Source organism: Myodes glareolus, chromosome 22, assembly GCF_982192425.1.
Source record: "Myodes glareolus chromosome 22, mMyoGla1.1, whole genome shotgun sequence".
Classification (NCBI taxonomy): domain Eukaryota; kingdom Metazoa; phylum Chordata; class Mammalia; order Rodentia; family Cricetidae; genus Myodes; species Myodes glareolus.
The window spans coordinates 1,740,117-1,812,205 of NC_142047.1; the positions used below are offsets into that span (position 1 = coordinate 1,740,117).

General features: G+C 38.8%; 1 pseudogene; it reads right to left on the minus strand.

The window, feature by feature from the left end:
- Positions 1-25,302: 25,302 nt before the first annotated feature.
- On the minus strand, positions 25,303-34,542 carry LOC125403060 (phosphoglycerate kinase 1 pseudogene; annotated as a pseudogene).
- Between the last annotated feature and the right edge of the window lie 37,547 nt (positions 34,543-72,089).

The window sequence follows — 72,089 nt, forward strand, 5'->3', positions numbered from 1 at the left end:
TTGAAAATGGCTATATCCCTTTGTGATCCTTGCAGCTCTCTTCTTGGTGATCAGTGTCTCAGCAGGAGGCACAGTTTAGTATTCCCAGCAGACCCTCTTCCTTAGCTCCACCACTGCCTGGAGCCACACAGTACCTTCCTAGGCTCAGATGAAGAACACTCCTTCCCTTAGTTGTCAGCCATACCAGAGGCTCTGTCTCCTGCAGTGACTCATCTTTGTGTTATGCCATTTCTTTTTTTCTTCAGACTAAGCCACTCTTTGTAACTGGGTTCTTACCTTAAATCTTCTCTTTTGAAATGCCTAGTGTATTATCTGTTTTTGTTCTGTTCTGTTGTTTTTCCTCATGGAAACTGACCCTTAAAGGAATTTGCATGTGCTCACTCCATGGGGACATGGTTTACTGCAATCTAGAATCAGATCATTTAGGTTTGCTCAAGACTGCAGAAAAGAAAATGAAACACATGTGTCTCCCACTTCCATAAATTATTTCTGCCTGAATGCTGATCCCCATAGCTGCTGTTCTGTCACCTCATCTTGGAGCTCTAATGAAAAGAGTCATTTTTACCCACCTTGAATTCCTCTCAGTCTTGTATATTTTTCCTTCTCCCTTCTTCCTCTTTTCTATCTCTTTTCTACCTCTTCTGCTGCTATCATTGGCAAAAGCATCCTGAACTAAGGTTTTCAGTAGCCAACAAGCTATCTCCAACAATGGTACTTGAAGAACTAATATTTATTCTTTCCTTATTGTAGTAATAACTAGAAGCTGATATGCAAAAGTATTATCCTCTCTGGTGATTACTGAGGGAGTAAGTGGTGGAATTAGGATTCTAAGCAATTCTGATTCCAAACTAAGACAACAATTTCATCGATCTGTCTGTTCACCTGTCCATCCAGCCACACATTCCTGCTAAGTGAGGTGACAGCCACAGTAATTGGTAATTAGAAATGTTACCTTCTAAAGTTGTAACCTTATAAACGGTGGGCTGTAGAACTAAAGGCAGATTCACAAAGCGTTTTATAGCAAAGCAGGGATTCTTAGTATGCAAAACTAACTCAAAATCACATACATGAAAAATCTATAAGTATTTCTGGCATTGCTGGTGAGTGCTGCATGACAGCTTTTCTGCTGCCTTGGTTTCAAACACAGATCTTACATACTTTACACATTCACTAGGACACCCTAGATGAATGTCAACCAATCAGGGGTCTTGAACCCTAGAAATCCCTCACCCCCACCGTTACTACTATAAAACTCAACTCTAACTAAGCTTGGGGCTCTCCGATATTCCAAAATGTTGGACACACGGAGAGACAAATTTGCAAACTTGTATAAAATAAAGGCTCTTTGCTTTTACATATGGGACTTGGTCTCCTTGTTGGTTTTGGGGGGACTTCGTGGATCTGGGAATAACAGTATACACACTCCTGTCATTCCATATTACATAAACATGTAGAGAATGAAATTTTTTAATCATTAACACTTGCAAAAATCAAAATACTATCAGTACTGAACACCACTGAATATGCTTTGTTGTACAGTATCAAACACCCAGTCAAGATTTAATTATTTATGTAAAGAGAAACAAGCACATACATCTCATTAGTATGCAAATTTACTTTAATTTTAAATGAATTGTAAAATAATATGTGTACTAAAGAATTGTTTTGAAATAAATTCAATTATAATTTTTTTAATCATCCACTGCTTGATTTGTATGCTTATTTTAAATATCTGTATACCTAGGGTTGTGAAAATACTTTGTGAAAACGAGGTCATGGGTAGAAAAAGTTTAAGAAGGCCTTCTCCATAATACTTTGATAAATCTATCCAGAACCCACCCAGGGAGATAGATATAGAATGGTAAGTAGTGTACTGGAATACTTAGAAATAATGGCAGGAAAGACAACCTTAAAGGAAGCTATGACGTGAGAGGAGGTTAGCACAGACTGTAGTGAAGCTGTGGATGGTGCTGCTGGTCTGGTGCTCATCATGGTCAGCAGCCCCCATGGATGTCCTAAGACACTGAAACTGAGGACACCTTCTAGGTAACGTGGGATCAAAGTTTTCCAACCTACTGTGTAGGACCCCGCCTCTTCTGTGGATACCCACACCCGATCCAGGCGCATGCTTTCCCGAACTTGGGCCCACGAGAATGGACGACTGTCTTGAGGGTTTAAACAGACACACACAGAAGAGACCTTGCTCACTTACCAAAGAGTAAATGGCCACTTTATTAAACTCAAGTCGGGTATTTATACCAGTGGGCAAGGGGGATCAAAAGGGCAAGGCCTCCTTCCATCAGGAGCAGGAGAAAGAGATTACAGGCCCCGCACCTCAGGCAGAATCAGTTGGGAGGGGCAGGTGTATGGGGCCCACTGCTAGAACCTTGTTTACAGGTGGAATCACCATAACAAAGAGAGCCAGGTTCTTTGTAAACTATACCCTCAAGTCAGTGCTAGTGCAGAATCTCCAGGGAGCCGGAGGTCACACGGCCCGCCCTGCGAATCACCAAGGAAGAAAAGGGGAAAGACCTTGGTACCTACACTACTAACTCTTTCCCTCTTGTTCTTAAACAACAGTGCCAGGACCAACTTTTTGCATTTATTTAGTTTGTATGTATATGTGTTCATATGTGTATATGTGCCTGTCTTCTGTGTGTATATCTCTGTGGTTACATATGTATCATAGTGTGAATGTGGAGGTCTGAGGACAACTTATGGAAGATGGTTCTCTTTTTCTTCCACAATATGGGTACAAGGGACTAAATTCAGGTCATCAAACTTATTAGCAAATACCTTAACCTACTGAAGCATCTCACCAGTCTGACCACTGGTTATTAATAGAAATAGCAGCAACAATAAACCGAACTAACAAACTCAAAGAATTCTTGTGAGTTCCAGGGAGCCAAATTGAAGGATCCACCTTAAACAGGTAACCCCCCCCCCCCACACTCAGTTCCCTGGTACTAAATTTTTTTTTTCCTTAATTTAATTTTGTCCTCTGTTCTGCCAATACCTTAACCAGGTGTAAGAGATACCAGACATATCCATGCCACAAACACCAGACAGGAGCAAAGAGACCAGCTATGCCAGGATGTGGCCAACACCCAGCCTTCTCAGGTTCTGCCCCCTCTAAAGACGACGCCCACAATTAAGCAGGAAGGGGCCTTTAGAATCCTTTGATTCAATTTCTTTAACCTGTGGTGCTAATCTCCCGCTTTTTATTATAAAAAGGACATGGGAATATAATGTTCTGTCTCTTTAAGAAACAAGCCACACCCACTCCCTTCGTGCTTGCAGCCTCAGCCTCACTAGCTCTCTCTCTCTCTGTGCCTTCTCCCTCCCTCCCTCTCTCTTTCTCTTTCTCTCTTTCTCTCCCCCCACTCCTTCTCCCCCTTTCCTTCCCCTCCATATCACCAAATAAATGTCCAATTCCATTCGGTACGGTGTGCCTATCTCTGTTTCTCCCACCCACCACTTATCCGTTTGTCGCCATCAAGCCAGGAACCAGCCACCTTCCCTGCTGCATGGTCTCTGGCACCACTTGCCTTGCCAGGGACCAGCCAGCTGCCACATGGCTGGAGACCCGTCACCTTCGTTTGGAGACTTGCAGCTTGGTCTCGACCCTGCAAGCTGCCTGGGACTCGCAGCAAATCCATTTCAAATGAGAATTAAGAGAAGCTGAAACGACAGAGTAAGCCCTTCTAACTCCCACAAAGTAACACTGATGCTCCTTCTTATTGTTCACTCATACGTGATATTGCTAAAATGGTCAAATCCTGAGACTAGAAAGATCATGGGCCTAGAAGAAAACCTAACATTACTCTGCTGAAGGAACATAGTATTAAGCTAATGACATTGGTATACCTTTAGATCAGTGTCTCAAACAACCCACATCAGGGATGCTTCTTGTAGAACGTGGGAATTAACACAGAGACCCATAACTGGACAGTGGTTCAGGGAATAAGAGTCTTTGGAGCACCCACTCCCAAACAAGGTGTCATATTCAAACCCCTCCCTTCAAGGCTCAAGGTACAATGTGGAAGAGATGACAGAAAGATCCTAAGATTCAGAGATGATGGATGACTCCAAGAAGACAGTTTCTTCCAGACACAACAGTAATAATGAGCATATAAACTCAAAGACTACAGCAGTCTGCACAAGTTCAGATCAGATAAGAGGAAGCCCCAGCACTGGAAGAGGGAAATGGACACAAGACCCTATCCCTAACCAGGAAGCTATATGTAATTGGTATCCAATGGCATAGAGAAAATTCATTTTCTCCAATGGGTCTCACTGGGTATATCAACCACCCACTAGGAAAGACCCACACTCAGGAGTGGGTGTGGCATTACAAAATGAATATAAAGGTATTTTAGTGAACTCTGTTTTATTTTGCTTTGTTTTGACATCTTTATTCTGTCTTGTTGGATTTTTGCTTGTTTACTTTGATTTTCATTTTTGTGGTTTATTTTGTACTTCTGTTCCTTTGTTTTGTTTTAATTTTATTGTTTTAATGAGAAAGAAAGGGCAAAGAACATAAATTGGATAAATAGGGCAGGGGAATCATATGAGAGTAATTGGGAGAGGGAAAAGATGATCAAAATATATTGTAGGAAAAAAATCTTCAATAAAATATTTGCTGTGTAAAGGAATATGTACACATGAGTACAGTTGCCTGTGGAGGCAGCCAGAAGAGAGCACTGGGTCCCCTGGAGATGGAATTATTGGCAATTGTGAGCTATCTGACATGGCTGCTGAGAACTGAATTCAAATCATCCTCTTATTACATTTTGAGACCTCACCAGTATCAGTGATATTTATTCCATCTTCACTGGTTGGTTTGGTCTTCTTAGTCTTTGAGTGTGAAAGAGTGTTTGGACCATAGCTAATTCCCAGGATGTCTGATTCTCCTTCTCATTCAGCTCTACCTCTTTCTATATTCTCTTTCTTTTTCTCTACAGTTTCTTTGTGTTTCTATCTCTGTCCCTCTTTCTCTTCCTGTAGGTAGGCAGAATGTCTATAGCTCCAAATAATGTACTGACTAAACAGGTGAAATCTACAGAAAGTTTGTCCCAGGAATAGTCAAGTCCAAATGTGCAAAGCTCCCAGGATGATGCAGTCAGTAATTCAGTACATACTCTTCCCTGCTTTCAGCAGTTTGACTTATCTCTGAATTGATACCAATGGCTGCTCAGACAAACACACTCGGGAGGAAAGGTTCAGAACCTATGTTAGTTCCTATCTGTCTCTTTTTCTTCCTTTGAAAGACCCTAAATACTCCCTTTACATCTCATTGTCTAGAATCAAAGCTCAAAACTACCCTTGAATGGATCTTGCTCAGTAGAGGACAGAATAATTAAAATTTGCCTGGACTAAATGTAAAAAGGAATCATTCATCAAGGCTGTAACAAGAAATGAGATTTTTTCTTTACCTCACTGCTCCAAGTTTTCAGATAATGGCAGATGACACCAGTATTTGGAGAAGACACACATGCTGTGATACTCACAGAACAACAGGCAGCATGAGTTTCAGGTATTCATTCATTTCCTTGCCCCTCAAAATCCCCACAAGGCTCAGCATGTGAGACTTACAGTTTAGGATTTCCAGGCTGGGGGAATTAAAATATTTTGTAATAGATTATAAGGGAACATTGGTGCATGTGCTTAATACAAAACAACCTAATCTATATTTGTTTTGACTATCAGAGAGATAAAAAGAACAGGAAGAATATTGAAGAAACACTGGCCCCCAAATCCATGTTTGATGATAGCTATATAGCCACAGAATCATAAAGCTCAATTAATTCTGAGTAAACATGAAGAAACCACTTAAATATCTCACAAAACATGAAAATAGATAAAATTTTCTATATACAAAATGAAATAAATGCCACCATAAGTAGTAAACATTAAAATAAATGTGAATCCCTTTTCCTCATTTATAATCACTTTAAAAGTGATTTAGCTGTTAAAAGCACAGATATCAGTAATGAACTATAAGATTTTATAACATGTGCACAAGAAAGTTATTAGAGAGTAATAACATAGGAGATAAGGAACAAGGGAAAAGACAAACATGCCACCAGACTTTGCCAGCCATTAAGTGCGATAATACTGGTTGAAGGTAGATAGTGATGAGCTAATGCTATTTATTGTAAATTTGAAGGCATACTCAAAACCAACACAAACCTCCAAACGGCAAGTATATTAAATAAGCCAATGCTAGTAATATCATTATATAAATAATGTAACATAAATTATAATTCAGAAATTCAAAGAAAGCTGGGTGTGGTGCTGGGAATGCACAAAGAACAGATGGGATATAAAGAAAGCAAGTGCATAGCACAGGGATGTGAACCAATCACAGTGAGGATTACATTACAGCAAAGCAGAACTAGTCACACTCCAGAGGAGAGCAGATTGGACACTTATATAAGACGGATCATACATTGGTCACAACAAATTATAGACATTTTGACATACACGAATGCCAAGAGAAAAAGGGTAGAAAAATAACAAAGGGTAAGGAGATAATATTGTAGAATAATACATATGTTCGAATCATTTATGCTGTTTTCAGAAAAAAAAAACAGGCTATCATTTTAAAGAAGTGAACATTTCAAAGCCAACTCTTTTTTTTAAATTTACTTATTTATTTATTTATAAAAATTTCCACTTCCTCACCTCCTCCCAATACCCACCCACTTCCCCCACTCCCTTTCTTCCTTCCTCTCCAGTCCTAAGAGCAGTCAGGGTTTCCTGCCCTGTGGGAAGTTCAAGTTCCTCCCCCCTCCCTCCAGGTCTAGGGAAGGTGAGCATCCAAACAGACTAGGATCCCAAAAAGACAGTACATGCAGACGAAACAAGACCCAGTGTCATTATCAATTGCTTCTCAGTCAGCCCCTATGTCAGCCACATTCAGAGAATCCGGTTTGATCACATGCTCGTTCAGTCCCAGTCCAGCTGGCCTTGGTGAGCTCTCATTAGATCAATCCCCTTGTAACAGTGGGTGAACGCACCCCTAGCAGTCCTGACTTCCTTGTTCCTGTTCTCCCTCCTTCTGCTTCTCATTTGGACCTAGGGAGTTAAGTCCAGTGTTCCAATGTGGGTCTCTGTCTCTATCTCCATCCATCGCCAGATGAAGGTTCTATGGTGATATGCAAAATATTCATCAGTATGGTTATGGGCCAAGGCCAGTTCAGGCACCCTCTCCTTGGACCTGGGAACAATCTGGGAATCTCTCCTTGAACCCATGAACCCCTCTAGAATCAAGACTCTTGCAAACCCTAAAACGGCTCCCTAGGTTGAGATATATACTTCCCTGATCCCATATCCATACTTCCTCCCTCGCCCCCATCCCATTCCCCCAAGCTATCCCCAATCCTCCCCTTCTCCGTTCTCTCTAACCATCTCCCCTTACTTCCACTCCTCCCCGCCCCCGTGCACCCAAGGTTGCCTGGCAATCTTGTCTACTTCCAATATCCAGGAGGATAACTATATGATTTTCTTCAGGTTCACCTTATTTAGCTTCTCTAGGATCATGAATTATAGGCTCAAAGACCTTTAATTGTGGCTAGAATCCACTTATGAGTGAGTACATACTAGATTCCTCTTTTTGGGTCTGGGTTACCTCACTCAGTAAAGTGTTTTCTGTTTCCATCTATTTGCATGCAAAATTCAAGATGTTTTTTTTACTGCTGAGTAAAACTCTAATGTGTATATGTTCCACACCTTCTTTAACCATTTTTCTATTGAGGGGCACCTAGGTTGTTTCCAGATTCTGGCTATTGCAAGTAGTGCTGCTATGAACATAGTTGAACAAATGCTTTTGTAGTATGATAGGGCATCTCTTGGGTATATTCCCAAGAGTGGAATTGCTGGGTCCTGAGGGAGGTTGACTCCCAGTTTCCTGAGAAACTGCCACACTGATTTCCAAAGTGGCTGGACAAGTTTGCATTCCCACCAACAATGGATGAGTGTTCTCCTCACTCCGCATCCTCTCCAGCATAGGCTATCACTGGCGTTTTTGAGTTTAGCTATTCTAACAGGTGTAAGATGGTATCTCAAAGTTGTTTTGAATATCATTTCCCTGATTGCTAAGGAGGTTGAGCACGACCTTGAGTGTCTTTTGGCCATTCGAAGTTCATCTGTTGTGAATTCTCTGGTCAGTTCAGTACCCCATTTTTTAATTGGGTTAATTAGAGTTTTAGTGTCTAGTTTCTTGAGTTCTTTGTATATTTTGGAGATCAGACCTTTGTCTGATGAGGGGTTGGTAAAGATCTTCTCCCAGTCAGAAAGTAGTCTTTTTGTCTTAGTGACAGTGTCCTTTGCTTTACAGAAGCTTCTCAGTTTCAGAAGGTCCCATTTATTCATTGATTCTCTTATTGTCTGTGCTACTGGGGTTCTACTTAGGAAGTGGTCTCCTGTGCCTATGTCTTGTAGACTACTTCCCACTTTCTCTTCTATCAGGTTCAAAGTGGTCAGATTAGTGTTGATGTCTTTAATCCATTTGGACTTGAGTTTTGTGCATGGTGATAGATATGGATCTACTTTCATTCTTCTACAGGTTGACATCCAGTTATGCCAGCACCATTTGTTAAAGATGCTTTCCTTCTTCCATTGTTTACCTTTAGCTCCCTTGTCGAAAATCAGGTGTTCATAGGTTTGTGGGTTAATATCCGGGTCTTCTATTCAATTCCATAGGTCAACTTATCTGTTCTTATGCCAATACCAAGCTGTTTTCAATACTATAGCTCTGTAATAGAGTTTGAAGTCAGGGATGGCAATGCCTCCAGAAGTTCCTTTATTGTATAAGATTGTTTTGGCTATCTTGGGTTTTTTGTTTTTCCATATAAAGTTGAGTATTGTTCTCTCAAGATCTGTGAAAATTTTTGTTGGGATTTTATGGGAATTGCATTGAATCTATAAATTTCTTTTGGTAGAATTGCCATTTTTACTATGTTGATCTTCCCAATCCAAGAGCATGGGAGATCTTTCTATTTTCTGGTGTCCTCCCCAATTTCTTTCTTCAAAGACTTAATGTTCTTGTTAAATAGATCTTTCACTTCCTTGATTAGAGTTTCCCCAAGAAATTTTATGCTATTTGTGACTATCGTGAATGGTGATGTTTCTCTGATTTTCTTCTCTGCTTCTTTATCCTTTGTGTATAGGAGGGCAACCGATTTTTTGGAGTTGATCTTGTACCCTGCCACATTACTAAAGATGTTTATCAGCTGTAGGAGTTCTTTGGTAGAGTTTTTGGGGTCGCTTATGTACACTCTCACATTATCTGCAAATAACAAAAGTTTATCTTCATCCTTTCCAATTCGAATCCCCTTGATTCCCTTATGTTGTCTTATTGCTATTGCTAGAACTTCAAGCACTATATTTAAGAGGGATGGAGATAATGGACAGCCTTGTGTTGTTCCTGATTTTAGTGGAATTGTTCAAAGCCAACTCTTAACTGCTCTAGAATTTAAGACTCCTGAAAAACAGAAATTCTATTTTTTAAAAAAAATTTTATATCTATAGTCTCTGTATATCTACAGCATGAAGTTTTATCCATGAATCACTGTTATTATTATGCAAGTGTGTGTGTCTGTTTGTATGTGGTATATATGTGTGTGGCATTTGTGAATGTGTATGTATGGGCTCACATGCACAGAAGCAGTGGGTTAAATTTCACAGAAAAACGTCTTCATTCCCTGTGTACTTTTTCTTAGTTTGAGAACTAAGAAAACACCCCACTTTTCACCATGCTCTGTGGGATACCATGTCTAAAATTATGTGTGGTCTTTAGAACATGGTTTCTCTGAAGACTTCTATGTGTATAAATGCTGTTCACCAAACCTTGCAATTTGCATCCATCTTTCCATCGTTGAGCAGAAGACTGATGGGCCTGCTACAGTTATTACGATGATCAGATTCAAGACCATTCCCCATGCATTCAGTAGGTTGACAATGATACATTATCATTGTGTCTTATATTTGCTTAGAAGTCTCATTTTTTATGACTCACTAAAGAGAAGGTATAGATGTCTAGTAGAGAACTTAAAGCAAAAATGTAAAATAGACAGATATTAGAATATATCACTGCAAAAATAGACACATGTCTTATGTTGGCAATTCAAGGCAAAGAAAACAGCTAGGCCCTAAGAAAGAATTGGAATCAGGATCTGGAAAGACATTTGCACAACCTCACTAGCCCATGTATTTCTTCGTTTTTAAATAATTGCTTAATATTCCATTGAAGGCTGTCTTTCCTTGGTCCTCATTGCACAATTTAGGCCCTCGATGTTCAGCCAAGAGAATCTTGTTTTAATATCAGCTGCACTTGTTAGTCTTAACTAGGCTGTCTTCAACCACATTTTCAATCTTTTTTAGAAACATTTAAAGGAATCATCTGACTTCAGCATGAAGCCACTTGGCAGAATGATGAGCATCACTCTATTGTGTTAGAAAAGCAATCAAGATGCCTCTTCCGTTTTGATTTTTGAATTTTATTATTATTGCATGTATGGATGCATGTGTCTGTGTGAGTGTATGATGTGGGTAGCACAGATGTCATAGTGTTTTGGTAGAAGTCAAAGATTACAACTTGTAGAGTGATTTCTCTCCTTCCATGTCTCCATCTATTTTGGGGATTGACTCCAAGCTCTTAGGCTTGTTTTACTTATTGAACTTGAACCATCTTGTTACCTTGAATTACACTTTTTTTGATGTATATGCATTACTTGGTCATCTCCCTCTGAGACAGGCAATGCTGGATAATGTAGGTAAAAATGACAGCCAATTTCTCTTGATCTCAAGCCCTCGGAGTATTTTTGATGTTTATCAAAGTTTGAGAAATTCTTGTTTACTGAGTGTGGTGGAGTGCATGTATAATCTCAGTTGGTTGGAGGCTGAAACAAGGGCATCAAGCCCAAGGCTTGTAGAACCTGGGATACATAGCAAATATCCGAGCAGCCAAAGCCAAGTAGCAAAAACAAGAAAGAGAGAAAAAGAAAACACAAGACTGAGGTTAGTGGGGTTGTCATTCATCTTACAAGGGTACTAAGCAGCATTCTATTCCTCCTTGTCTTTTTTTGCCAGTTTCTCCTGAGACCAAAAATAAAGCCCTGGCATTGCAAGGGTTAGATCTACAGATTAATGAACAAATAATAATGTAATGCAATAATCCCATCTGTAGATTCATGACTGACAGTATGAGCAGTGTTTTGAAAACCATGTTTAAAGGACATAGTACAGATATCACTCCTACTATTGTTAATATTGCTTTAGGGCAGGAGAGTTGGATAGATGGTTAAGACCATTTTTTTATTTCTGTAGAGGAACCAAGTTTGATTCTCATCATATACACGGCAGCTCACAATTGTCCTTAACTCTGGTCCCAGGGGATCTACTCCTCTTCTTTGACCTCTCCAGGCACTGGGCATCTACATAATGCACATGCATACATGCATACATAATACTCAAACATATAGAATAATAAAACAAATAAAAGTTTTTAAAAAGACTGCTTTATTCAGCTTATGTGGGCAATTTGGTAGTCCTCATAACTATGTACTGTGAAACTGTCTGCTATACGAAGGAATAGTAAAAATTCTACCCCTTATATTTCCCCATTTCTGCTCACTTTAGAAAGGTTCCAAAATGACCTTATTTAACTTAACCGATCTCTGTACTGTCACATTATCACCTTACTCCATTTAATTTTCTTCATCGCACATATGAATAAATTATTCCTTTAATTGTTCTAAAAAGTTATCACTACATATGTTTCACAAAACAGGACTTTGTGCTGGTTCTGTCCACAGAACTCTGAGCAATGATTCACACAAAAGATTTTCATTAACATTTTAGAAAAAGAATTTGTTTATACCTCATGAGACAGACTTGCTAAACTTTAGCTGCTGTTTAAAATGGAGTTGAAGCCTGTGCTGACTGTGTGCCAGGATCTGGGGAAAGCAGATAAAGAATCGTCCAAATTGATGCCCACACACAAGGCCAGATATGGGTTTATTTATGCTGGGTGAGGAATTCAGCTAATTTAGAGAAACTGCAAGTTTTTGGTTCCTGATTCCCCCTTGGTGTCTAGCTTCTGCCTTTCCAATTTGGAATGGACCCAGCATCCCTAAGGAGGCTTCTACTTTTAATGAGTTGAATTGAATTTCCCAAAACGATGCATATTCTCATCTGTAGAAAGAATAACATTTGGTTAAATTTGGCTTCTTGTGGCAGGAAATATAACATGGCAGTGTTTAAGGGAAATAGAATTTAACCAGCCCTTTCTCCCCTTCAATGAGCTATAATATAGTAGGACTGTATGATAATTAGAGATTAATAGCTTTGTTATGGTAATTTTTATGTGTTTGAAAATATATGTATATATTTTTAATCTTCTTTAATAATCTTAATTACTTCATAATATGGGTGTAAATATGATCATTTCTTATATAAATCACCCAAGTGATTTACCAAAAACACATTTTTGCTAGGGTTTGGAGTCTAACTGACATTTTTATCCTCAAAATCGTTTTCTTTCATATTTTGATATAGGTCATATATTTTAAAGAAAGGTAAGTGGCTCAGATAAAGAAGCAGTCTCTCCACCAAAAGAATCAGAAAGCTCTGCCCTGTAGAATTCCATAAAACAAATCATGTTCAATAAAATACAATCATGAAACTGCCTGAAGATTCACTGATTGTATCTTGATGCCATGTACTTTCTGCCATGAAGTACTTATAATCTTGCATCATTTAAAAAATGTCCCTTACAGGTTGAGGAAACAAATTCATAGGTACAAAGTGATTGAAATCTAAAGCTGAGAACCAGAAAATTTGAATTTAATTTACAGATTTACCACTATATATTTGTGTGACTTTGGTCTTCTTACCTTCCTCTCCTTTAAAGTTTTATACTCCTGAAAGTAGCAGTCTTGGGTCTCACTGCTGAGTAAGTCTGACAATTAAATTCTTATGACAAGTCTTGCTCATTACCTATCAATAACACTCATCACCTTGCATCTGTAATTCTTCATTAACAGAACACACATTGTGAATGCACTAGGTGGGAATGTTCCTCCACTTTCCCTTTGAATGAATTATGATTTATGTGTGACTGATATGGTTCTGGAGACCGTCTGAAGTGTTCTTGCTAAATAATGGTATGGAAGAGGAAGCCTGCTGGAAATTTCTCTGATGTGATGGTCAGTGTATACCTTTGCCTTTCTGCTTGGGAGTGTGTAACTTATTCACTTGACAAATATATTAAGATCCCACTTTGTACCAGATGCTAAGCTGGGATTTATAGAAACCATAGTTAATAAAATGTCTAGACAAAGGCAAATAATAAACCAAATTCAAAAACAAACTCTGACATATTAGCCGGAGGGAAGCAAGTGAAAAAACATTCAACTAGGTTAGTAGAGGGCAATGCCAAGGTTCTTGATAGTTTGGAGCAAAACAGAGACACATTAGAAAAAGTAGCAAGTGGCGTGATGATAGATTTATTTTGAAAATACATATGGGAGGATTTCCATACGGTCTGGATGTACAGAGGAAAGGAAGGGTAGACAAGAAGGATGGTTGAACCTGAGAGTTTGGAGGAAGAAAACTATAATCTACAGAGAAAATTGGACTGAGAACAAATTCAGTTCGAGGGGGAAGTAAGAACAAATATTCAGGATGGAATGTGTATGTGTCATGGGCCTCTAAACACAAATGCCCTTTAAAAGAACAGTTGTCCATTGAACTCTATAGATGTACATTTGGTGCTAGAGATAGAAACATTTGTGACATAGGTTTGCAACTGGTATCATGATACCAATCAAATAATATTACTTAAAGCATGTAGTAAGAAGAGAAAAAAGGAGGCTTAATTCAAAACTTCTAGGGCACACAAAATATTGATACTGAAATGGAGAGAACAGAATATGGATAACGGACCAAGAACAAGTACAATCATTGGAGAGAAACCAGAAAGGGTTTCTCTAACGAGGGCCTTAAACTATAACCAGTGTTGTTACTGAGCCAAGCATAGATCAAGCTAAGAATTAGTGAGGGTTTAGACAATATGAACATCACTGGTGACCTTAAAAGGACCAGGCACTGTGGTAGTAGAGAAAATAGTCCAAAGGCCTGAAATTCTGGAGGGAGAGTTAGAGATGAAAGACAGAGGATATAGAAAAGTATTCTGAAAGTTTGAACTTCAAGAAAAGAGCAATGGAATGGTAGTTGTTAGGTGAGACTGCAATTTGTACAGCTGTGGCAATATCTTTCAACGATAAAGGAAATAGTAAAAAAAAAAATCATAGACTTTGGCCACAGGCCTTATTGTCAGACGGTGATTTAACTATTCTTAAAGCTTTAAACTACTATAAGCCACATAATCTCTTGCTTGTAGTCAAATGACTCCAACTAAATATTTGTTTCCAACGTGTATTTTCCTGGCTGTAGGTTGGTGTAGAATGAAGTAAGTTTCTGATAGCCTAATCTTGACCGCTTGGTGTCCTTGGGCAAGTTATTTGAGATTTTAGAGCCTCTGTTTGTTTGTTCCTTGTTCCTTCCTTCCTTTTTCCCTCCCTCCCTCCCTCCCTCCCTCCTTCCCTCCCTCCCTCCCTCCCTCCCTCCCTCCCTCCCTCCCTCCCTCCCTTACTTCTTTTTCCTTTTTGAGACAAGGATGCTCTGTGCAGCCCAGGCTGTACTGGAGCTAAGACAACTTGAGTTTAGAACTCAGAGAACTTCCTGTCTCTGTCTCCCCAGTGCTGGGACTAAAGGCCTGTATCGTCACTGTTCAGCATGCACCAGCACTATCTGGCATGTACCAACCACAGCCCAGTGAACCTCCATCTCTTAGTACAAATAATCAATGTTATAATTGTTCTGAATTTACAGATACTATGTTCTAAATGTGTTCCCGTAAGTTTATGCATAGAAACTCAATTCCAAATACAGCAGTATTTAGAAGTGGGGTTTTCCAACAGCTCCATACTCATTAATAGTTTAATAGCATTTTAAAATCAATTAATTAATTAATATAGAAATAGATTCCTTGTTCATACAGTACATCTAAAACACAGTTCCCCCCCCCATCTGTCTTCTCTGCTCACCTGCACCTCCCTTCTTCCCAGATACACTCTGTTTTTGTTTCCTCTTCAGAAAAGAGCAAGACTACAAGAGACAATGGCTAATCAAAAAAAAAAAAAGATTCAATAAGATAAGGCAAAAGCCCTCATATAGTGGCTGAACAAGGCATCCTAATAGGAGGAAAGGAGTCCCAAAAGCTGGCAAAAGAATCAGACAAACACCCACTCTCACTGTTAGGAGTCCCACAAAAACAGCAAGCTAACAGCCATAACATACACAAAGAACCTGGTGTGACCCATCAAGGCCCTGTGCTTGCCAATTCAGTTCCTTTGAGCCCATGGGAGCCCATCTTAGTTGATTCAATGGACATCTTCTCCTGGTGTCTTTCAGCCCCTCTGACTCCTTCAATCTTTCCTCCTACTCATCTGCAGCGTTCCCCAATCTCCAAAGAGAGGAATCCAATAGAGAATTCCAATTTTTACTCTCTCTATATGTAATGTCTGGTTATAAGTCTCTGTATTTGCTCCAATCTACTGTAGGAGAAAACCTCTCTGATGATGATTGAAAATGCATTGATCTATGAATATATCATAACATCATTGGGAATAATTTCATTATTTTTTTCCAGTCGAGTTTGGTTCTACCCTAGACCATCAAATCCCTGGTTCCTGGCCATCCAGGCAATGTATGGTATGGTCTCCTTCTCTTAGTGTGGGCCTCAAGTTAAATCAATATTAATTGGGAACTCCTACAAGTTCTGCACCAACGTTACCTACCCCAGCTTATCCTACAGGCAGAACAGATTGTAGGTGGAGGTTTTGTGGCTGGGTTGGGTGTCCAGGCTTCTTTATGTAGCCTGAAGAGTATCTTCACATGTCATGGACACTTGCAGGCACTAGGTTGATCTGTCTATATTCAATGAGCTCTGTGGATGTTGTCTTCAGCGATGGGGCCCTGCTGTCAGTTTTTAGGGAGCAACCCTCTTTTCCTGGATTGTTTGGGAATCTCCTTGTGACCCTCTGGGCCAACAGATCAACCGAATGAAACCCAGTCTAACTATTGGAAGTCATGTCTGGCTACAAAATATGGCCAGTTCAGACTTGATATCCTCCATAACTGGGAATCCTCCCTAGGGTTACCCTCATAGATTCTAGGAAGTTTCCATTATGCTAGGTTTCTACACTACTCCCCATAATGCTCCCCAATTCCAGCTGTCTCTTTCCAAATTCTTTCCCTCCATTTGCCCTCAATCTCAACCAGATTTTACCCACTCTCATTCTCACCCACCCCAAGTCCACCCACAAAATCTATTCTATTTCCCTTTCCCAAGGAGGTCCATGCATTTCCCCCACCTCCCTAGAGTTTTTCTATTTACCTAAACTTTCTGGGTTTGTGAATTATGATTGGGATTTGTAGTAGGGAGATCACTTGTTTGTTTCCAGGCTGCCCAGACTCCCAAAATAGCCACACAGAAACTGTACTAATTAAATCATTGTTTGGTACATTAGCTCTGGCTTCTTATTGGCTAACTCTTACATATTAATTTAACTCATCTCCATTAATCTGTGTATCACCACAGGGCAGTGGCTTACAAGCAAAATTTTGACATGTCTGTCTCTGGTAGCAGCTCCATGGCTTCTTTCTGACTCTACCTCCTTTCTCTCAGCATTCAGTTTAGTTTTCCCCACCTAAGTTCTACCTTGCTATAGGCCACGTCAGTTTTCTTATTCATTAACCAATAAAAGCAACACATAGACAGAAGGACTTCCCACATCAGGGATTGATAGCATTTGTAATTGACCTTGCAAGTGTGGGTTTATTGCCTCATTCCTTTCTGTTTCTCACCATGTCAGGACATAGTAAGAAGACCAAAACAGAATGTTAGCCCCTTGATCAGGACATACAGTCTTAAAACTTAAATGTATATTTTCTATAAAGCACCCAGTCTCAGATATTATATTACAGATGAACAAAATATAGAAGAGGGCTATTAAAAAACCAAATGAAACCATCAAGAGAAGACATGACACAGATCTTTAAGCAATGTGGATGTTTAATAAATACAAATACTTAATCTTGCTTTCCTCACTCTGTCTTTGTGACTTTGATTATTCAAGCTACATCTTTTGGTTAAAGAAATCTTTCATTCCTACAAAATCTAGATATCTTTTTTTCCCAATAGGGCAGAGGCCTCTGAACAAAAATGACCTGGAATAAGCTTCCACACTGGGGGCAAGAACCCTGAGTTCACACTGCTGATCAGTGTCCTGTGGGAAAAATGAGGCCATATACTTTTCCTCATAGCTGTAGGAGAAGGCCGTTTGTTTGTTCTGCTGCCCAGTTCCCAGCTACCCTGCTAGCTTAGCCTCAAAATAACCACACAGAAACTGTATTAATTAAAACACTGTTTGGCCCACTAGCTCTAGCTTATTATCGTCTAATTCTTATATTGATTTAATCCATTTCTATTAATCTGTATATTGCCACGTGGCAGCGGTTTATCAGTTAAAATTCCCAGCATCTGTCTCTGGCAGCTCAATGGAGTCTTCTGATTCTGCCTTTCTTCCTACCAGTATTCAGTCCAGTCCTCTCTGACTACCTAAGTTCTGCCCTATCAGGTCAAGGCAGTTTCTTTATTCATTAACCAATACAAGCAACACATAGACAGAAGGACCTTCCACACCACACAGCTGTTTCCCTCCCTCCCCTGATCAAAGATCTTATTGTGTCTTCCAGCTCTAAAGGGGTCTAGATTCTTGGGCCTTTTCTAGTTCTTGTTCTGCTTTATAATTGCCTTTTCATTCTATGCTCACATCTCTTGAATCATCAACCACCTTTCTGCAGCTGAGGCCATCTGACTACCAACTTCAGAATCAGGCTTCCTATATTTTGACCTGATCTGGGAAAAACACCTTACCATTCAGTTTTAGCCTTTTCTTTAGGAGCATAACAAACTTTAGCTCTATGACAGTTGTAAAAAGAAGGTCAAGACTGATAGGGCAATGATTTTCTGAAGAGTATACAGGTGGTTAGAAGGAATGCTGCATTGTTGAGATAAAACATTTTTTAGCCTATATGATGCATCCAAATGATTGCACCTCTTCTGTTTTTCTTCTCCCCATCCTCCTCCCCCTCAAGAATATCTTTTCTGAGAGGTAAATTCAGAAAATCTGACTTTATCGAAAAGTATGTGACTTGATGTACCAGTGGGCACACGACATACAAGGGCTGCCCTGGGAGGGTGATACTTCTCCTTCTTTTTCTTCTGTTATGTTATTTCCTGTCACTCTGTTTTTTTTTTTTTGTATTGGAATATGGTCTGCACTTTAGTTTTGAATAATTTTCTGATTTTTGTCTGTAGGACTGGGGTAGGTGCCTCCCTCTCAGGCTTCAAATTAACAGCAACTTTCTTCTCCAGCTAAATTGACAAGAGAGTACTGCAAGTAATTGGAAACAGATCAAATAAGTAATTTATTGTACTGAATTTTCCCATTTGTCATTGTTTCGTGCCAGTGCTCTATCTTTGGGAAAAAAACCAGCAATGACTGGATCTGAGTACTCCTTGACTTCCAAAGACCAATGTTTTTGATGAATTCCTGCTATTGCATCTATTATATTTCAAACTCAGTGTTCCAACTGTTCAAAACTAAGCCAAACATGAGAAATGCAGCCATAAAAATCTTACCTACCATCTTACAATGCCCTGACTCTGACAGGATGCATGAATAATGAAATGCTAAGCATTTGCTCAAACATGCCTTTAATCTCAGACAAAATTTCCATCTAACTTCCTCTGGCTATTATTTAATGGCTTCAAATTTATTATATTCACCTGAATGAAAGACCATCACTTCAATAATGGGAAACATAAAAGCCTTTCAAAAGAAGGCACTATACAAGAATCATATTTTTTATTTATTTTAACTTCAACAGTTGACTTTAATATCTGATGTTTGGATCTGTAGGTGGGTATTTCTTCAGGATTCATCATGAAGATTCCCTTAGAGGCTCAGAGGCCCTATTGGCTCCTTGCTTATGCCATCAAGTCTGTGGTAACTGGTTAACAGAGCCCCAGAAAACTTCTTCAAGCCTTTCATACAGCAAATGGAAAAATCTGTCTTCTCAATCAAAGGAAGGTTGGCAACAGAGATTCTCCAGAGGATGAGGCCTTGGCCTTAAACAAAGAACTGCATCCATGTTTGAGCTGTGATCTCTTGTCTATCTCAGTGAGACTCAGAAGGACAAATTTGTTTTTGGAGGTACCATGGATTTGGGACCCACTTACTTCTTTAGTCCTAGGTCCAGCGTGCGCACATGTCATAGCTTTTTAAACTGATGAATAAACCCATCACTGGGTCTAAAATCCCAGTTAATCATTAACTCTTCATGTGACCTTGGGCTCATCAGTTAATCTTTTACAAAGGGACACAATATCTCCTCCATATCTTGCAGATTTAAATGATACCATGCATGTAGTATGTAATGCTTTATAGTATTAGCACATAGTAGGCATCAAGATTAATGAGAGTGACTGGCTTCTTTCCTATCTTCTAATCTGGGCTCTTGAGTTTAACTCACATTTTCCGTTCTCTTTCTCTTTCTCTTTCTCTCTCTCTCTCTCTCTCTCTCTCTCTCTCTCTCTCTCTCTCTCTCTTGCGAGTGTGTATGCCTGCATACATGGAAGATAGAAAGCAACATCATATGTCATTCTGAGTTACTCTCTACCATATTTTTTAAGTAAAGTCTCACTAACTTGGAAACTAAACCTGGATCCTATAGAAAAGCCACAAGAGCTGTTAATCATTGAATCATCTTTTTTGTCCTGAAACAATATTTTTAACTTCAAGAATAATTAGGAAAGAGCAAAGTAAAGATTTTATACAAATGCCACAAAATGAAAGCTAAGAAATAAGGAAGGAGAGTGGATGGAAGGGGGAGTTGAAAGGAGTAGTGTGATCAGAATGTATTGTATAATAGAAAAATCTATTTTCAATTAAAAAAATGGGAATTTTCATTAAACTTACCACTTTAATACACTATCTGACAAATACACAGCCCCCCGTCTAGCATGTTATAGCTAAGTGCATAAGTTACTGAAATACGTATTTAATTTCCAATAGGCAAGTCATTAATTTGCAAGTTCTCTCTCTGCCGTTTGATTAGTTTGGATAGGGGTTTGTCAATCTTGTTAATTTTCTCCAAGAACCAGCTTTTTGATTCATTGATTCTTTGAATTGTTTTCTGTGTTTCTATTTTGTTGATTTCAGCCCTCAGTTTGATTATTTCCAGTCTTCTACTCCTCCTGGGTAAATCAGCTTCTTTTTTTCCTAGAGCTTTCAAGTGTGTTGTTAAGTCTCCAATGTGTGCTTTCTCTGTTTTCTTTAGGTGGGCACTTAGTGCTATGAACTTTCCTCTTAGCACTGCTTTCATTGTGTCCCATAGGTTTGAATACGTTGTGTCTTTGTTTTCATTATATTCAAGGAAGACTTTAATTTCTTTCTTTATTTCTTCCTTGACCCAGGGGTGATTTAGTAGTTGACTGTTCAACTTCCATGAGTTTGTTGGCTTCCTGGGGGTACCATTGTTGTTGAATTCTAATTTTAATCCATGGTGATCTGACAAGACACAGGTGGTCACTAATATTTTTTTGTATCTGTGGAAGTTTGCTTTGTTACCAAGTATGTGGTCAATTTTCGAGAAGGTTCCATGGGCTGCAGAGAAGAAGGTATACTCTTTCCTATTTGGGTGGAGTGTTCTATAGATGTCTGTTAAGTCCATTTGATTCAGTACCTCCAGTAAATCTCTTATTTCTCTGTTAGGTTTCTGTGTGATTGACCTGTCCATTGGTGAGAGAGGAGTGTTGAAGTCTCCTACTATTAGTGTGTGTGGTTTGATGACTGCCTTGAGTTCTAGAAGAGTTTCTTTTACATATGTGGGTGCCTTTATATTAGGGGCATAGATATTCAAGATTGAGACTTCTTCCTGATGAATTGTTCCTGTTATGAGTATGAAATGTCCATCTCCATCTCTTCTGATTGATTTTAGTTTGAAGTCGATTTTGTTAGATATTAGAATGGCCACACCCGCTTGTTTCTTAGGTCCATTTGCTTGGAAAACCTTTTCCCAACCCTTTACTCTGAGTAGGTGTCTGTCTTTGTGGTTGAGGTGTGTTTCTTGTAGACAGCAGAATGTTGGATCCTGTTTTCGTATCCAATCTCTAAGTCTGTGCCTCTTTATAGGTGAGTTGAGACCATTGATATTAAGTGATATTAATGACCAGTGATCGATGACTCCGGTCATTTTTTTGGGTAGTAGCGTGTATGTGTTTTCCTTCTTTGAGTTGTGCTTGTGGAGGGTCGCTAAATGTCTGAGTTAATGTAGGCAGTGTTGGGAATGTTGGATTCCTTGGGTTGTGATTTTCCTTCTAGTATTCTCTGTAAGGCTGGATTAGTAGCTACGTATTGTTTAAATTTGTTTTTATCCTGGAATATTTTGTTTTCTCCGTTGATAGTGAACAATAGCTTGGCTGGGTAAAGTAGTCTGGGTTTGCATCCATTGTCTCTTAGTTTCTGCAGTACCTCTATCCAGGACCTTCTGGCTTTCATGGTTTCCATCGAGAAGTCTGGTGTAAGTCTGATAGGTTTACCTTTATAAGTTACTTGACCTTTTTCCTTTGCAGCTTTCAATATCCTTTCTTTAGTCTGAATGCTTTGTGTTTTGATTACTATATGACGAGGGGATGTTTTTTTCTGATCCAGTCTATTCGGTGTTCTGTATGCTTCTTGAACCTTCATAGGAATATCGTTCTTTAGGATGGGAAAGTTTTCTTCTATAATTTTGTTGAGTATATTTTCTGGACCTTTGAAATGCAATTCTTCTCCTTCTTCTACTCCTTTTATTCTTAGATTTGGTTTTTTTATTGTGTCCCACAGTTCCTGAATGTTTTGTGATGAGAATTTGTTGGATTTGCTGTTTTCTTTGGACAGAGTGTTTAATTTCTCTATGGTGTCCTCAGAGTCTGAGATTCTTTCTTCTATCTCTTGTATTGTGTTGGTTATGCTTGTTTCTGAAGTCTCTGTTCGTTTACTTAGATTTTCCATAGCCAGTCAGCCCTCGGTTTGTGATTTCTTCATTGACTCCATTTCAGTTTTCAAATCTTGAACTGTTTCTATTACCTGTTTGATTGTTTTTTCTTGGTTTCCCAGAATTTCATTTACGGATTTACTCATTTCTTCAAACTTTTTGGTATATTTCTCTTCCATTTCTTTACTCATTTCCTCAATTTTTTTGTTATACTTATCTTCCATTTCTTTACGGCAGATTTTCACCTCCTGTTTAAGTTCCTCTATTATTTTCTTAAAGAAGCCCTTAGAGTCGATTTCTTCTATTTCTTCTGGCGTAGGGTGTTCAATTCTTCTAGTTTTGAGCTCCCTGGATTCTGGCGATGTCATGTTGCCTTTCAGGTTGTTGGAGGAATTCTTGCATTGGCGCCTGCCCATCTCCCCCACTCTGGATGAAACTCCTCAGCACTTTCTGCATAGAACTCCTCAGCACTCTCTGGGTAGGTCTTCACAGCACTCTCTGGATAGAGCTCCTCCGCCCTCTCTGGGAAGAACTGCTCAGCAGGGCAACAGGGCTAGCTGGTCTTCCCAGGACTCAGGAGACAAAGGGCCCGCAGCAGTGGGGGGAGGGGAGGGGTCCCTTGGAACAGCAAAGACCCTGCTGCAGAAGCTGAGGGGGGAAGGGCTGTGCTCCCTTCCAGGACAGGCAGGCAGGCTGCCCAGGGTAGCACCCACTCACCTCTCTGGGAAGAACTGCTCAGCAGGGCAACAGGGCTAGCTGGTCTTCCCAGGACTCAGGAGACAAAGGGCCCGCAGCAGTGGGGGGAGGGGAGGGGTCCCTTGGAACACCAAAGACCCTGCTGCAGAAGCTGGGGGGGGGCTGTGCTCTCTTCCTGGGCAGGCAGGCTGCCCCGGTGAGCACCCACTCACCGCTCTGGGAAGAACTTCTAAGTAGTTTTTTTACCACACACACTATTTTTTTAATTTTTCAGATAATATTATAATATATAAAAATTCTAAGAACTATTTTACTGACTTTGTAACATTAATGAATTTATTAATTCTAAAGGTTTTTTCATGGTATAGTTTATGAGCTGGATGGTTTTATGTCAGCTTGACACAAGCTATAGTCATCTTAGAGAAAAAAAAACATCAATTAAGAAAAAAACTATGTTCATAGCAGCATTATTCATTATAGACACAACCTGGAAACATCCTCAACCAAGGAATGGATAACGAATATGTGGTACATTTAGACAATGGAGTATTACTCAGCTGTAAAAAAAAAAAAGAAAAAAGAAAAACAATGACATGAAAGTTATAGGCAAATGGATGGAACTAGAAAAAATCATCCGGAATGAGGTAACCCAGATCCAGAAAGACAAATATGGTATGTACTTACTCATAAGTGTATATCAGGTATAAATTAAAGTATATTCGCAGCTCTGGAGAGGCTAAGTAACAAGGATCCAAAGAGTAATGTGTGGATTTCTCTGTAAAGGGGAAATAGATGAGATCTCCTGGGTAAACTAGGGACAGTGGAAGCTATGGGAACATGATGAATCAGGTTAGGTTAGGTTAGGTTAGGGATAGATATGAAGGATCAGGTTGGGCAAATTGGGGCAGAGATAAAGGAAGAGATTACTCTCCTAAAAGAGATGTTTTGATGGGGGATGGAATTTGGGGATTATGGAGAAACCTGGTGCCAGGGAAACGCCCAGGAATCCACAAGCATGATCCCACCTAAGACTCCTAGCAGTGGAGAGGGTGCCTGAACTGGCCTTCTCCTGTATTCAGATTGGTAACTATCCTACTTGTCATCAGAGAGCCTTCATCCAGCAACTGATTGAAGAAGATGCAGATTGTCAGTCAAGCACTGGGCTGACCTCTGGGAGTCCTGTTGAAGAAAGAGAGAGGATGGATTATATGAGCTAAAGTGGTCAAAGTCATGATGTCAGAACCTACAGAGACAGTTAACCTAAGTTTGCTGGAGCTCATAGACTCTGGACTGAGAGTTAGAGAGCCTGCATGGGCCCAACCTAGGTTCCTTGCATATGTGAGACAGTTGCACAGCTTGGTCTGTTTGTGGTACTTTTAGCAGTGGGATCAGGACCTTCACTGGCTCTTGTACTGACATTTGGGAACCTATTCCTCATGCTGGGTTGCCTTGCCCAGCCTTGATGCAGAGGATGGGAGTTTGGTCCTGCCTCATTTTCGTGTGACATCCTTTGTTGATGACCATTTAAGACCTGCTTCTTTTTTATTTTTATTTTTATTTTTTATTAAAAATTTCCACCTTCTCCACTCCTCCCACTTACCTCCTCTCCCCTCCCCCCACTCTACCTCCCCCTCCTTCTCCAGGCCAAAGAGCAGTCAGGGTTCCCTACCCTATGGGAAGTCCAAGGTCCTCCCCGCTCCCCCCAGGTCCAGGAAGGTAGGAAGGTGCGCATCCAAACAGACAAGGCTTCAAAAAAAAAAAAAAAGACACCTGCTTCTTTCTGAATAGAGATGGAGACAGAGGAGGAGTGGATGGGGGTGTAAATGCAAAGGGGGAGAGAATGGGAGGAAAGAAACGAGGGAAACTGTGACTTGCATATAAAATAAATGAAAAATATGTAATTTAAAGTGCCTCTATAAGATCAGGTTGTAGGCATACCTGTAAGGCATTTCTTAGTGATTAATGGGGAGGGTTCCATCCCATTGCAGATGGAACTATTCCTGGCCTGATGGTCTTGTGTTCTATAGAAAAGCAGACATTGCAAACAATGAGGAGTAAGCCAGTAAGCAACACTCCTCCATAGCCTCTGAGTCAGCTCCGGCCTCCAGGCTCCTACCTTGCATGAGTTCCTGTCCTGACTTCCTTTGATGATCAAGAGTTCTGTAGAAGCCAAATATGCCTTTTTACTATCAAGTTGCTTTGGTTATAGAGTTTTGTCATAGCAATAGAAACCCTAAGACAGAGCATATTTAAAAATTGCTAAAAGAATTGACTTTTAATATAACCATTGTAAAATGTAAGTGAGTAAGGTGATAAGTATATTAATTAGCTTTACTGAAACATTTTGCTATGTTACACACATAGATAAAATGTTATATTATATCCCATAAATAGTCAAAATTATTATTTATAAACAAAAATAAATGCAAAATATTACATGAGATCTTTGACAATCTTGGTTCCTTCTTCATCATATAGAGAAGTTCCGATCTCCATGTTGTTGGGCACCTTAAGGAAGGTAAAAGCCATTTCACCACCAATGATCATCTCATTGACTTTGTCCAACATATTATTGATCAGATGAATCTTGTCTGCAACTTTAGCTCCTCCCAATATTGCCAGGAAGGGTTGTTCTGCACTCTCTAAAGCTCTGATAAAGTAGTTCAGCTCCTTCTTCATCAAAAATCCACCAGTCATTGTGGCAGATGCACACCCACCGTGGAGCTGTGGGCTCAGTGTGCAGTACCAAAAGCACCATTGACATAGACATCCCCAAGTTTGGACTCAGAAAGCATCAATTTTGGCTGCCTCAGCTTTAATCTTGTTCCCAGAAGCATCCTTTCCCTTCCCTTCTTCTTCCACATGAAAGCAGAGATTCTCCAGCACGATGACAGTGCCAGCTGCTGGCTTGGCAGAGGTATTCTTGACTTCTGGGCCCACACAATCATTTAAGAAGAGAATATCCTTGAACTCACAGAGATCCACCTGCCTCTGCCTCCTCCAATGCCGCAGAGAAACCCTGTCTCGAAAAACAAAAACAACAACAACAACAACAACAAAAGAAAACATCCTTGCCCAGCAGAGACTTGAGTTCTGTGGAAACTGGCTCTAGGGAGTATTTGTCAGGCATGGGAACACCATCAGGTCAGCCCAAGTGGCTCATAACGACAATCAACTTGGCTCCATTGTCCAAGCAGAATTTGATGCTTGCAACAGCAGCCTTGATCCTTTGGTTATTTGTTATATGGTTGTTCTTCATAGGAACATTGAAGTCCACCCTCATCACGACCCGCTTCCCCTTCACATCCAGCTTGTCCAAAGTCAGTTTGTTAGAAGCCACATTTTGGCAACACGGTAGGATTAGGAGGCGTGGTCCTGAGGAAGAATGCACAGAATATTTTAAGGTTTACTAAGTAATTATATACATTCTATGTTCTTACTAAAGAAATGATTATTATCATTAATTCCAATGGTTGCTCAGAGTCTTAAGTAGAGCTGTGTCCAGCACTCACATTTGAGTCTTCCTATAAACAGTAAGTCAGACACGTAGAAGGGAGAGTGGCAGACCCTCAGAAACTGTTCTAAAGCTTCGTTCCCTTTCATAGACGATGGAAGAATGTGTAAAACAATCCAAATTTACGTTTTATTTTGTGAATACATAGGAACTTTCTTGATTTGCTTAAATCCATCTTATAACAACTGCACCAAAAAGCTTCCCATTCTGACTGAATTTAACCAAACTTGCTCTTTTACATCATGGTTATTGTTAGTATTGACACAGACATATGTGCCATTAGAGAATCCGAAAATTAACAAGACTTTTTGGTCCCTGTCACACCACACTCACACATACACCATGCAAGCATGCAACACTCATACACACATAACACACATGCACACACCACATGCACACACACACACACACACACACACACACCACCTCCATACATGCGGCACACACACACACACATACCACATCCATTCACACACTGCACACAAAGTACACTCATACACATACCACACACACATCATATCCATGCACACACATACACACACCACGCATGCATACATGAACACTTGCATATGAGTTTCAGAATCATTTGTTTATTTTTCTAAACATCACAGACAGATTTTCCTCTTCCATATGCCCTCCAAATCTGCAGACTAATCATGCTTTTTTTCTTCCAGATAATATTGTCTCCCACAACTCTACTTCCTCTGAGAAGCATGCCCCATGTTACAGCTGTTCATGCTCACAGCCTCTCCTGAGGAAGCTTTAGGAGAACAGTGAAGAACCCTGCTGTGCAGCAACAGTGACAATGAGTGTGCATCTTCAACCCCACAACCTTCTACAGGAACTGAAAGAATGAAAAACAATTTCCTCACACAACCCAATACATATTTTAATTAAAAATCCTGTTTTGTATCTACCTGGTGCACATTTCCTGAGAAGAATTTATTATTAGATTGGCAACTCCCCCAAACCCTGAATAAAAGAATAAAGAAGAACAACTTGTGAAGAACAACACATTCAATTCAATGGTGTATTGAAGCCCTCTCCACATGCTGTGTGAGCTCCAGTGTATTGCCTTATTTTACAGTAATACTGATGTCTTTGTCAACCCTTACTTTGGAGTCAGGCAAACAGAACTCTTATTTCAACATAAATTCAATTTGCATGGCACAGATGTCAACAACCTGACTTTCATAGCTGCTTTGCCTGCTGGGATGCCCTCACATTGGCCCAGTCCTCCCGTTCCCGTGAAAAAATGATGTTCTGTAATTAGTGTAAACAGGCCCTAAAGCCTATTGAAAGTGTCAGTCACTAAGGGCACAGCAGACAAGGTGTTGCTATATCCAGGTTAGGACACAGCAGATGAGTATGTGCTATCTCCCCATGTTGACACCTGAATAGCAAAGATATGCCCTGAGTCAGAAAAGGATAGATGCTTTCGGCTTGGAAATAACATATTTTGCAATGAAGAAATGACCATGGATCAGAGAATCTATCATTTCAGGGGAAGAAGAAAAGAAGAAAGGGTACATATGGTTCTAAGAGCATGTTATTAAGAGGAAATAATCCACACACCTTGAAAGTTCTGTTTATTGAACATCTACTTTGTTCTAGCCATTTGGTCTGAAGCAATGAGCAACAAAATTTAAGACCGACTGTGGAATGTATTTCTTACACAGAAAATTCCCAGCTCTGCTGGGAACTATCTGGGGACACTATGACTTGACTTAGTCTGCCTCTTCAGGTTACTATGGCAAAAATTGTTTCAAGTGGGTACTGATAAACAATAGAAAACATACTTCTCTCATGTTGGGACACTAAGAAATCTAAAATCAAAGTGCCTGAGAGATTTGATTACTGATAAGGATACATTTCCCTACTCTGGATGTCTTGTGTTCTCACATGGTGGAAGGAGCTCTTTGGGGGCTTTTGAAGATTTATTTTTCATGTCCTGTGTATATGTGTATTTATGTGGGACATGTGTTGTAGGGAGAGGCTGCTAGTTCATCCTGGCTGTCTGGCTAGCTTAACCCCAAAATAACCACACAGAAATTATTAATTAGATCACTGCTTGATTTGTCAGTTCTAAGTTCTTATTGGCTAATTCTTACATCTCAGTTTAACCCATTTCCATTAATCTGTGTATCGCCATGTGGCAGTGGCTTACTGGGAAAGACTCTAACCAGCGTCTGTCTCAGGTGGAGGATCCATGGCATCTCTCTGACTCTGCTTTTTTTCTCCCAGCTTTAGTTTTGTTTTCCATGCCTACCTAAGTTCTTCCCTATCAAAAGGCCAAGGCAGTTTTTTATTCATTAACCAGTGAAAATAACACACAAGCAGAAGGACCTCCTACACCATTTTCCCTTTTCTGTTTAAACAAAAAAGGGCTTTAACTTTAACATAGTAAAATTACATATAACAAAACAGGTATCAATCAAAAGCTACAATTACAATATTTATATCTATTTTATCTTTTATCATAACTGAGGAAAACTATAATAATAACTATCTATTCTTCAACTCCATCAAAGACTCCAGAAGGACATAATATTACCTAAGTAAACAGGAAGTGCATTGCAAGCAATTTCCAAAATTTTAGAATTGACAGAGACATGTCACTGCCTGGATAGTCACCCAATGTTCCTTTGTATCATTGGGGCACCCGTCTTTGGCCCACAGGCCCATAGTATCCAGCAAACTTTTCCATGAAGCAGGAAAATTCAAAGACAGTTCAATCACTTTCTTTTGTCTCGCAGACTCTTTAATGAAGCAAGAATGCTGAAGGATCATCTCATCTTTAGGCAAGTTCAGTAGTCAACTCTTTGTGGCTACTGCATGTCCAGTGAAGCAGTCCAGGCAATAGCAGTTTCTTGACCAAATGGCTAAGGAGCCTCTTTGATGTCAATCTTCCTCTTGAAGTAATTGGTGCTGCCAGGAGCAGATGTGTCTCATTGTTATGAAAAGTTCTAAATTTTTAAAACAACATTTAAATGTCATATTATGAAGGTCTCTGAAAGATTTGAAGAATACCTATCTAACTGAAATGTTTCTCTATATATCTAGTAAATCTAACTAATATGACTACAAGCTCGACAATTATAGATGATTATTTATTAACCTATATTTCTTATTATACATTACATTTTTAAATGAGTTACACAATCACAATACCTTAATCAAGATCAGAAATAAATGCATATAACAAAATTGACCTTAAATTTATATCAATAAACCAAGATCCATACCAATGCAAATTATTCATATCTATATCATATCCCCATTTAAATGTAAAAGAACATTTATAAAAAATATTTGGGAATATGGACATAGTTTTTTTTCTCTCCAAACTGCTTCCTGTCATATGGGTGCACTATTAATCCGGTCTTTCATGGTGTATCCTGTGTACTGGGTTCAGCTCAGTCAACAGTTGAGCGAAGTAATTTTTGGCGGGTGTTCTCAGCAACCTTTCAGGAGGCCTTGGTTCATTAAACCACATTGGTGTAGAAGCAATCCACAGATTCTCATCGTCTTTGAAAACAAAAGAAAAACCTCTTTTCTAAAGCAATTTATCCTTAGACTCAAACTTGGAAGTCATGATACCTTTATAATATGCAGGCTGGTTTAGCTTAGCAGCCCATACAATGAAATGTCTCTGTACTTATCTCTTTTACAGCCAGAAAATTCAAAGATAACACAATAATATACATAACCCAGACTATCTGTGAATTTTCCATCTTTACGTGGCTTATTTTTCTTTATTCCTTTTAATGTATGACTATCTGTACTGTCCCTTTAAAGACTTTACTCTTTTTTAAAAGCATTAACTTTATTTTATGACTCTTATTCGCTAATTCTTCCATCTCAATTTAACCTGTTTCCATTAATCTGTGTGGCCATATGGCAGTGGCTTACTGGGAAAGATTGTAACCAGCGTCTGTCTCAGGCAGAAGATTCATGGCTTCACTCTGACTCTGCTTTCTTCCTCCCAGCATTTAGTTCAGTTTTCCATGCCTACCTAAGTTCTGCCCTATGAAAATGCCAAGGCAGTTTCTTTATTCATTAACCAATGAAATCAACACATAAACAGGAGCTTCTACACCAAGCATGTGTGCAGGTGTGGTGTGGGAGGTCCTTCTGTCTATGTGTTGCTTTTATTGGTTAATGAATAAAGAAACTGCTTGGCATATAGCATGGGAGGAGAAGGGCAGAGTCAGGGAGAAGCCATGGAGCTGCTGGAGACAGACGCTGGGAATTTTACCTGGTAAACCACAGCCTTGTGGCGGTATTCTGATTAATAGAAATGTAAGAGTTAATGGGCCAAGAAGTGATTTAATTAATACAATTACTGTGTGATTATTTCAGGTCTAAGCTAGCCGAGTGGCTGGGACAAACAAGCGCACTCCTTCTAACACAGGTGGCTATAGAGGCCAGAAGAGGGCATCAGATCTTCTGGATCTATAGTTATAGGCAGTGTATGAGCTGCCTATTTTGGGTCCTCTGCAAGAACAGCAAGTGTTCTTGCTGTTTCCAGCTGCTGAGGCCTTTAATGAGGGCACTATTTCCATTTATAAGTGCCATGATATGGTCTAGACTCCTCCCAAAGGCCCCACTTCCTAATACAATCATCTTGCACATGAATGGGAGGAACATAAATATACAGTCACAGTGCACTGTCCTTTCATCTCTTAGAAAAGACTTCTGGGAGGTAAATGAGAGAAAACATAAGACACCGGAATTGAGGAGGTGAATGTTTGATACATATAAGCATGAGACTCTAAGTTATTATCCCCAGCATCCACGTGAAAGCCAGGCATGATGGTGTACACCTGTAACTCCAGTGCTGGGGGCTGGAAAGTAAGATGAAATAGGCATGCTGGCCTAGACAGTGTAGCTAAAACAGAGTTCCATGTTCAGTGAGATCCCATGTCTCAGAAATAAGGTAGAGAATATAGAAGACACTCTCACTATCTTCTATCCTCTGCTGAAGATGGATGCTTAAAAGAAATTCAATACTAGTTCAGAATTTAGAATAAGAAATGGTTATTTATTTAGGGGAAGACTCACAAATCAATATCCTCTGCTGAAACGGAGAATGGCAACTGAATCCCATAGCCAGAAAAGAGAGGCTGGATACATGAGCATAAATAAGTATAAAAGGCCATGCCCTAGTGGGTGGTTAACTTAAAGGCTATTGACTGTAAGATTTCCTACAGCATTCTGCATACAAACACAACTGTAATACACAAACACAGACATGCAGACATCACATACACACACATCTAATAGAGCAATCAGAAACATGAGGAAGACAAGAAGAAAGGAAAGAGGGCAGCAGTATCCATAGCACTATGGGAAAGCTGGCATGAATGGGATACAGATATTTGTGATGGAGGCGAATGTTGGGTGAACCAGGTAGGTGTTAAATTAAATAGGTCCTAAGAAAGAATAGAGATTACTTACTTGAGAGAAGTGGAACTTAAAAATGATTTTATGAGAAAGACTGCAAAGGCCAGAACTTTACTCTGGATAAAACAAACAAACAAAACAAACAACAACAACAACACCAACCAAAAAAAAAAAAACCCAGAAACCCAAAAGACTGCTAGAGGCCATTTCAAGGGAAGCATAGAACATAAACCAAGCAGTGTACAGTCTGGGATGTCAAGTCTGATGACAGAAGCGAAGCTCTGCAACAAAGCAGTGGTCATTATTATAGATAAGCGGGAAAGGTTTAAAAGTTTTCTATGAGCATATTTCTAGTTTTCAGTGGCTGATTGTGTGTACAATAAGGAAAAACAGGGAAGACAAACATGATAGACATCTTATGTTCAAAGGATTGTAGTCGTCTAATCTGAAATGTTCTTAGGATCCCATGGGGAACTGAAACAGTGTTCATGCCTGAGTGCCAGCCTAGATGAACTAAATCAAAATATCCGGGAAAAGCCCAGTCATCTCTATTTTTGAACACCTCCCAGTGACTTTATGGCATTTCCCTGGTTGAGATCTGAGGCTGTAAACTATGTTTGACAGGCCAAATATGCTCTGCCATTTATATTTTATTAATTGAACACTATAAAAAGTTACAGATTTACACGTAATTGTGTAAAAAAAGCAGATACTTGCAAAGATTTCTAATTTTTCATTGATAACATTTTGCAACACTCTAGAGGATTGGCAGAATCAGAAACTGATGCTGATAAAATATCCATATCATTGGTGTTTCCTCCAGTTTTGTGCTTATTTTGTGGTTCTAGAATTTTACTAGAGATAGATATGAGTATCTACCACCACCCTGTCAAGGGGCAGGGAAATGGTTCATTGGGTAGAAGACTGGCCACCTAGGCATGAGGGTTGGAGTTTCTGTCCCCAGCATTTATACAGAAAACCAGGCACAATAGCATGCAACTGTAATCTCAGTGCTTGAGAATGGAGACAGATGGATTTCTCATACATCAGCCAATCTAACTGAATTTATACGCCCAGGCTTATTAAGAGACACTGTCTCAAAAACTGAGGCAGAAAGAGACTGGAGAGACTCAGTGTCAACCTCTGATTCCATATGCATATGCACACACATGAACATGTACACAGACAAACACACACATGTGTGCACCCACACACACAAACAGAGAGTAGCTCCAATACAAATATCCTTCATGCAGATCATTAATATCTGTTCATCTTCCCACCCCACCCCAGATCCCTAACCACGGAACCATACTGTTCCAATTACTCTGTTCCAATAATGCACAGTTATTTGCATTTACTCCTTATCAATCTTAAAATGGCTGCAGGATACATAGTGCCCCCACGCTAATTCCTAATATTCATGATACCACCTTCTTTTCATCTTTAGTTTTGCAAAAGTTTACTAAGTTCACTGATATAACCCAAACAGTTCTTTGAAAAAATATTTCCCTTTATCTTCCATGTTGTTCCCTGAGTCTTGACAAAAGGATCTTGCTGAATGTTCTATGTTTACTTGAAAAAAGTCTGTATCTTATGTGACGTGTTCTGTTTGCCAGCTCTGTCCTGAAGTTGATTGTGTTGTTTAGCTCTTCTAGCCCCTGAAATTTCTCATCTAATGTTTCTGTTAGATGTTAGAAAAAATGTTGATGTCTTCAAATGCACTTGCCCTTTTCCTTCTAGTGCCACTAGCCTCTGCCTCCATATTTTGGGGTTCTGTTGTTTCACATAGACATATTTAGGATTATTGTATCTTTCCAGTAAGACTGATTTTCTTCAGCTCTTTTTGGTATCTAGTCATTTCCTTTCCTTTAAAATCTATTCTTGACTGACCTGGAGCTCAAACTTACAGAGAACCACCTGCCTCTACATCCCAAGTGATTGAAATAAAGGTGAGCACCACCACTGTCTGGATCTCTTTATTATACTTAAACCATTTACTTTAGCCAGAAATCACTTTATTTTGGGTATAAAAGTTTTGTAACAATTTTATGGACTGTGGTTCCAAAGAAAGTTTAATTTCCATAGAGTTTTTGGTATTAATTTGCATTTTCTTGGTTTATTAAGTATCCTTGAGTTCCTGGATATTCATCTTGATGCTGACTAATGAGAAGGAAGCATTAAGAGACTGGTTGCTTGATTTCCCTCCTAGTAATTACTCTAGTTGTCCTTGTTTCTGTCAATAGGATGTAGTATCTAAGAGCATTAAAAAGCTTCTCAGCTGCATTCTTCCTCTTCCACCTCCTAAGCCAGTTCAACCCACTCACCATCTATTACCCAGAAGAAAAGGAGAAGTCTAGGGCCATGAGAAAGTAAGTGACTCCAGCTGTGGCGGCATTTGACTGACCACTGATGCTGTCACAGCATCTTTAATTTGATATATTGGAAGGACAATTTTGCATTGCGTGGTGTTAACAGTCAAAAACATTAGGTCTGAGGGGTCCTCTTTTGCTTGATCAAAGACCCAAGGTATTCAGTCACTGACCTGTTCCTGTAGTCCTAGAGTCTTGATCCTACTTTCCGTTTCACCTCTGGGATCTCTGGGATTTGTTTCTTGTGTCATTCTAAGAATTTATTATTGTGCCTAATGCATGTGAGTGTGGAAAGTAAGGACAAAAGGCTTCTATTACTTTACCTATATGATAAGTTATGTGACTTATTTCTGTAAATAGTGTTTCTCGGTACACAGTCATTCCTCGTCATTTTACAGGCCATCTATGGTGTTCTTTGTGTTATATCAGTGGAGTTGAGTAATCCTGATGAAGACCATCTTCTCCTTTTCCACTGAGAGATATTTAGATGAATAAGGATGAAATATTAATCATATGACCGATATAGAACTTGCTTACTATTGCTATGACTTGTCCATTGACTAAGAGGTCACAGTTGAGAGCTTTCAAATAATGACCTAAGCATCCACTTAGGCAAAATATGCTGATCCAGGCAAGAAGTTGATGGATACATGAAACTTTTTAAAGTGCTTTTCTATTGTTTATTCCATCTGATTCTCATAACAGCAATGTGAAACAGACCAGTATCAGCCTAGTAGCACCTGCCTAATACAAAGATAAGAGCCCAGGATTCTAATGTTTCCATAATGAATCAAACTATCTGACATATGAATGCCCAGTAAGAACTTTATCTCTGCCTCTGTGACTCAGCAGATTTCACTTGCTTTGAAGATCAGGCATATCTGTTGTCTGGTGTGATCAGAGGGATTATGTAATACATGTAAAGGTGGAATAGGAAGCTTTATAAAAGAAAGGAGAAGTGTCTGCTCTATGCTAAGAGCCACTCTTGCTGTTCAGGAAGGGAAGGGATGCATTTGATGTTCTGCACGTTCCATATGCCATTCTACACATTTTAAAGGATTTACAAATATAAAAAATCAATCACTGAATGACTTTGCCAACAGCTAATTCCTTGATATTAGTTATGTTTCACAAGGCCTCTTCAAAAACATTATTTCACTGAGTTTTCAACAACTATGCTGTAAGGGGAGTTTGTGTCTCATTCTGCAGAATAGACACATTTGAAGCTTAATGTAATTATCTCTTATTTAAAGTTGTCCTATAAACAGCATAGCTAAAATTTGAATCCTGATTAGACTGCCTGCTTTTCTGAGATTCAATAGGTTGCATGAGGCAGTTGATATTGAGGGAAACCAGAAATCTTCCAGTGTGAATTCATTCTACTACATCAACAAGAAGACGAGTTTTGGGGAAAAGGAACAAGTCGTGCTTTAAGACTTGAATTTCTGTGTCTGTTACTATTTCTCTTCCTCTATGTAAACTTTTGGGCTGGTTTACTGTTGTCAATTTCCATGGAATGAAAAAGTAACACATATACACATATAAAGAGGGATTAGTGATATTCTAGTGGCTTCTTATCTTCTGTTCTGCTGCTAAAGCCAATTTGTGAAGAGGTTCATTTTGTTCAAGGCAATAGGGAGGCCATTACCAGAAGGCCAAGATCACCTGTTTTCCAATTTAGGATATGCAAAGGGATGTTTATCCAGGGATTACAAACTCATGCTCCCAATTCCCAGTCCTGGGTGAACAGGGATTTAATCTTCCATTCATTTTTATGTGGGGTTGTGAAAAGGCAGAAACCACATGATTCCTTCAACATGCATAAGCAACTTTGCCATCTGTTCCTACATATAAGAGTAAAGAGTAGAGACAAGTCCTTCTAATATTCAATCAGAAGAATAATTAGGCACCTTGGTGATAATTTGTGTATGTGTTATTTGTTTTCTGAGGTAGATTCTTACATAGTCCAGGCTGACTTTGAACTCTGTATGTGGCTGACACTGGACTTAAACACCTGAGGTATGGCTTTGTTGGAGGAAATGTGTCACTAGGAATCAGGGTTTGAGGTCTCAAACACTCAAGTCAGGTCTAGTGTGACATTCACTTTCTGCTTTTACTGATCCAGATATAGAGCTCTCAGATCCTTATCTAGCACCATGTCTGACTGCATGCCACCATGCTTCTTATCATGATAATGATGAATTCAACCTCTGAAACTATAAGGCAACCCCAATTAAATATTTTCCTTTATGAGAATTGCCATAGTCCTGTTGTCTCTTCTCAACAATAAACCCTAACTCAGGCAATCTTATAGAAAGATAAGTATATTATGGTGAATGGATGTGCATGGAAAGATTGTGCCACATGCTATGATTTTTATGCATGTGTTTTCTCTTGTATGAGACACAAATGAGTATCTGTATCTACTAATTTAGCACACACTATGAATGTAAGTGATGTAGAGACTCCATTTGAGTGTGGTCCTGCTGGTATTAATCTATATATAAGAATCTGTCCTTGTTCTTCATGTTCACATCCTGATGTTGATATGTAGACTTGTTGCACAGTTTAGTCATTAAGACATTATGGAAGCTCAAAGTCACTTCCAGTTCTCCCTTATCTAGTATTTGAGTGGAAAAATTTTACATGTAAAGGAAGTACACATTTGGTCACATAAAATAAGTATTAATTTCCTTACTAAGGCTCTGCACATTAGGCTTTGCTTATTTCTCATCTCATATTGCTCTTTCCTCACACCTTTCACTCCATTTTCTCCTGACTCGATATTCACCAAAGACACCCACAACCCAGATGTGTTAAGTACTTCCTTAATCAGGAAACTTTACTGATCCCCACCAGCCCTTGCCTCTACTTTCTCACAAAGCCAATTCTCCTTAGACTCCAAACCATAATTATCTAAAGAGTTGACTCCTACATAATAAACTACATTGTACTCTATCTAATAACAGTTATCATAGTTGATATTGGTCTTCTGGAATAAAAATGTAGCCTTAATAGAACAAGAAGGAATAGTGCATTAAGTTCATTTCTGAATCTGTAATACTTAACACAATGCTTAATTTAGGATTGATGCATAGTTCATAATTTTCTAGTGAAAGAGAGTGAGTAAGTATGAAGGAGTTGGCCCCAATTTGTATATAATCTACCTGGGACGGCTCTCAGGCTTATTCCCATTTTTGGCTCTGAAGAAGTTGAATGTCCTGTTTAACTAGTGTATTGGGAAGAAGAAACCATCCTGTTTCCCTCTTTTGTGAGGGGAGATAGTTTGTAGGTGGGTGTATGTGCTTTCTGCGGTTTCCCCAAGCTTTGTCTTCAGTGTCATCCCCATTTTTACCTACCCCTGACTGCTGTCATTTAGAACATTTGTTCTCATACTAGCATCATATTCTCACTCTATTTTATCTTGATCCCAAACATTCTTTTTTTTTTTTTTAGTAAATTTTGTTAAATTATAAAAGTTTCCATTTCCGCCCCCCCTCCCAACACCCTCCCACTCCCCCCCATTTTAGGGTTTACAGGAGACTTGATTATATATGGGATCCCAGGTCCAAGGAGAAATCCCCCAGATTGCTCTCTAGACAGAGGAGAGGGTGCCTGAATCGGCCGTGGCCCATGACCATACTGATGTATATTTTGCTTATCACCATAGATCCTTCATCTGGCGAAGGACGGCTATGCAGTCGGAGGCCCACATTGGAGCAACGGATTGAGTCCCCCGAGGTCCGGAGGGGGAGCAGAAGGAGGAGGAACATGAAAGACGAAATCAGTACTGCGAGGGATGCTATCACCCACTGATACAAGGGAACGGATCTGATGAGAATTTACCAAACATTCTTTATAGAACATTTATTTGCTGTTTTTTTTTTAATTTTCTGGTAAACCTTTACACCAGTATATTATCTTCTTCTTCTTGTAAACATTATTCTCTATCTTTAGAGCCAGAATGGAGCCTGGAAAATAATGGAGACTTATAAATAGTTGATGCATAAACATAAACATGACTCATCCTTTATAAATTACCTCAATTTAAGTGCAGAAACAAGCATTAACAAAGTGAGCTTTACAAACCTGGAGAGTGACCCACCTGCCATCCCAGCTTCCATCCAGGTTCACCTTCCTGTATTTCTCCCTTCCCCGTGGGGCCATAAAATTTCCCCAGCTCAGCTGCCTTGAGCACTGGGCCTGGGCTGTAGGCACATCCCTGCAGGAGGCAGTTTCTGTGTTTTAAAAGCCTGCCTGAGGGCAGGTGGGCCCTGGGTCAGCTCAGCGACATTCCTGACCAGCAAGGGGCATTGTCTTCTAGCAGACAGCCATCAGAGGGGTGAGTTTGCTTCTGTCCCATGGCAGGAAGGAGCCCAGCAAGGAAGAGTTCAAACTTTCCCCGACCCCCTAGACTCCCAGGTCAGCCTGCAGTGCTGGCTCCACTGTTAAGCTCTCCCGCCTGCCATTCCAGCTTCCATCCAGGTTCACCTTCCTGTATTTCTCCCTTCCCCCTGGGGCCATAAAATTTCTCCAGCTCAGCTGCCTTGTGTTCTGGGCCTGGGCTGTAGGCGCATCCCTGCAGGAGGCAGTTCCTGTGTTTTAAAAGCCTGCCTGAGGACAGGTGGGCCCTGGGTCAGCTCAGCAAAATTCCTGACCAGCAAGGGGCATTAACTTCTAGCAGACAGCCATTGGAGGGGTGAGTCTGCCAGAAGCCCGGCGAGGAAGAGTTCAAACTCTCCCCGACCCCCTAGACTCCCAGGTCAGCCTGCAGAGATGGTTCCACCCTGCTAAGCTCTCCTTCCTGCCATCCAAGCTTCCATCCAGGTACACCTTCCATCCAGGTACACCTTCCTATATTTCTCCCTTCCCCTTGGGGCCACTCAGCTGCCTTGAGTGCTGGGCCTGGGCTGCAGGCGCATCCCTGCAGGAGGCAGTTCCTGTGTTTTAAAAGCCTGCCTGAGGACAGGTAGGCCTTCTGTCAGTGAAGTCCCTGCCCAACAAGGGAACCTGACATGGTACCAGAAGATTCAATAGAGAGCATTTGAAGAAAGAGATGGGCAGACGCCAAGGCAAGACCTCCTCCAACAATCTGAAAAACAACATGAAAACACCAGATCCCAACAACCCTACAATACAAAGACTTGATCACCTTAATCCAGAAGAAGTGGAAAAAAGTGCCATTATGAAAGCAATAAAGTCCCTTAAACAGGATGAATAACTTCCTTAAAGAATTGGAGGAGAAGTACAACAAAAAGTTTGAAGAAATGAGTAAAGCCATGAATGATACCCTGGGAAACCAAGAAAAAACAATCAAACAGGTAAAGGAAACAGTTCAAGAATTGAAAACTGAAAGGAGACAATGAAGAAAACACAAACCGAGAACCGGCTGGATATGGAAAACCTAGGTAAATGAACAGAGACTACAGAATCAAGCATAACCAATAGAATACAAGAGATAGAAGAATGAATCTCTGATTGTGAAGATACCATAGAGAAAATAAATGCTCTGATCAAAGAAAACGGCAAATCCAACAAATTCTCTTCACAAAACATTCAGGAAATCTGGGACACAATAAAAAAAACCAAATCTAAGAGTAATAGGGATTGAAGAAGGAGAAGAATTCCAGATTAAAGGCCCAGAAAATATATTCAACAAAATTATAGAAGAAAACTTTCCCAACCTAAAGAACAATATTCCTATGAAGGTTCAAGAAACAATACAGAACACCGAATAGACTTGATCAAAAAAAAATCCCCTCGCCATATAATAATCAAACACAAAACATACAGATTAAAGAAAGAATATTAAGAGCTGCTAAGGAAAAACGTCAAGTAACTTATAAAGGTAAACCAATCAGGCTCACACCGGACTTCTCTATGGAAACCATGAAAGCCAGAAGGTCCTGGATAGAGGTACTGCAGAAACTAAGAGACCATAGATGCAAACCCAGACTACTATACCCAGCCAAGCTATCGTTCACTATCAACAGAGAAAACAAAATATTCCAGGATAAAAATAGATTTAAACAATTCGTAGCCACAAATCCAGCCTTACAGAAAGTAATAGAAGGAAAATCGCAACCCAAGGAATCCAACATTGCCAACACTGCCTACAACAACCCAGACATCTAGCGACCCTTCACAACCACAACTCAAAGAAGAGAAAAATACAAACTCTACTACACACACAAAAAAATAAAATAATAACCGGAATCAACAAACACTGGTCATTAATATCACTTAATATTAATGGACTCAACTCACCTATAAAAAGGCACAGACTTAGAGATTGGATACGAAAACAGGATCCAACATTCTGCTGTTTACAAGAAACACACCTCAACCACAAAAATAGACATCTACTCACAGTGAAGGGCTGGGAAAAGGTTTTCCAAGCAAACGGACCTAAGAAACAAGTGGGTGTGGCCATTCTAATAACTAACAAAATTGACTTCAAACAAAAATCAATCAGAAGAGATGGAGATGGACATTTCATACTTATAACAGGAACAATTCATTAGGAGGTAGTCTCAATCCTGAATATCTATGCCCCTAATATAAAAGCACCCACTTATGTAAAAGAAAAACTTTTAGATCTCAAGGCAGTCATCAAACCACACACACTAATACTAGGAGACTTCAACACACCTCTCTCACCAATGGACAGGTCAATCAGACAGAAACTCAACAGAGAAATAAGAGAATTACTAATTACTAGAGGTAATGAATAAAATGGACTTAACCGAGATATATATATATATATATATATATATATATATATATATATATATATATATATATATAACACATTCCACCCAAATAGGAAAGAATATACCTTCTTCTCTGCAGCTCATGGAGCCTTCTCGAAAATTGACCACATACTTGGTAACAAAGCAAACTTCCACAGAAACAAAAAAATATTAGTAACCACCTGTGTCTTGTCGGATCACCATGGAATAAAGTTAGAATTCAATAACAATTCGAACACCAGAAAGCCTACAAACACGTGAAAGTTGAACAGTCAACTACTGAATCATCCCTGGGTCAAGGAAGAAATAAAGAAAGAAATTAAAGTCTTCCTTGAATTTAATGAAAATAGAGACACAACATACTCAAACCTATGGGACACAATGAAAGCAGTGCTAAGAGGAAAGTTCATACCACTAAGTGCCCATTTAAAGAAAACAAAGAAAGCACACATTGGGGACTTAACAGCACACCTGAAAGTTCTGTAAAAAAAGAAGCAGACTCACCCAGGAGGAGTAGAAGACTGGAAATAATCAAATTGAGGGCTGAAATCAACAAAATAGAAACACAGAAAACAATCCAAAGAATCAACGAAACAAAAAGTTGGTTCTTGGAGAAAATCAACAAGATTGACAAACCCCTAGCCAAGCTAATCAATCGGCAGAGAGAGAACACTCAAATTAATAAGATCAGAATTGAAAAGGGGGACATAACCACAGACACAGAGGAAATTCAGAGAATCATCACATCTTACTACAAAAGTTTAAATGCCACAAAGTTGGAAAATGTACAAGAAATGGATTGGTTTTTAGATAAATACCATTTACCAAAGTTAAATCAAGACCAGGTGAACAATCTAAATAGACGTGTTAATCGCAAAGAGTTAGAAGCTGTTATCAAAAACCTCCTGACCAAAAAAGCCCAGGACCAGATGGTTTCAATGCAGAATTCTACCAGAACTTCCAAGAAGAACTGATACCTATACTCCTTAATGTATTTCACAATATAGAAACAGAAGAAGCATTGCCAAACTCTTTTTATGAAGCTACAGTTACCCTGATAACAAAACCACATAAAGTCACAACCAAGAAAGAGAATTACAGGCCAATCTCACTCATGAACATTGATGCAAAAATTCTCAACAAAATCCTGGTAAACCGAATCCAAAAACACATTAGAAAAATTGTCCATTATGATCAAGTAGGCTTCATCCCAGAGATGCAGGGCTGGTTCAACATATGCAAATCTATCAATGTAATCCATCATATAAATAAACTGAAAGAAAAAAAAACATAAGATCATTTCATTAGATGCTGAAAAAGCATTTGACAAAATTCAACATCCCTTTATGATAAATGTGTTGAAGAGATTGGGGATACAAGGATCATACCTAAATATAATAAAAGCTATTTACAGCAAGCCGTCAGCTAACATCAAACTGAATGGAGAGAAACTCAAAGGCATTCCTTTGAAATCAGGAACATGACAAGGCTGTCCACTCTCCCCATACCTCTTCAATATAGTGCTTAAAGTTCCAGTAATAGCAATACAACAACATAAGGGGATCAAGGGGATTCGAATTAGAAAGGAAGAAGTTAAACTCTTGTTATTTGCAGAAGATATTATAGTATACATGAGCGACCCCAAAAACTCTACCAAAGAACTCCTACAGCTGATAAGCACCTTCAGTAATGTGGCAGGATACAAGATCAACTCCAAAAAATCGGTTGCCCTCCTATACACAAAGGATAAAGAAGCAGAGAGGGAAATCAGAGAAACATCACCTTTCATGATAGCCACAAACAGCATAAAATATCTTGGGGTAACTCTAACCAAAGAAGTGAAAGATCTATTTGACAAGAACTTTAAGTCTTTGAAGAAAGAAATTGAGGAGGACACAAGAAAACGGAAAGACCTCCCCTGTTCTTGGATTGGGAGAATCAACATAGTAAAAATGGCAATTCTACCAAAAACAATCTATAGATTCAATGCAATCCCCATCAAAATCCCATCAAACTTCTTCACAGACCTTGAGAGAACAATAATCAAGTTTATATGGCAAAACAAACAACCCAGAATAGCCAAAACAATCTTATACAATAAAGGAACTTCTGGAGGCATGACCATCCCTGACGTCAAACTCTATTACAGAGAGACAATATTGAAAACAGCTTGGTATTGGCATAACAACAGAGAAGTCCACCTATGGAATCGAATAGAAGACCAGGATATTGACCCACAAACGTATGAACACCTGATATTTGACAAGGGAGCTAAAGGCATACAATGAAAGAAGGAAAGCATCTTTAACAAATGGTGCTGGCATAACTGGATGTCAACCTGTAGAAGAATGAAAGTAGATCCATATCTATCACCATGCACAAAACTCAAGTCCAAATGGATTAAAGACATCAACATTAATCTGACCACTTTGAATCAGATAGAAGAGAAAGTGGGAAGTAGTCTACAAGACATAGGCACAGGAGACCACTTCCTAGGTAGAACCCCAGTAGCACAGACAATAAGAGAATCAATGAATAAATGGGACCTACTGAAACTGAGAAGCTTCTGTAAAGCAAAGGACACTGTCACTAAAACAAAAAGGCTACTTTCTGACTGGGAGAAAATCTTTACCAACCCCTCATCAGACAAAGGCCTGATCTCCAAAATATACAAAGAACTCAAGAAACTAGACTCTAAAACTCTAATTAACCCAATTAAAAAATGGGGTGCTGATCTGAGTGGAGAATTCTCAACAGAAGAACTTCGAATGGCCAAAAGACACTTAAGGTCATGCTCAACATCCTTAGTGATCAGGGAAATGCAAATCAATACAACTATGAGATACCATTTTACACCGGTCAGATTAGCTAAAGTCAAAAACACCAATGATAGCGTAAGCTGGAAAGGATGTGGAGAGAGGGGAACTCTCATCCATTGTTGTTGGGAATGCAAACTTGTGCTGCCACTGTACTTTGGATATCAGTGTGGCGGTTTCTCAGGAAACTGGGAGTCAACCTCCCTCAAGACCCAGCAATTCCACTCTTGGGAATATACCCAAGAGATGCCCTATCATACCACAAAAACATTTGTTCAACTATGTTCATAGCAGCACTATTTGTAATAGCCAGAACCTGCAAACAACCTAGGTGCCCCTCAATAGAAGAATGGTTAAAAAAGTGTGGAACATATATACATTAGGGTTTTACTCAGCGGTAAAAAAACAATGGCATCTTGAATTTTGCATGCAAATGGATGCACATAGAAAACGCTTTACTGAGTGAGGTAAGCCAGACCCAAAAAGAGGAATATGGTATGTATTCACTCATAAGTGGATTCTAGCCATAATTAAAGGTCTTTGAGCTTCTCGTGATCCTAGAGAAGCTAAATAAGAAGGCGAACCTGAAGAAAATCATGTAGTTATCCTCCTGGAGATTGGAAATAGACAAAAGTGCCAGATAACCTCGGGTGCATGGGGTGATGGGAGGGGTTGTTGGAAGGGGAGAGGGTTAGAGAGAAGGGAGTAGGGGAGGAATGGGGAAAGCTCGGAGGATTGGTATGGGGGGAGGGAGGAAGGATGAATATGGGATCAGGGAAGAATATATCTCAACTAAGGGAGTCATTTCAGGGTTTACAAGAGACTTGATTATAAAGGGGATCCCAGGTCCAAGGAGAGATCCCCAGATTGTTCTCTGGACTGAGGAGAGGGTACCTGAACCGGCCTTGGCCCATAACCATACTGATGAATATTTTGCATATCACCATAGAACCTTCATCCGACGATGGATGGCGATACAGACAGAGACCCACATTGGAGCACTGGACTGAGCCCCCCAAGGTCCAAATGAGGAGCAGGAGGAGGAAGAACATGAAAAAGGAAATCAGGACGCGAGGGGTGCGTTCATGCACTGATACAAGGGTACTGATCTAATGAGAGTTCACCAAGGCCAGTTGGACTGGGACTGAAGCAGCACATGATCCAACCAGATTCGCTGAAGGTGGCCGGATTCTCTGAATGTGGCTGGCACGAGGTCTTTCTGAAAAGCCATTGACAATGACACTGGGACTTGTTTCCTCTGCATATACTGGATTTTGGGGATCCGGTCTGTTTGGATGCTCACCTTCCTGGACCTGGAGGGAGAGGGGAGGAACTTGAACTTCCCACAGGGCGGGAAATCCTGACTGCTCTTAGGAATGGAGAGGGAGGAGGAGAGGGACTGGGGGGAGTGGAGGGTGTTGGGAGGAGGGGCGGAAATGGAAACTTTTATAAATTAATAAACTTTGAAAAAATAAAAAACAATAAAATAAGAGATGTGGAAAGCTAAATAAAAAAAGGCAGTGGTGGTGCATACCTTTAATCCCAGCACTTGGAGCCAGAGGCAGGTGGATCTCTGTGAGCTCGAGGCCAGCCTGGTCTACAAGAACTAATTCCAGGACAGACTCCAAAAGCTACAGAGAAATCCTGCCTCAAAAAATCTCTAAATAAATAAATAAACTTGGAGAGTGACAACCTTGTCCACCTAGTACTTCCTGCCCTGAATGACTCACAGCACTGAACCGACAAACAATCATGTATAACTTCTGAGCTAAGTCTAGGAAAATCTTTGTCAGATGTCATCAGTTCAGGTTCCTGCCGCTATGATAAAGTAACACTTGAACCTTCAAACAAATGGCATATGCATGTGGGTTAACATCAGATACAACACACTGTGAGCAAATGGTGTATTTTCTCTCTGTCTCGGCCTCTCTCTCACACATATATACACACCCTGATTTTATTGACAAGTAGTAAACTACAAGTGCAGTTATAGTTGATAAATTTATGTCTAACTTTAGAATACATAAATAAAAATATTACATTTATTTGTATGTGAATGTGTGTATGTATATATGTATATTTAGGAGTATGTGCATATTGCAGTGCATGTGTGGAGATAAGAAGACAACTTGTGCAAGTCAGTGTTCTTCCTCCATGTGGGTTATGGAAATAGAGCTAAGGTAGACAGGATTGTTACAAGTTACCACAAAGACACTACAGTTTATGTTGACATACATGTTGAAAACATCTTTTTTTCTTTGTGTAAATATGATTTTAATGCAAATAATTCTATCCCTCTCCAGTGCTTAAACATTTCAGACAAGGGACATTTTCCAGAGTTACATTGTTGGAGAGGAAGACGTGAAACCTTGTAACTTGGGGCAAAAAGTTCAGGGAACACCAGTACAGCAAATGTCTTAGCCATGCGGCTAAATATTGAATGATTATGTGGAAAATTGCTCTGTTTAGAGTTATTGGTATTGAGTAACATTTGAGACAAGCTCTTTGCTTCCCTTTAATTTACATTTAGAGAAATCTAACCTTTTTCAAACTGAAATTGGAGTGAAAACATTTGAGACTCAGGGAATACACTTTATCCTTCATTTTGTGTCTTGCTTTGACTTGTGGAAGTCAACTTTCTTTAAATAGAAACCACCATCTATGTCTTATGCTTAGACTTTTCATATTCCACCAGTTTGGCTTAAGGCTTACTAACAGTTTGCACTTTCTGCTAAGGCGGAGGTTGAGTTACTATTGTCCTTATTATGCAGATGTGAAGACTGAGGTTCACAGTCTGATATTTTACCTGCTTGAAAGTGACAGAGAGGGCCTCTCTGAATACAAGATTTCTGTGCCAAACCAGGAATTTGTTGTATGGATGGTCCTTTCCATCTTTCCCATACTCACCCCATTTTCGCACATACTCATATATGTTCTACTTGGGCAGAAACTCTGGGTTTAAAATTAAAAAAAAAACCACACAAAAACTAAAAATCAAATAAGCAAAAAAAAAATCCCTCTCCTCTTTTGTAGCTTATAACTTGATTGATGAATGAATTCTTGGCTTCCTCAGTTACTGAGCTAGCTCCACCCACCAGCTCTACTGTTGGAGTCAGAAGAGCCATTTTGTTCACTTAACTAGATTCTACCATCATAATACACAATTGCAAATTATCCTCCTGAGTCTCTTAATAGTCACTTTTAGTGGAACATGGGGACTGCACTCATTTTATATTTTTAATTTTTACAAAGCAAAATGTATAAACAAAAGGAGGCAAGCAAACTCAGATCTGCTGTGCAGATGCCCTAGTTCCTACCATTAGTAACTCTTGACTAAGGCAGAGCCTTACTGACTCACTAAATAGGGTCAATTACAATAATAATTTGATGAAGTCGCAGAGATACAACATTAACATTGAACTCAGGTGCCACAAGGTCATGGTGTGTTTCCCCTAGACCTATGATCAAGACCCCAATACGATACTTGAACTAGTCTTGGTGACTCTAGAATCTTACCAGACAGTTCTCTGTCATCCCAAATAAGTTACTCTCCTTTATTTCAAACCTTTGTTTCCCTCACCTTTCCATATTTTTAAGCCCCATTTCATTCATTTTATAGTAATAATTTGCAAAACTCCCCAAAACCTTCTTATTCTTTCATGAATTTTCTAGTTTCTTTTACAGAGAAACACAGCCCCCAGGCTGCCAAGTTTGGTGGTCAGGAATAAATGGCCCCATATCACTGGAACTTGAATTCAACACAGTAGAATCTCCAAAACAGAGCTATTAATTGAGTGAGAGTACACTACAGATTTAGGAATATGCTTAGCCATCAGTAGAAAAATTATCCAGACAACCAAAGTCCTGTTGTCAGCCTGCAGAACTACCAGCTAACTATTGGTTCTATCTCATGACAAAGTTTGAATATTATTTTTCTTATGTAGGAAAAGCTGACTTTATGCGGCATTCTTTCATAATTTTTCAAATTTTCCCTTAGAGCACCTTGTCACTGACATGAATTAATTTTACTTTCTTCCCCTAGTGATGTAACCATGATTGGAGCAGCTAGAAGAGATGTGTCTCATTATATTCCTTCTTTAATCACATGCTCTAAAGGAAATCAGATTCATTCACAGTTCAGGCAAGAGATGAGGATATGCCCCATTCTGAGCAAAATCAGGATAATTTTCTTTCCAATTAGCAAGGTCATGTGAACCAAACCAGAGAAACCAGGGTCCTTCCAGGAATTTTGGAAAACTAAAGTATACTTCTTTCCAAACTAGATGGGAAATCAAGTCAATGGTACTTTTGAATTACCAGAGCTTTCTTTACCTTCTTGATAAATGGAGACCCAGATTGAACTGGTTAGGTTTTTATTCATTTGTTTGTTTGTTGTTAACTTGACAGAAACCAGGGTCATCTTGGAAAAGAGAACCTCAATTGAAAAAATGTCTCTATCAGATTGAACTGCAGGCAAGTCTGGGTATTTTCTTGATTGTTTATTGATGTGAAAAGGCCCATTCCATTGTGGATTAGCTTACCCCTAGGTGGACAGATGGTCCTGGGCTGAAGAAGAAAGCAGTCAGAGAAATCCATGGAGAGCAAGACAGTAAGCAGCACTCCCGACCTTGAGTTTCAGCCCTGACCTCTCTTCATGATGGACTACAAGTTATGAGCTATAAAAACCCTTTCCTCTCCCAGATGCTTTTGGTAATGGTGTTTATCACAGCAATAGAAAACAAACTAGGATACCTGTTTAAGAGAACAGTACTGGGAGACAGAAAAAAATGATGAATGAGAAGAGGTTGACTTGAATCACCCAAACCTGACTTTCTTATGAATTGTGAATTAAGGAAGAGAGATGGGTCAATAATCTAGGTAATGGGTAAGGGAAGAACTTTGCCATTCAAGGTGGTGACATAGGGTTTTGGATGTTGAGGAGATAGAGAAATAAGAAGTCCAACTAGGGGGCAAGAATTATCAGGAATTTAACAAAAATAGAATGTAGAACAAAAGGGTGTTAAGTTGCTCTTAATCATATTGAATCATCCTTGAATACTTGAAGTTAATTTGGACAAATTTGAAGACTTCTGCTCTAAAAAGTCCACAAAATTCTGGATGTATGAAATTGTAGACAAGATTGATGAACAGAATGTCCCTCTAGTCCTGGATGGCTTCATTAACTATAAGCCTCAATCTGCTTTCCTTGTCTCTTGAAACTGCCATAAGGTTAGTCTATTGCCTCCTAGCAGCAAACAGGACAATAAGCACAAAAGAGAAGAATGTCCAAGCTTTCTGAGATCTTTCTGAGCTTTCCGTTATCTCCAGGATCTTGACTTCTCATGTATGGCTCGCTTCGATTCTTGCCAATGCTCACAGATCTTTATCTGTTTTTGGAGTTGATATTATTGCTGTACCTTGTTTGTTTTTTATAGTCATTCTTGGTAAAAGGATTGGTCTGATACAAGTTACTCCAACTTGGATGAAACAGGCAGTTCTCATTTCACTCATATTGAGTTCAATAGTATATTAACTATCTACTTCCATGCCATCAAAAGTTCCATGAAGTATCTGAGTGAAAACAATAAATGAGCAACTGGTGTTGCCAGGAAGTTTGATTGGATTTATTATACAATATGAGTGTTATACTTCAGTAGTTGAGTTCAACAGCACTTAATAGAGGCTATCAAAAATTAAATGCAGATTCTATTCCTTAAATTCTGCCTCAAGGGTCTCATTTATGAAAGCAAAAAATCACCTACATTCTGGAATTGTTGTAAACATTAGACACAATAATACTGTACATCCCATGGTTCAGTGCTTCACTTGTACTACCTAATCAATAAAGACCTAATGAAATAAATTATTACTTCACTTGTATGGCAAAAGCACCCTGAGAAATATCACTGACCCTATTACTAAAAGAATAAAAATGAGGCTAGGGAAATAATATGTGAATATGTGAATTAGTATGAATATGTATGAATACAAATATGTTTCTAGGTGTGATCATTTATGTCTGAGTCTGTGGTGAGATGATCACAGATGTGACCATTTTCATGACAGCTAGTTGCACCAAGGGAAGGAAGAAATGAAATGGAATAGCACTTATTCAAATAGTTTTGACAAGGAGAAAAGTGACAAGGATATGAAATAGGAGACAAGTGTCAGAGATATGAAAGAAAAGGCACACGGAGATACTGTAGAAGAAGAGTACACTAAAGTGTACCACTGCTGAATTTAAGAGTGAATTTAAATATTCACTTATGGACACTATAAAGAAGTATTCTGTTGAAAAACATATTCATTTTTGTGATAATAAAAGAGGGCATAATGATTCTTGCTTCTTTCTGAATCCATCTCCTCTCCATCCCCATTCACACTGTGTACTTTGTTTCTAGTACTCTTAAGTACTAGAAGTCTCTGCTGCTTTCCTGACAGTTAGTTACCCTGGGTTCTAGGAACAGACATGATTACCAAATGCCTTATAATGAATGACTAAACTACCCATCAACAGTGATATTGGTGATAAACTTTCCACATGGATAACCCTTACTCTGAGATAGTGGTCAATGATACTTCAACTAGACCAGGGAAACCAAGATTTCTAACCAAGAAAACTTCCAATTCTTGCTTTTGTTCTTTCTCCCATACAGCCTCAAGACATCTGTGAACACCTTGAAGTCTTTTTTCAGATCAATAGATCTCTGTTCTTTCCCCATGTGGACTCACTGAGCATAAAACACCCGTTCTTCACCATTGCCGATCTCTGAATAGTCTTCAGGAATTTGGGTGAACTAGTCTACTGAAATTCCCTACAGTCAGAGCTATTGCTGTGAGTTCAGTAACAGAGGCAGAAAAAATTAAGAGAAGAAGAGAAAAATAACCTTTGGTGAAAAGCAGACACTCATCAAAAATGCATGTTAGGTAACAGATGGAGAGAACAGATCAGACAACATAGCATAATGGGGACCATGATTCTTGATGTACATGGACATAAGAGTTTATCCGTTCCTTGGCAGTGACATGCTGACAAGGTTTGCAATTGTTTTGATGTTTCTCTATTTGTTTTGCTTTTCCTTTTCTGAGGCAGGGTTTTGTTGTATAGTCCAGGCTGGCATTGAACTTGTGGCAATCCTTCTGCCTCTACTACTACCCTTGAATGATGGAATGAGCAGTATATGCCACTAAGCCTGTCTCACAGCTGTTTTAATAGATTGAAATTTCACTGAAAATTCAGGGTTTCCTGAATATTAGGCTAGTGTACTATCAAGAACTCATAAAAACATCTACTCAATTGTTAAGTTTCATCTTAACAATTAAGTTAAATACTAGTTAAATACTGCGCACTGCTTAACACTTTGGAAGTCTGTAGAGAAACCTGAGAAGTAAGTGAGAAGTATTTTGAGAAAGACAAAGGGTAGCAATAGCTTCTACCTGATGCATTCCACTATTTATCAATTCATTCTACTCGGTTATCCATCTATCCATCATCCACCCATCCTTTCATTCATTATCTGTTGATCAGTTAATTCTTATTACAAGTCAAATGTTAGAATTTAGAAATATAATATGAGATTTTTGACCTCAAACAATTTTCATCTTAATAGGGAGACAATTAACTAACTTAAAATGTATTATCACAGCTTTTTATAGAGATACATTCTGACAGAATTTAAAGGAATTTTTTCTTTTTATTTATATATTTATTTATTTATTTATTTATTTATTAAAAATTTTCATCTCCTCTCTGCCTCCCTTTTCCCTCCCCCTCTCCACCTCCCCCTCTCTCTCTAGTCCCAAGAGCAGTCAGGGTTCCCTGCCCTGTGGGAAGTCCAAGGTCCTCCCTCCTTCATTCAGGTCTATAAAGGTGAGCATCCAAACAAGCCAGGCTCCCACAAAGTCTGTCCATGCAGTAGAATCAAAACCCAGTGCCATTGTCCTTGGCTTCTCAGTCAGCCTTCACTGCCAGCCACATTCAGAGGGTCCAATTTGATCACATGCTCCATCACTCCCAGTACAGCTGGCTTTGGTGAGCTCCCATTAGATCAGTCCCACAGTCTCAGTGGGTGGGTGCACCCCTCGTGGTCCTGACTTTCTTGCTCATGTTCTCCCTCCTTCTGCTCCTCATTTGGAGATAGAGACAGAGACCCACATTGGAGGACTGGACTGAGTTTAAATGAATTTATTAGAGACTTTAGTCCTAGACAGTGTCTTGCTAGCTAACCATATGAGAATGATTACCAGTATGTAATGAAAGATCATGAGGGAATTTCTTCTTGATGAAACTCATCTTCCACAGGTTTTGAATTGTATGATACTATAGGTCTCTTTCAGTCATTTAGCTCTGAGAATTTCTCTATAAGAAATGTGGAAGTTACAAGACAGGATTATATTACCTCACCCTTTCTTTATAAAGCATCTTCAGACAGAATCAAAAAAAGAGAGGACATCAAGGGAACCAGGCTGTGAATAAATCTTGGAAAGGGGCTGAGATATCCTGTAGAAACCCAATGAAGGGGCTTTTAGGCTGTGCAAATGTCAGAATCTCTACAATTTATTATTCCATGAAAGCTGTTGCTCTGCTTCCTGACTCCATGTTTGTCATAAGCTTAAGTATGTCTCCTGGTGTTTCTTAGCTGATACAGAAAGGGGGAAGTGAAATGAAGAAGAGAATCTTTGACCAGAGAGGAGACAGGGCAACTATTGTCCCTATCTTGTGTCTTTGGATCTCAATTTCTTCTGATTTTCTTTCCCTGAGCTGCTGATCCTGACCCAGATATTCCATGGAAGCAGCTATAGTATAAATCCTGGTGCTGCTTGTTTTCCTTTTGTTGGGAAGAAGCTTGACTTGGATGTGATGTCATCTGTAGTTACTTTTGTTGTCTATCCTTTTGTTAGCCTAAGAAATCATTATCATCATCAGTGCCATAAAATATTTGCAAACTATGTATTCCATAAGGGGTCAGTAGTTAGAGTAGATGAGAAATACAACTCAAAAAATTCAAATAATGTTATTAAAATGAGAAAATTATTTAAACAGATATCTCTCCAAAGAGTAATGGTAGACAGTAAATGAAAAGATGCTCGACATCATTATGAGGGAATTGTAAAACTCATCATGAGTTACCACTCCAAATCTGTCAGGAAAATTATAACACTAAAGAAGAAACAAGTGTTGATGGAGAAATCAGAACCTCCATACTGTGTTGTTGGAAGTAAAAAATGGTATAGCCCACATGAGGAAAAAAATACCAATATGGACCTTCCTCAAAAAATTAAAAAAAGGGGTTGGAGAGATGGCTTACTGGTTAAGAGCACTGATCTTAAGGACAGCGATCTCTGTTCCATTCTTAACATATACATGGTGTCTCATAGTTGTAAACACAGACTGTACTTGCATTTCCAGATTCCAAAACCTGAGTAATCACACAGAACTATATAAATTACAACACTGTTTTGGGCAATGGCTCAGGTATTATTCCTAGATAGCTCTTATATCTTAAACTATCCCATTTCTATTAAGGTATGTATTATTGTGAGACTATAGCTTACTGGTAAGGTTCTGACATCTTTCTCCTTCAGCAGCTACATGGCATTTGTCTGACTTTGCCTTATTTCTCCCTGCATTGAGCTTAGTTTTCCCACTGACCTATATTCTGACCTGCCTTCGGCAATAGTAATTTCTTTATTATGGCAAGAAAACATATTCATAACATACAGAGGGCAATCCCACATCATCTCCCATTTTCTGTCTAAATGAAAAAGAAGGTTTTAACTTTAACATAGTAAAATTGCACATACAAAACAGTTATCAATCAAGAATTGTAAATATGATATTTAGTCTACTTACATTTGGCAAATTAAGGAAAATACTCCATCATCTATCCTACCTTTGTGAGTCAATAAAGTCTTATATCTAATTTATCTTTTAACATAACTAAAATAAATATAATTTTAACTATCTAGTCTTTAACTCCATCAAAGACCACAGAAGGATATATATTACCTAAGTAAATAGTAAGTACATTGTAAGCAACTTCCAGATTTCTAGAAATGAGAGCGACATTTCGCTCCCAAAGTTCTTTGTAACATTAAAGCATCCATCTTCAGCCTAGAGGCCCATAGTATCTGGCAGACTTTTCCATGAAGCAGGAAATTTGAAAGACTGCTTCATCTATACTGGCAGGTCGTCAGTTACTTTCTTCTGGTTCCTGCAGAATGTTGACTGACTCTTTCATGAAGCAGGAACCCTGAAGGACTGTCTCACTTTCTTTTGGCAAGTTCAGCAGTCATTTTTCTGTGGGTCCTGCATGACAATTTATATATCATACCATCAAGCAGTCTAGGCAAGAGCAGTTTCTTGCCCAAATAATTAGCCTTGTCACATTGAACACGAATTCCATAATGAGTTTTTTCAAGCCTATCAGCCTCTCTGAAGTAATTGGTGCTTTTCAATGCCCATTGAACTCTCTGAAGTAATTGGTGCTACCAGAGGCAGACATATCTCACTGTCAAGAAAAGGTTGAGTTCTTAAAACCTTTTAAATGCCATATTGTGTAGGTCTTTGAAGTGTTGAAGATTATCTATCTAACTGAAGTATATCTAACTAACATGACTAAAAGTTTGATTATTATAGATAGCTATCTATTAATCTGCATTTCTTAATTGACCATCGCATTTTTAAATGAGTAGTATAACCATAATACCTTAAAAAAGAGTAGAAATATATTCATATATGTGATATATTGTAACAAATTCAGCCCTAAATTTGTATCAATAAAGCAAAATCCATACCAATATAAAGTATCCATTTCCATATCGTATTAGCTCCTTTTTAAGAAAAAGATTGACTTTGACATTATCCACTTATATCAAACTCCCTTTAATTGAAAACACATTTACACAAACATTTTGGAAATTTTGGCCTTGTTTTCTCCAAACTGCTTCCTGCTATTTGTTGGGTGAAGTACTTTTAGGTTCTTGCAGACCTTTCAGGGGTTCTTGTTCTATCAAACCACATTAGCCTGGATGGAATCCAAAAGTTCTCTTGTGTTTTCACACAAGATGCAGAAACTCTCTTCCAAAGTAACATATTCTTAACCTCAAACTTTGAAGTCACGATACCTTTAAAATATATATGTTGGTTTAGCTTAGTAGCCCCCAGAATCAAATGTTTTTTAACAGTTAACTCATTAACCGTCACAATTCCAAAGAAAACACAACATATGTAATCTAAATTTTCTTTGTATATTCCATCTATACATAGTTTTTTACTCTATTACTTTTAATATTTTTATTATCTTTATTCTTTAATCTATGACTGTCTTTATTCTTTTATATTGCTTTTACTGCCCTTTTAAAGACTTTGTTTTATTTTTAAAACTATTTCTTTCTATAACTGCCTATACCCATTTTCTTTTTTTCTTAAGCCTATGTACATTTTTTCAAATGCAATATGTCCTGTCTAGAGGTTTAATTTTGTATGAAACAGTCTTTATTATGTATCTGTAATCTTTTTTGATCACTGCTTTAAACTATAAAGCAGACATGATAGGACCAGAGTGGTCACTTTGACTTTTGATTCTACCTTTCCTGGCTTTCCAACATGCCAGAAGTCTGTACACCACCAGCTCTGGGAGCCATGTTTCCCACCCCAACTCTGGGAAACAGTTGGTTCATGCTTCCACCAAGTAACTTGAAGCATACTGACTACAAACTCTATTCAAGTTCTCCATAGCAGGACCTCTTGGAAGAGCCAAAGCCATTTGTGTCACCAGCATGAACCAGAAGTTGTCTCTTAAAGGAGCCATGCAGTTTTAGTTGCTAGCACTGATTCAGGAAGCCTTCTCTTAAAGGAGCTGCACCTCTGTTCACTGCCAGCAAATAGAGCCTGTCTGAAAATATGCAGCTTCCAAGAGCTCTAATCTACTCCTGTTTTTGTGGGTCTAGAAGCCCTTTCTTTTAAAGCTGTCTTAGACTTTATGTGAATATTTTTGTAAAATGTTTCAGCACCATTTGTAAATAGTAGCAATCTCTGAAGTCTCCAGGAGGAAGATGGAGCCCCAAACACGATTCTACCTGGTTTATATGATTCCACTATGCTGATAGCACCACTCTAAAATTGGTTTTGTCTTACAAACTGCTCAAGGTGATTCCCTCTTTCCTACCTGAGATGGTGTACCCTCTTACAACATTCTAAGCAGAACATCAAATAAGAACTTCAGAAAAACCCTACCAACTACTCAGAGACTATCTCTGATTGTACTAGACAATAATAATGAAACTTAACCATTATTTTAGTTTTTACCAGGAAATAACATCACCCCTCATGACAGCTGGAAATAATTCTAGAAAAAACATCCCTTCTCCCAACAAAGTTTGTCCTCAGGATTAGGGACAATTGTCATCTATTAGGGGTTGCTTATAAATTGTATAGTGTTGCAGGTGGAAATGAAATAGGCTCAGGACTCTCTTTTAAAAAACAAAAGGGAATGGATAGGATGGTATAATAGGTATAGTGTATCTACTTGTGAGCTACTAATTATAGACAATTTACATTGGTATACATTCTTGCATATTGATAAAAATGCAAATTATTATATTTGCTGTATTTAAAATGCTCCTATTTCTATTTACAATAATTGTGCAAAGCTTTTTTGTTGCATTGTATGCATGCATTCTTCTAACGCTGCTTAAAATATTTTGTATATTGATGAAAATTTAGGATATTTATTATATTGAACTATACATTTCTACCTTTCAAGATACTTGCATATGTGTTGTTTACATTTTGAGGTCATTGTCATCATTTGCTGCACATCTGTTTAAAGACTGCTTAATTTTTTCAATGTAAAAGCTTAGTCTTTAAGCTATATAGGTATTAAGAGTTACAGGTTAATAGGCACCCATGGTTGCCATACTTAGACTAGTCAGACTCTCTAGATGCACAGAGATTTCATTTTGCATAGATAGATAATCTTCAAAAGTTTCAAAGAACTCTAGAATGAGACAGTTGGTCATGGTACATGCCTTTAATCCTAGCACTCAGGAGGCAGAGACAGGTGGATCTCCTTGAGTTCAAGGCCAGCCTGGTCTATAAGAGCTAGTTCCAGAACAGTCAGGACTGTTACACAGAAAAATCCTGTCTCGAGAAACAAAAAGAAAAAAATAAAAAGAAAAAAAAGCTAGAATATGTCAATGGTGTGGGACAATGGTCTGTATTCTGTCAATTATATTTTAAATAAATGCTGATTGGCTAGTAGCCAGGCAGGAAGTATAGTCAGGACAACCAGACAAGAAGTAGAGGCAGGACAATGAGAATTCTGAAAAAAGGGAAGCTTTGTCTGCAGTCCTGACCTAACTACAGAGCAAGTAAGATATAACTGCCTTACTGAAAAAGATACCAAGCCACGTGGCTAACATAGATAAGAATAATGGGCTAATATAAGCTATAAGAGTTAATAGGAAGCCTGAGCTAATGGCCCTATCAGTTTATAGTTAATGTAGACCTCTGTGTGATTTCTTTGGGACTTAATGACTGTGAGAACCAGGCAGGACAGAAACTCTGACAACACGTCAATAATTAACAGGATTCTGTTGATATGAGCACACTGATCTACTCCCGAGAGAATGTTGGGCAGTGAAACACCAAAGATACTTCACTCAGAGCTTGTTTTCTTCTTGGCAAAAATGTTCTTTGAGCATAGAACTGTCCGTGTCTTGACTGCTGACAAGATGCACACCATCCAAAATGAAAAAGCAGGATAAAAGCAAAAATGACTACTAAACCATGCCAAGACAGGGTAGGGCAGTCTTTTGAATCTTCCTGCCTTGAAAATTGTCTGCCAAAGTTGGTTGTCCCAATATTGCAAATGAGACTTTGGGTAATTGCCCAGGAAGCTGGTTATCTCTGTCATTCTTGCACCATTTGGAAGTAGTTTGATGGCACTTCCTACTTACTAAGTTAATAATATTTCCCTTCTCAGGTCTTTGATGGGATTGAAGACTAGATAGTCAATAGTTACTTTCCTCTCATGACTAATCAACGATATTTCTAATATAAGACTTAGACTCCTTAGGATAGAATAACTATTGAAACATTTAGAATATGTTTCTTGCTTGTTGTTGTTTATGCTGGTTGTCATTCTAATTTTATGTATGTTTTTTGCCTCTTTTTTCCCCTCTACAATACTTGGTATTTGTTCTTATTGTATATGGTTTAATATTAGGCTTAGAAAGCTATAATTTAGACAAAAGGGGGAGATGTTGTGGGAACTTCTTCAGCTAATAGCTTTTTAAATACTGACCCAGGTTGGGTGTGGTCAGAGATACTATCAGCACAGATAAAAAGTGTGTGTATCTTCTTTTCCCTTGGATTCAGTTCCCAGCTTTCAATGCACACAGAGGACCACAAATCTCTATCCTTACTGTTCCCAAACAAAATTACTTTTGCTAAATTCCATTCTGGGCTTTAATAAATCTATGCATAACTATCTCTAACTTCAGTACTAGGAGATATGATGCCATCTTTTGGCTTCTATGAGTACTAGGCACATATATAAAGCACAGATATGCATGCAGATACAACATCCCTATATACAAAAGACAATAAAGGTAACTAGAAAATTAATAGTGTTGCTGTCATATGAACAGTGCCAAATCTTAGTATGTACCTCCAAATTATTTATATTGAAATCACAAGAGGGTATCTGTAACTCATATTCTCTGCAGTGCTAGTCACTTTAACTAAAGTCCTGAAATACTAGAAATGTCAATCAATGATAAATTGGATAAATGTGTTTCATATGAATACTTTCCATCAAGTATTCAGCATTATAAAAACAGAAGTTTCTGTTTTTAAGAACAGGAATAAATGTGGAAGACATTCAAACTAGATGAAATAAATCAGTTACAAAAATATAAGTGTTCTATGAATTCACTTACATAAAATAGCTATATGTTTCAAATTCAAATTCCCAGAGTAGAACAGTGGTTTCCAGGAATAGGGAGAGAGAGAAAAAAAAGGAAGTGGAAAATGGGCTCATTGTGAGTGAGTTTCTGTTGTACAAGGTAAGTACTAGGGACTGTGTATTCAATATGGTGTCTGTAGTTCATAGCAATGCATTGTGAATAATGTATTAGAAAGGTAGATTTGACAGTGACTATTAATACACATACAACCATGCATACAAATCTGTTGAGATTCCTTAAAGATTGATCTTCATGCATTTAACACTTAGTTCTACCACTTACCATCCAAAAGGAGACTTAGAAAGATGGTTATGTTTTGTGTGCCTTAATTTTTTAATTATAAAATGGGAGCAATAACAGTGTTTGTTACTCAAGTTTGCTTCCATAGTAAATGATAGTTTCCTTGTTAGCACAGGGGAATCACTGATTTCCCAGATCCTTCTTTCTTACTGCCTCACATGCTCACATTTGGTCCTGGTCAGTCCTCCATATTGCTGTATTCCCAACTCCTGTCCTGGTAAAGACTTCCAATACCTTCTCATAGTACTTTGGTTAAGGTCTTATGATGATGATGATGAGGTGAATTTGCTACTTGTCCAGATACTTGTCTGATTTCTATTCACTCTCTTCTTTTCAAGCTATATCAACTTTCACTGGAATCATCTCTACCCATAACCTCCCAACACACATTTTCTAAGTAGCCTTGTCTCTACTCCTAGAATACTTCCTCAATGAATTGTCCCTACTCCAGATGCTCGAAAATAGACTATCCCACCAAGAAAATATCCTATCAACTTCTTAGCATTGTCACATAAACCTACCACAAACTGGGAATCTCAACATCACAAAACTTCTTGTCTCACAGTTCTGGGGGATAAAAGTCCAATATGAAGATATGAGTAGAATTGATTTCCATTGAAGGCTCTGGGAGAATTGAATCAATCTGTGTCTTGAATTTTAGAAGGTATGACAATACTTTTTGTTTCCTCCAATGTTTATACAAATTGTTCCATGTGCCTATTTGATTGATACTTCTCCCTTTATTCTCACATGAAGGCACACATTAGTGAATTCTGGGCACATAGCAAATCTTGGAGGTCCTTAATCTAATGAAGTCTTCAAAGATCCTATTTCTAAGTAAGGTCACAGTCAAAAATTACAGAAGTAGAACTTGCACATATCTTTTGAGAGACTTCTTAACTCACATACAATAATAATGATTCTCCTCTTCACACCTGGCCTACCCAAGGCCCTATCTGTTATTTCTTCTCTGTATGTGCTCTCATGGATACACAATCTTAACTTCACTGATTTCATGAAAGTTGTCTCTTTACATTGACTCAGATGGTCATATGTCAACCAGTTCTACTCAGCAACAACTTCATGAGGAATAGACCCATCTCTGTTATATCCCTTCTGGACCCACAGCACTAAACCAAGCATAAGGCACACAACCAGAAGACTAATTTAAAAAGTTACTAATTCACATGGTAGAGAAATATTCAAAAAAGGATACTAACTTCCAATAAAGTGTTAAATGAAAAGCTACAATCTGGAGGGGTGGGAAATGAGAGAGAGAGAGAAAGAGAGAGAGAGAGAGACAGACAGACACACAGACACACAGACAAACAGACAGACAGGCGGTAACCTATAAATTCTCAGTGAAAGAGATAAAGGAAAATAGATACACCAAAATTTTAACAATTGTTATAGCAGATATCAGAATTAAAGGTCATTTTAATATCCTTCTTTGTACCTTCTGCCTTTTCTACATTTTATGCAATACATTTGTTTGACATGTTATCTTACTTACTTGCCACTCCAAACATATGGTGCTGATAACATTTAAAAATTTCCAAGAGAATGGCTTTAGAAATATTATCAAATAGCCATTTTGATTCAAAATATGCAAATACATAGAACAAGTACTTTCTATTCTTTTTCTAAAATGTGAGTTCAACAGACTCTTTTGTGGTAGCTAGAAACAAATCACAGTTTTAAACAAATTATAAATTATCAGAATTAAGTTATGTGTGCATATGTATACAAATGTGTATTTAGTGTGTCTGTGGTTTAAGCATGTGACTGTGTGGGAACATGCACCCTTATACACACAGGCAGGATTAAAGAAGGGTCTTGACAGTATTTCTTTCTCACTGTCTGTATTGTTTCCTTGAGATGGGGTCTTTCATTGAATAGAAAACTCTATTTTTGCTAAGCTGACTGCCCATTGAGTTTCTGAGATATGGAGCTACAAATGTTCACCACCATTTTTAACTTTTTGTATGGATGCTGAGGATTTAAGCTCATTCTGTCATGCTTGCAGAGTAAATATTCTTACCCACTGAACCATCTCCCCAACAGCTCATCAAGTTTCACTCATACATCATTACCATATTGGTAACATGTGGTCCACTATCTTTTCATTTCAACTTCTCTATCTGTCCATGAACCTCCACTGGAACACAACACCAACTTTCATCTATGTGTGTGCTATTCCTTTCCTGCAACCTACACAGCACTCAAGTTTTAAAACCTCTGGGTATTTTCATTTTTTTATTAATTAACTATATTCATTTATTTTGCATCCAACCACGGTTGCCCCTTCCCTTCTCTTGTCCCATTCTTTTCCCCCTTCCCTCTGCCTCCTCCTCCCCTCATCTGTCTGTTTCTGTTCAGAAAAGACCAGGCCTCCCATGGGTATTGACAAAACATGATATATCATTTATTTGAGATAAGCTCCTCCCTTGGTATTAAGGCTGAGCAAGGCAACCCATTATAAAGAATTGGTTTTTAAGAACAGGCCAAAACATTAGCAACAGCACCTTCTCTCACTGCTAGAAGTTCTACAAGTAGACCAAGCTATATAACTGTCACTCATATACACAGGGTCTAGGTTGGTCCCATACAGGCTCCCTGACAGTTAGTCTAGACTCTGTAAGCTCCTATGAGCCCAGGTTAGTTTCTTCTGTTGTTTCTTGATAATGTCCTTAGCCATTTTCCTTCTGGTAATCCCAGTAGATTGGAGGGTTTCCCAGGCACAGGCTTAGAATAAAGCAAAAAGAGCCAGAATGCAGAGAATGAGTTCATTATGTGTTGTGATAGAATTTCATAGAACAATCTCCAAGTTGCATAAACAAAGCCTCATTCTCTCTTTGACAACATGGGCCAATATCTCAATGAGATCTGGCCTGGTCCTCTGATCTCTGAGGCAGAAATTCTGCAAGAGCTTGACAAAAGAGTTATGCCCAGACTCACCTCAACCTGGAGGCCAGGTAATTAGTGTGAAAGTGTTAAGACAAATAGTATGATGTGAGATGGAGAGGCTGGTCAGATAAATTCTGGATGCATGGAAAATTACAACTCTCCCAAAGAGGAGAATTACATAAATCTTTGAGAAGAAGATGGAAATGAATCAACTTCAGAAGCATTATGTGGAACAAGTGTGGGCTGATACACAGAAATGGTTTTGCCCTGTAACTGATCCAACGTAAGCCAGATGACTTTGTTTCTTGGTTGCTATTGTTGTTTTTATTGTTGTTGTTTATGTCTTAGTTTATTTTTTTTGCTTTTTGTATGACTTACAAATGATAAATAATGTAAAGAACACCAGTGTTAATTAAATGAAATCAAAGGCAGAAAGAAAAAAGTGGTTGGAATCTTCTTAGCTACTTATTTTTTCAATGTAACCTCAACAGGAGTTTTAGAGTTGATGGATAGTTTGGAGGAATGTGATGAGTTACATTCTCATATTCAAGAAGACGTGAGGACAATTGATATTAATCTCTGTAGGAAGAGGTGCATATTCTCAGGGTTGAGAGTCAAACAGAATGCTGTTTTCAGTACTTGTCTATCAGGTATTTTCTCACAAGTTCTTAACAATTCTCGACCACTATTTCCTTTTCAGTCTGTTTCAGACAACCTAGGTTTGGCTTGCAATGTGTTTAGTATTGCGAGTATGAGAAACTAGTAAGAAAAAACACCCAATGTACAATCTTCACAATTTTTCTGGTGGAGAAAATCCAGTTATGCACAAGCTATGGGGAATAAATAGGGATAAGACATTGACCATCTCAAAGACTTTTTTTTTTTAAATCCAGGAGTCAAAATATGCATCTAACCTCTAGAAGGAGACACATGTAAACAGATGGTGAAGGATTGTCCACTGTAGTCAACACAAAATTTACTGGGAACTTTAGTCCTGCTTTGAAGCTGATGTAGGCCATTTGGTATGGGTGGTTTCAAGTAACTAAAAGAAGATCTTGGCTAATAGTAAACAAGAACATGAAGTTATCAGTCTGAAAATGTCAAGAAAGAGGAAATGGACCTAGAAGAATCCTCTTAGCATTGCCAGATGGGACTCAGATTGGATGCTTCATAATTTTTTGTCATTGAAGCTGCAAGTTGAGAAGTAAGTCACAACATATGGAAACTCCATAGATACAGGTTTTTGAGTCTATAAGTGGATAATGTTTTAGCTCTCTAAGAAACAGAAAACTGACACATCCACTAGGAATGACCTCTGTCATGTCCTCTAAAACTCTTCTATCTCTACAGCCCACTATGCAAAAGATCCCCTGTATATTACAGGCATCATAGGGGCATGTGACTGACTTTGGTATTTTAGTAAAATACCAAATTACCCATTTAACAGTGGGTAAATGGGTGGATAAGGAAGGTAGAGCATGATAATGAGTTATGTGTGTTTTTATGTCTGAAGGGTGGTGTGTATGGTGGCAGTTGTTAGTGACCTAATGTAGCAGTGGCAAATTTGGACATATATGTGGTATATATATGTGGTGGTGGTGGTGGTGGAGGTAGTGGTGGTGGTGATAGAAGAGAATGATTTGTGGTGGAGGGAATCGTGGTGGAATGTGAATGAGTAGCAGAAAGCAAGTTCTGGCGAATGCCGCCCAATGGTTCTCTCCCTCTCTTGCATCAATCCTTCACAATTTCTTTATTTCATAATCTTTCTCTAACTTTATTATATATATGATTTCTTCCTTATTTACTCTTGCCCTTCTGAAACAAGGCTCCTATATAAGAATTCTGGTATAAAGAGTTTTGAGAACAACATGTGGGACAAGAATAAGTAAACTAATGTGGGAGTGATAGGCTGGGATGTCTGTGCATGTGAGCAGGTATAATACTCCAGTGGGAGAATTTGCAATGATAGTGCAAATAAAACTGTTGAGTCAGTGTAGAACTGGTGATTATGGGTAGAGGTGCTAAATTTTAAATATCTTGTCGACCATGTATGAATAAAAATGTGTTAAAAGTATATATATGCATCTTAATAGCATGTGAGGTGGTGAGGATGTATAAAAGGAGAAGAAAGGTTGATCTGTGATTGAGTGTGCGGCATTTGCCTTTGGCAATCCATCTTAACTCATTGGGGTGCACATTATCAGATTCTGGATATTTTAGTTACTTTTCTGCTGCTGTGAATAGGCATGATCAAAGCAGCTTAATAAAAGTATTTACTTGGGACTCGCTTACATTTTCAAAGGGTGAATCTATGATCATTGCAGCAGAAAGCACGGAAGCAGTAGATGAGGCCTTATATCTGATCCACATTGAGAAGGCTGAAAGAGAGCAAGACTGAGCCTGATGAGGGCTTTTGAAACCTCAAAGGTCAAATAACACATCTGCCCCAATAAGGTCACACCTTATAGTGGCATATTATTTGTATTTTCATAAATAAAGTTTTCTTGAAGATCAGAGAGCAAAGCAGCCACACTAGTCAACCATACAGGCCAGAGAGTGGTGGCGTTCACCTTTAATCCCAGGCCTCATTAGACAGAGATAGATGGATCTTTGTGAGTTCAAGGCCACACAAGATTGAAATTGTCTAAAAGAGGAGAACTCACACAAAGGTGACCCTAGCACTTGAGATCACAAGAAATTCCAGCAATAGAGAGGTGGAGATAGGAGTGATATGGCTGGGTGGAATGAGGAATAAAAAGTGGAGAAGACAGGAACTCAGTGGAGTGTGAAGTCTGAGGATTTGTGGAGACAGGATCTTGCCCTTTCAATCTGAAGATTTGGTAGAGATAAAAGGTTTCTCAAGAGTTTGTTGCTTTGCTTTTTCTAATCTTCAGGTTGAACCCCAGTATCTGTCTCAGACTTATTATTATTTGTTCAACATTACCTCTTAATCCTTCCCTCAAACTCCACCAACTGGAGACCAAACATTGAAATATGAACCTGTGAGATTAGGGGGGAATTTTTATTCAAAGTACCACATTTACTATCCCCGGTTTTAGGGACCTGAAGTAAATTTGTATTCCCATTGAGGGTTTGAGTCTGCTTGGTCTCAGGAGCCAAAATTGCCCAATATAGGGGTAGCGTTCATGGAGGATAGAATCTGTCTCCTTAAGTGATTTATAAAATGATAAGCACATTTTTCTTGGGAGCTTATGAAATGAGGTTATAAAACATAAGAGCCGTACATCTAAAACCAGGTGATCTGTTGGTCTATGGAAGCCACATGCTGTGCCTGGGGAAAAGGAGAATTTTTTACAATCTGTAGCTTTACTCTCAGATACTCAGACACTTTGAAAGATACTTTGAAAGATCTGATCAATTATACTCTGAATGCTTTTCTGTCCTTGCAACTTCAGATTCTTGTTTCTTCAGTGAGGAAGGCTTGTTTTCATGATAATTATTTCTGAATAATTATCTTTTGACCAGTCTTTCAAGTTTAGCTAATAATAGATCAAAATATCTGCTAAGGCTCTTGACAAACTCTAGAACCAGATCAGCTCTGGCACTTTCCTCCATCTCTATGTATGTGGTGGTGGTGGGATATTTGTGATAGAGGACGATGGTGTAATGCCATCATCACTTATCATGACTTTTATCTATTTTAATTTTTTAAAAAAATACAGTTAACACTGTAGCCTGGCAAGTTTATCATCCATATTCGCCCTCCCTTTCCTATGTTTTTAAGGTAGTTAGAGGGTGGTTAATTCATTATAAAGAATTATGTGTTTCAAAGGGTTGAGAATGCTGAGGTAACTACCTGCTAATGTATAAAAAACCCTTTCTGGCAATATTAAATTAGGTGTTTTAATCTAAAATTTACTAAGTTTAGACTCCTTTTGATGTTTTGAAAATACATATGGTATTGTATATAAGGAATCATCCTAAACCTGAAAGTGAGAATGTAAAGGAGAAATAAAAATAAATATATTTCTTATTTAAGGAGCAGAACATTGAAGGAGAATTTGTTAAAAACACAACACTGAGCCACCGCTATTATCAATATCATTATAACCGTAGCCCTATTGCTTATCCAGAGTCAAGCAATAGTTGTAGAGTATGATCATCTGCCACTCTTCTTCTGATCTTAAATCCACATGCATGGGAAAACTTCACAGAACACACTATCTGGTCTCTCTTCTCTCATTAAGGTCACACAACACCTCTTTCTTTATTCCATACGTGTCCAAGCTCTTCTAATGATATTCAGGATTCTCCAGGTCGACATGTATTTTGTTGCAGATAGTGTCTCTTGTTTAAGTTTCTTGAGACAATTTATTTCAGAGATAAAAGCAACAAAACCTTTGTTGGGTTAAGGGTGATCTTAACCCAAAGAATTGAGTATCCATGGTTCTGAAACTTAAGTACAGAAGACGACATGATTTCTGAAGAACACAGGTAATTGTACAGTGGGGGCAATATCTCCCCCACCATGCTTTTTGACTTGAATTTGGTATGTGTTGTAACTTGGTACCCTTGCTTATTTATTGTTAGAGATGTCTTCCTCCTCTTTTTATACTCATCCAAACTCTGCCCAACCTTCAGGGATAAAGTCTAACTTCTAATGTGCCAGGAAGTTACTACTTACTTTCCCTGAATTCCTGATGTTTCTTCTAGGCTACTGTACTCTACATTATCTTTCCAGTGAAGGTAATTTTCACTAAGGAAGGAAACTAAAAGAACAGAAGTCTAGCTCTTCTCTTTTAGAACCCTTTTCTGGTAAAGAAGGACAGTCTGGAGTATCAAATATGAGATTCTTATAAGCCACATTTAGAAGCAGACTGTGAGGGTCTGGTGCTCACCAAATATTAGAGTCATATAAATACCCCAGCAAATGAGTTTTCTCATCTTTCAAATTGGAATGAAGATATAGGTTTGTTGTCAATATTGGATAAACTTGTGTGTGTAAGGCCATTGAACCAGGGCCTGAGAAATGGTCAACACTAGAGTTCACCTGCTGATACAACTTTGAATCTCCTGTAATATTACAAAGATCAAAAGGAAGAAAACTGAGATATGACCAATCAGAATCTCTAAATTTAGAATGAGAATTTATGAGTTCAATGTGTAACCCAGAACTTCTTTATCAGCATTGTACATGTCTTTACCATATCAGATCAACCTTTATCTAACAATTCTATCACTTGTCAAGTGACTGATGAACCAATGAAGTACTCAAGAGATGTGGCTAAGTGAAGAAAGAGAATGCTATTCTTAGTGTGACTTAAGTTTTCCACCCATGTAACTGGTAATTCAACTTTTAGAGAGTACATTGCCTATGGGGCTAAAAAGGAAAGTGGAGTTCAGATAATGTGAAATTAATGCTTTTGGATTGAACTTAATAGCCCCACCTTCCTCTCTCTTTATCTTATATTACAACCTAAGGGTGATTTGGATTTTGTCAGCTTAAGAAGCAGCTTCATTTAAAAACCACTAAATTTTTAATTGCAAGATTGCACTTCTGCTTTCTGGCTGCAGGCTCACACTTAAGACAAGCTACCTGAGATCCCATGTGTCAGGAATACAGTCATGTTATTTCAGTGCCTCATGGAGTAGAGCTGATTTTCTGTGCTCCCTGTCTCTACAGTGGTTCCTTACTTACCCATATGTTCTACTCTGATATCAAATATCTTGAAAGCTTGGAAGGCATGGTTGGTCCTTTGATCTGAGCTCTCTTCTATAACAAGAAGAGAACTGTGCGATCTTAGGCTGTAGTCTCTTTATGATAGAGAAGTATCATTGCCTAAACACCTCTGATGTACCAAAGTCATAAAAATTCACTTAGAAACACACTACAGAAACTGTATTATCTATTAATTTCTAGGAAGCAGGAAGATAGTAAAATAAATTGTTCAAGGTCATGTAGATGGTAAGTGGAGAAGATTGTACCCCTAGAACTAGAAATACTGTGGCATCAATATAGCACTAGTGGAGTATCCTTAGCAAGAACCTCCAGCCACACTGCTGTACAGCAATTTTCTCCATGTTGAATCATTCCTCATTAAGCAGTTAATGTTTGTTAATAGTTAGGAAATAAACAACTCAAAAGTCTTAGTTCCTGAAACTTACATGATTCAAGGTGCCTCCTCAGGGTTCTAAAAGTAATAACATTGCTGGGCAGTGGAGACTCTGAATGGTCAAGCTGTCTGCAAGTCTTGCAGGGAGCTCCAGAAATAAATCTCTCATGAGTGTCACTTATGCCAGGTTATGCATTTCAGCGTTGTATCTGCTTTTGAATCACCTATACTACTTTAGGTCACCCTTCACTCATACTTCTATAAGTAGCCTCAGTGAATCATTGGTTTTCCAAGTTGAACTTTGGTAGTATTGCTACTTTGAACTGTCATAGGTTCTCTATCTGGGGTTTATATATCCCCAGGAAAAGTCACAGATGATCCATATATCCCAAGGAAAAGATACAGAGCATAATTGCCTATACTCCTTACACGAAAAAGAAATGAAAATTAATACTCTGCATTGTGATATAGAGAGAGACTAGGAGGAGTCAAGAAGATATTATGTAGCTGCTGAAGGAGAAAGATGCCAGAACATTTCCAGTATGCCACAACCTTGTGGTGATACATAGATTAAAAGAAAAGTGTTGGTTTAAGATAGAAGAGCTGGCTAGGAATATGCCTGAGTCTTTAGCCAAAATACCTTTGTTCATCAACCAATAAAGGCAAAACCTACACAGAAAGACATCCCACATTAGGGGTGTGCTAATACTAATTTTTGTTTGCTAGTTCTCATATTTTGAAGTGGTGTTCTAGGTAGTCAAGTGTAGCAGACCTAGAGCACCAAGAGACTAATTATACATTTCCTTGCTTGTCTTTGGCATAACAAAACGTGTGCTTCCCACTCTGCGATTTCTGTAGTCAGTGTGGTGTCTGGTGTGGGACAGCAACTGTCCTCTAAGTGATGGTGCCTTATTCCAGGCTCTTACACCTGAGACTCCTCTAGGGTAAAATATACTTTCTGTGATACTCTCTAGCAGGAGAAAAATGGCCAGGTCATGGAACACTTGTATTGGGAAATGATACACATCACTTCCATTTAGGTTGACCATGTTGTTCAGTTACAACATAAAGGCAGCAGACAATAGCAATTGTTCCTGTATGTTGCAAAGCAGACACAAGCTGGAAATTGATAAACATAACTGCAGTGACCTCATAAGGATGCTTTGATATACTTTTTATTTCCCTTTACCTGGTTCCTTAAATAATGGTTAAAAAGAAAAGCCAAAGGCCCAGGAGTAATTCTTGGTTGTAATAACAATCATGAATTCGTTCATAAATGTTTCTATTCAATCTAAAATACTCTCTGAATTACATTTTGAACAGAAAATATTGAAGCCAAAAAGAATCACAGACAAACTGCTAAAATTAATTCATATTATCAATGGGGGAAGGCGGACACGCTCAAGAGTTACAAATGTGAATTAGTCAGAGCAAAGAGCACAGAATTCTGTATAGAAAAATGGCATTTCGTCTGCATGTACTGGCTTTTTGATATCCTAGTCTGTTTGGATGCTCACCTTCCTAGACCTGGAGGGAGGGGGGAGGAACTTGAACTTCCCACAGGGCAGGAAACCCTGACTGCTGTTAGGACTGGAGAGGGAGGAGGAGAGAGAGTAGGGGGAGTGGGAGGGTATTGGGAGGAGGGGAGGAAGTGGAAATTTTTATAAATTAATAATAAAAATAAAAAAGAAAGAAAAATGGCATGTCAAATGGCTTGGAGAAGGGAAGCAGATTGGAATTCTGGTATATTTGAGAGAATTTATATGACTGCAGTCTGAAACAAGATAAACAGAAAGTTGAATTACAGGGTTATGTTATGGTCCAGCCTCAACAGGTTCATATGTCCCAGGATAGGGGTTATGGATTAGAAATATTAGGCAGAAAAAAAGCAGAGATACAGAATAGAGTCAGGAGGTTAACCCAGTGAATACTGAATTCACCCACATTTATTTTTCATGTGGTTTGAATACCCAAATTCAAAAGGTGGGAAGAAGGCAAAAGAAATCTTTACCATAATACAAAGAACAAACAGGGTAATTACCTCTTCAATACCTGAATATCAAGTACTTATATCTTGAGTTAAGTAGTCTTTTGTTTAGGCAGGACATGCAGTGGCCACACCTTAGGTCAAACATCCTGTAGGTGTCACACCCTGGGTCAAATCTCTTGTTATAAACTTGAAGGTGCAAGGATAGGCCTGAACTCTATGATCTTTGGTCAAGGTGGAAATAATCCATTTCTGTGGACCCCAGCAGGGTTAGATACATTAGTAAGCATACAACTATGGATGATGCTGATGTGAAGAGTCAGAGAAGCATGTGAAGAAACTCAATTATCAAACCTCAGAGTTACTGTCCTTTTCAATCATCTCCAGTATGGGACAGTAGTCTGTATTCTGTCAATTATATTTTAAATAAATGCTGATTGGCCAGTAGCCAGATAGAAAGTATAGGAGGGACAACCAGGCAAGGTGTAGAGGTGGGATGATGAGAACAGGAGAATTCTGGGAAGAAGAAAGCTCATTCCACAGTCCTGGCCCAGCCACAGAAGAAACAAGATGTAACTGCCTCTCTGAATAAGGTACCCAGCCCTGTGGCTAACATAGACAAGAATAATTAGCTAATTTAAGTTATAAGAGTTAATAAGAAGCCTGAACTAATAGGCCAAAATGTAGACCTCTGTGATTTCTTTGGAACTTAATGATTGTGGGAACCAGGAAGGACAGAAATCTCAATCAACATTTCTCTCTCTCTCTCTCTCTCTCTCTCTCTCTCTCTCTCTCTGTGTGTGTGTGTGTGTGTGTGTGTGTGTGTGTGTGTGTGTGTGTGTATTGGATGGTACTGGAAAAATATTTTGGTTCTGGATAGTCTTAGGTTAGACTCTATATAAATTTGGGCAAAAGTTTCCTGGACTTCTATTACCCTGTGTATAAGGCTGGGAAAATTTTACTCAGATTTCTTCAGAAGAGAAGTGAAGTTGGCTACACACACACACACGAAACCACTATTCATAACTTTAGGATTCATCATAACATTTACATGGAGACTGCACTTTCCCTGCTATTTCCAGATAAGGACTGAGAATGAGGAGGAACTGGTCATAGGTCATTGGTGCTCATGGTCATACTCCTATAATAAGTTATCTGTGAATTAAGGCTTCCATCAGACTTCTTGAGATTTTCCAGACTAATCATAGCCAAGACTTTCTCTGTTCATATTTGTTCACATCTCTATCCTTTCATGAGCTGTCAGACCTACCTGTATATCCCAATCTTTCTGATCTCCATGAGCATTCATTATGAAATATTTCTTGGGATCTATGTCACAGAGAGTCCTTGTAACATGAGGGGCCGGCTTGTTGGGGTATCTGTTCCCGCCCAGTACCCCACAGCTGGCAAATCCCAGAGAAAATCAATCACGCAGAGATCTCTATAAGTTATAAAGCTGATTGGCCCATTAGGTCAGGCTTCTTATTAGCTCTTATAACTTATGTTACCCCAGTATCCTTATCTACGTTAGCACACGACTCAGTACCTTTTCCAGCGGGGCAGCTTACATCTTTCCTCTCCAGTGGTCTGGGCAGAACTGCGGAGGGAGCTTCCTGCTTCCCAGAATACTCCTGTTCTCTTTTCTCCACCCCTACTTCCTGTCTGGCTTTCCCACCTATACTGCCTGCCTGGCCAATCAGCGTTTTATTAAAGTATGATTGACAAAATATAAACAATTCTCCCACACCAAGTCCTGAAGTCAATATTATGATTTTCAGAAGAAGAATTTAATGATGTAGAGTAATGGAACTATAAGGTATAGATTGCATATTACTTGTGTTTTTTTCATAATCTTGTTTTTTTCATTGTACAATAGAAGTATGCATTATAAGAAGAATTTTTCCACTCTTGGTTTCAAATTCTGATTCTGTCTTTTGGCTATATTTTACTGAGCAACTACTTATTCTTTCTTAATCTTAATTTCCTTGAAAGAAAGTAGGTAGAAGCAGCTGTCAGGGATAGAATGGTAAGAGTTAAATTAAAGAGGATACTAAAAGTAACCACTGATAATCCTTTGAGTCCTTCTCTTTCTGACAATGTCTCTTTATCTTTCTTTGTC